The following is a 66736-nucleotide window of genomic DNA, read 5'->3' on the forward strand; positions in this document are numbered from 1 at the left end:
CCAAAAAAAAAAAAAAAGCTTCCAGCTTTTATGAAACAACAATTAATTCTGATTTCAAACAACAAAAGAAAACAGAATATTTTTTTTAGTTTTTTTTTTATATTTGAAAGCTTAAATATTTTTCGGAATTTTCTATCTCTTAAATGTTCAGCCCTTTTCTCTCTCTTATTTTCAGATTTGTTTCTCTCTCCCGTTTTTTTCCTGTCTGTGTATTTTTCTTTTCCTCTTTATTTGTCTTCAAGACTTCACATATATAACACATCCCATAAACCTTTTAATCAATTAAAATCAACCCATTTTCTCTACCAAACCCATTATCTTCTCACTCATCCCCATTATATTAAATAAACATATCACACCACCCCATTATATTTTGTCCCCCATGCTTTATTTAAAATAATGCAAGATTCCCCTTTAATTTAAATCTTGTCCCCCCTTTATATTAAATAATCATATCACAACCCACCCCATTTCATTTTGTCCCCCATGCTTCAAATAAACAATTTCAAAATGTACAATTCCTAAACTACCCCCTCCGACCTTACTGAAATTACCAAACTACCCCTGAACGTACTACAAATTTACCAAACTACCCATCAGCTATAACACATCAATTAATCAAACTTAACCAAAATATAGACAATATGATCAATTTCTAACAATGTTCAAACAACAATATGAACATGGATGAACATCATAACAACAATATCACATGAACACGATTTTAACAACATTTCAACAACAAGTCACATGAACACGAATTGAACAACAAAGAACAACTATGATTGAACAATATTTTAGCAACAAACAATCCTATTTTCGGATTCAACAAACAACAACAAACAAAATATGAAGATTTCTAAATTCAATCATATTGAACTTAAAAATCAACTCTAACAACATTACAACAAACAATTCTTATATTAAACTTAAAACAAGATTATGAGAACAATTCAAGCAATAATCATAAATGGTAAACAAGAAATCAAACTATACAAAATTCGGATTCAAGATCATCCAAACAAAGTATGAACATGAATGAATCTATTTTAAGACAACAAACATGACGGATTAAACGATTAAAACAATATATTCCTTTAATACAACTAAATTCTTTAAACAAATAACAAGATCGACGAAGAAACAATTATGAACTTAAACTTGAACTTAACAATATTAACAATTTCTAACAATACATAAACACATGAAACAAATTGAAGAAATAGTTGATTAAATTTCAATTTGAATCTAACAAACATCAAACTAACAAATACTTACTTAAACAATAATACAAACATGAAATAAACATGAAAACAACTAATTAAACTTCTATTTTGAAATCTGAAAATTAATTTTAACAAAGCACATGAACATGAACAAACTAGAAAAAATGATTTCAACGATAAACAACGAACAAAACAAGAATCAAATATTTAACGATTTTAACTTTTAGAAATATAAAAACGAAATATGGACAAAATAAAACTCAAAAACAACTAACCGGAGATGAATCAACGAAGAACTTTGATTGTAAACAAATCTGTCCGAGCCTCGACCAAAGCTCGAACAAATGACGACGAAGACGAAGAGAAGATGAAGCAGCCCGTAGCTACTGCCGCGACGAGCAGCAGCAGCAGTCCGGATGCCGGCAGCAGCAGCTCGGAGGAAACTGCATCGCGACGGAGATCCTATGGCTGGACGCAGCTGCTGCTACAGTGATGATGGAGAAGCAGGTAATAGGGAACTACTGCGACGAGTAGCAGCAACAGTTTGTCGAGGGAGGGATAAGAAACAACGTAAAGCATAGGGGAGCAACAACAGCTGGTCGTCGAACAATGGCAAGCCAAATTAGTTGTTCGACGTTGATGGAATGCAATGGCAGCCATGGCTGCCTGAGTTGACGAGGCAGAAGCTGTGACGGGCAGTCGCGGGGAGCTTGGTGTTGAAGATGATGGGCGTGAGGCAGCATCTCGGAGACAGAAGCATTCGACGTAGCGTTGGCAACCATGGATGTCACGTAAGTTTTGAGCTTAACAAAGGAGATGAAGACGCAGCTGGGTCATCCATGGTCGGAGCAGGTAAAGCTTGAACAACTGGTCTATTAGGACGTGCTAATGGAGGGTAAAGGGCATCCATGGGAGGGGTCTTTCTTGAGGAAGAAGAAGAAGAAAGATAGAAAGGGGGGGGCGGGTTGGTTAGCTCTTTAGGGTTTTCCCTTCTTTCTTTCTTTTTTTGTTTTGTTTTTGTTTTGTAAAATGTAAGACAAAAGGGGTTTGGGTCTTTTGGGTTATGGACTGGGTCGACCCAGTTCGAAATGGACTGGGTCGTAGGGAAGATTGGGCCATTTTTTGGGCCTATGGCTTGAAGTTGAAGAAGAGGCCTAATTCCGACTTTCTTTATATTTTCGCTCTCTTTTCTTCTTTTATTTTTCTAAAACTAAATTATAAAAATACTTAAACTATTATTAAGAACTAAATTAAGTTATAAAAGCACAAATTAACTCCCAATAACAATTAACGCACAATTAAGTATTAATTAAGCATAAAATTGTATATTTGGACATTAAATGCTAAAAATTCAAACGATGCCTATTTTTGTAATTTTTATTTTTTGTAAAACAAATTTAATTACTAACAATTGTAGAATTAAATCCTACATGCGAAAGGCGACATATTTTTGTATTTTTTTATTAATTTAGCAAATAAACATGCACAAACAAATACAAATAATTATTCAAAATGTCACAAAATATCACACACCAAAGAAAAATCATTTTATTTTTGAATTTTTTGGGAGTAATTCTCATATAGGGCAAAAATCACGTGCTTACAGCTGCCCCTCTTTGCCCGGAGACACGAAGGGTTTTCGTGCAAAGATAAAGCGAGCGATTTTTGCCCATCCGAGTACTCCGTTGAAGCATTTTTTGAAAAAGATTTGACCGAACCTTTGCTTCAAAGGTTTCCTACATATCCTGGGCTAAACAGGAATCAGGTCAATGTAGTTCGGGAAGTTTTTGGTAGCTGGGACTACCGTGGGACTGCGATGTTACTGCTGTTGCATGCTGTTATCACTGCTTACCGATCTCCTTGTTACACCGTGCTTAAAAGAAAACAAGAAGCTAGGCTAGACTAAAATTTGTTCTTGTTGCCTTGCTTTCTTGTCGGCTTGTGTTTCCTCCGGTGCTTTTCTTCCGATGCTTTTCTTCCTTTTGACACATGGACTTGAGTTTATGCTGGGACCTCTTGTTGCAACCTTCTGCTTCCCGGTGCTGGGGATTTTATTGTTTACTGTTGGGGATTCCTGTTGTAACCTTCCGCCTTCTGGTGGGGTTACTGATTCCAAAATCTGTAATACAAGACTAAAAAGTTGCTTCAATGCAAAATTATGAAATGTATGCCCGCATTATACTGGTGGGCGACCTAGAGCTGAAAGTATTCCCGCATTTTACTGGTGGGCGACCTAGAACATGAATGTATTCCCGCATTTTACTGGTGGACGACCTAGAACTGAAATGTATTCCCACATTTTACTGGTGGGCGACCTAGAACTGAAATGTATTCCCGCATTTTACTGGTGGGCGACCTAGAACAGAAAGTATTCCCGCATTTTACTGGTGGGCGACCTAGAACTGAAATGTATTCCCGCATTATACTGGTGGGCGACCTAGAACTTAAAAGTATTCCCGCATTTTTTTGGTGGGCGACCTAGAACAGAAAGTATTCCCGCATTTTACTGGTGGGCAACCTAGAACAGAAATGTATTCCCGCATTATACTGGTGGGCGACCTAGAACTGAAATGTATTCCCGCATTATACTGGTGGGCGACCTAGAACTGAAATGTATTCCCGCATTTTACTGGTGGGCGACCTAGAACTGAAATGTATTCCCGCATTCTACTGGTGGGCGACCTAGAACTGAAATGTATTCCCGCATTTTACTGGTGGGCGACCTAGAACAGAAAGTATTCCCGCATTTTACTGGTGGGCGACCTAGAACTGAAATGTATTCCCGCATTTTACTGGTGGGCGACCTAGAACAGAAAGTATTCCCGCATTTTACTGGTGGGCGACCTAGAACATAAAGTATTCCCGCATTTTACTGGTGGGCGACCTAGAACAGAAAGTATTCCCGCATTTTACTGGTGGGCGACCTAGAACTGAAATGTATTCCCGCATTTTACTGGTGGGCGACCTAGAACAGAAAGTATTCCCGCATTATACTGGTGGGCGACCTAGAACTTAAAAGTATTCCCGCATTTTACTGGTGGGCGACCTAGAACTGAAATGTATTCCCGCATTTTACTGGTGGGCGACCTAGAACAGAAAGTATTCCCGCATTATACTGGTGGGCGACCTAGAACTTAAATGTATTCCCGCATTCTACTGGTGGGCGACCTAGAACTGAAATGTATTCCCGCATTTTACTGGTGGGCGACCTAGAACTGAAATGTATTCCCGCATTTTTTTGGTGGGCGACCTAGAACAGAAAGTATTCCCGCATTTTACTGGTGGGCAACCTAGAACAGAAATGTATTCCCGCATTATACTGGTGGGCGACCTAGAACTGAAATGTATTCCCGCATTTTACTGGTGGGCGACCTAGAACTGAAATGTATTCCCGCATTCTACTGGTGGGCGACCTAGAACTGAAATGTATTCCCGCATTTTACTGGTGGGCGACCTAGAACTGAAATGTATTCCCGCATTCTACTGGTGGGCGACCTAGAACTGAAATGTATTCCCGCATTCTACTGGTGGGCGACCTAGAACTGAAATGTATTCCCGCATTCTACTGGTGGGCGACCTAGAACTGAAATGTATTCCCGCATTTTACTGGTGGGCGACCTAGAACAGAAAGTATTCCCGCATTTTACTGGTGGGCGACCTAGAACTGAAATGTATTCCCGCATTCTACTGGTGGGCGACCTAGAACTGAAATGTATTCCCGCATTTTACTGGTGGGCGACCTAGAACTGAAAGTAAAAGGACAGAAATGTATGCCTCTATTATATGGGCGGGCTCCCAACTTCAATGCTAACTTAGGAGGAAATGCGTCTCCTATGGGTAAACTAAACTTAGGAGGAAATGCGTCTCCTATGGGTAAAAGTAAATTTAGGAGGAAATACGTCTCCTATGGGTAAACTAAACTTAGGAGGAAATGCGTCTCCTATGGGTAAACTAAACTTAGGAGGAAATGCGTCTCCTATGGGTAAAACTAAACTTAGGAGGAAATGCGTCTCCTATGGGTAAAACTAAACTTAGGAGGAAATGCGTCTCCTGTGGGTAAAACTAAACTTAGGAGGAAATGCGTCTCCTGTGGGTAAAACTAAACTTAGGAGGAAATGCGTCTCCTGTGGGTAAAAGTAAATTTAGGAGGAAATGCGTCTCCTATGGGTAAACTAAACTTAGGAGGAAATGCGTCTCCTATGGGTAAACTAAACTTAGGAGGAAATGCGTCTCCTATGGGTAAAAGTAAATTTAGGAGGAAATGCGTCTCCTATGGGTAAACTAAACTTAGGAGGAAATGCGTCTCCTATGGGTAAACTAAACTTAGGAGGAAATGCGTCTCCTATGGGTAAACTAAACTTAGGAGGAAATGCGTCTCCTATGGGTAAAACTAAACTTAGGAGGAAATGTGTCTCCTATGGGTGAAACTAACTTAGGAAGTGCGTCTCCTATTGGCAGAACTAGACTTAGGAAGTGCGTCTCCTATTGGCAAAGGCGTGGAATGTATTCCCTTGTTATACAGGTGGGCGCCTAAAATATGCAATGGACAGACAAGAAAAGTATTCCTTTCGTTATTCAGGTGGGCGCCTGGCTTCAACAACAACTTTGAAAATAAAATCCTATTCGAGGGCGGATGAATCCAAAATATCCTATTCGAGGGCGGATGAACCCAAAATATCCTATTCGAGGGCGGATGAACCCAAAATATCCTATTCGAGGGCGGATGAACCCAAAATATCCTATTCGAGGGCGGATGAACACAAAATATCCTAGTCGAGGGCGGATGAACCCAAAATATCCTATTCAAGGGCGGATGAACCCAAAATATCCTATTCGAGGGCGGATGAACCCAAAATATCCTATTCGAGGGCGGATGAACCCAAAATATCCTATTCGAGGGCGGATGAACCCAAAATATCCTATTCGAGGGCGGATGAACCCACAATATCCTATTCGAGGGCGGATGAACCCACAATATCCTATTCGAGGGCGGATGAACCCAAAATATCCTATTCGAGGGCGGATGAACCCAAAATATCCTATTCGAGGGCGGATGAACCCAAAATATCCTATTCGAGGGCGGATGAACCCAAAATATCCTATTCGAGGGCGGATGAACCCAAAATATCCTATTCAAGGGCGGATGAACCCAAAATATCCTATTTGAGGGCGGATGAACCCAAAATATCCTTAAGACTTGAAAATGTCTTACCTCGAATACTTGCTGGGGATAACACTGTTGGGGAATTATTTACTTACCTGTTGGGGGGTAAAATGTTATCAGCTGGGGATAACGCTGTCGAGGATAACACTGTTGGGGGATTCTGATTCTTTCAGAACTAGTGCTTCACTGAGCTCAAGTTTCATCCCTTTGCTGGGGAACAACTTCCTCCATAGAACTTATTATGTTGGGGGCAACACTGGTTCTAAGACCACTTCCCTTGAGACTGGCGTTATCTTTATTCTTTCCCGCATGGGTACCTGACTTCCAGAAAATTTTCTAAGCGGAAGGAAAATTTTCTGCCCCAGTTTGATAATATCCCTTGCGGCATGCATTTCTGGCATCAATGCCATTTCCTTTACCTGTTTCAAATCAAACAAAATTTGTTAGTTTAAAACATGGTGGTTGGTTGTGATACCCCTACTGGGATGGCTTTTCCCTTTCTCCTTCCTTGCTCTGCGTTCCACAGCTTGTTGGGGATGATATTATGTGCTGGGGATAATCCCTTCCTGCTGGGGATATCCGTCTTCTTTTGTGACATAACTCGGAAGCTGGCATTTCCCCGACCTTTTAGTCCTAGTATGAATTTCCCAAATCATGCTCATTGCTCTCCTTGATTTGCCCACTGGCTTTGGCCTTGAGGTTTATAACTTTGGTTTTGGCAAGGATATCCCTTTTGACACTCGTCAATCCTTTTGTCAATTCCCTTTTGCTGGGGATATTTTCTTGACACTGGCCTCGCGCTTGTTCCTCGCTGACTACACCATTTGGATGCACTAGTCAGATCTCATTTTGTATAATTGGGAAGCTGATGACATATTTTGAAGTCAATTCACACTTGTTATGACCAGACAGACTCTATTGGGGAGTTTTTCTATGAAAGGAGAAAGATAAAAGAAACAAAATAAAAGACAAAGGAAATGATGACTCTTTTACAAAAGAAACTATAAATAAAAACCTATCAAACGCAGATACCGACTCTAATGGCCATGACATGCGTATGTGGCCTATCCTCTACCGTCAATCATCTTTCAAGATCTTCAATTGGCGATTCCCCATTGGATTCTTAATCTTATTCGACTTGTAGTGCCCAAAGGGTTTTCACTATCAAGTCTCTCTCATTTTTTGTTCTTCTCTCAGCTTTCATCGCCTTATGGTGCCTGTGAAGGTTTTCACCGATATGACTCTCTCATTTGTATCACTTTCCAGCTGGGGATTTGGAGTGTTGCCGGTATGACTCTCTCTGCTGGAGATTAGAGTCCTTTCTGCTGTGGAACAGAATGTTATGTTCGCCGGTAAGACTCTCATTTGTCTGACTTGGCATCTTTTGAAGACTGGTCAGAAGGTCTTTCTTTGGACCGTAATGTGGGTTTTGGATAGGGCTAGAAAAAAAAGGGTATTAAAGGCTCAAAAATGCATTAATTCTGGGTTATTAGTTACAACTTTCGGAACTAGATTTATTTACCACAAACGCAACTTTTGCCCCAGTTTCTTGCTTGGGGATATTTTACTTGATTGATTTATATTTTTTCAAAACTATGACCGAGCCGTGAAGCGCCTACGTATCCTCTTTGAGGAATCAGGTCAAACGTAGTTCCCAATTCCTCTTTTTTCATTTGACTTTTTTTTTGTTACCATTTTTCTTTTCTTTTCTTTTTCGTTTTGTTGTTTTCTTTTTTTTTTTTTCATGTTTTCATGCCATGCTCGCGTTTTCTAGTCGTTTTTACTGATTCCGAACGAGGGGTATGAAAGAAAAATAAGTAAGGCTCAAAAAGGGGTAACGAAGGATAAAGTGTTTAGGTAGCAGAACAAAATGCCTTCGTCATTCCAGTCTTCAAAACATGCCAAATGCAAACAACACAACAAACAATAGATTTATAGTCTCTTCCGACGGTGCTGGGCTTGACAATTATGTTAAACATATGTTTGTTCATTTGTCACTTCTAAAGCACCGTTGGGCGACACTCTCATTCTCTTTTATTATGAACGACCCTCATGCCAATTTAGGCGAATCTTTATTTAACGGTTTTCTTTGTGTTTGCCCCAGTTCCACATGACTCGGGCTCCAAATAATCTCAAACCGTTCTTATTTCCTTTAAATGCTTTGATCACCTTCTCAGGGTTTTATGATTAACTTTTAAGACTAGGCCCAAACTGGGTGCGCATGTCATGTCCCTAGAATCGGCATTGAACAAAAATGATAAAAGGACTAAACAAAAAGATGACTGGAAATAATAAAAGACCGGATTTTGTATTAGACTACCGGTGAAATGGTTTAAATAACAAAACAAACAAAACAATCCAGAACAAAATCCTAAAACAAACTGGACAAGACAACATCCGACTTATAACCCTAATAATCCGAACAACAGAAATGACAACAAAATGAGCCACCACAAGCTTCTCTCTTGCTGACCAAGGAACGAAACGTCCTCCCACTTTATCAAAATTGGCATTTTAGCCACTGAGCTTTGCATCAATACTGCCGAGACCATTACCAGCTTCAATCTCATCAACCTCCGTCGGCAAGTTCTCGAGGGGGTTCGAGTGCTCCATGTCACTGTTATTAATCACAACCCGCCCTTCTCGGATCATTTTCTCTACTTCCCTTCTCCAACTATGACAGCTCTCAATGTTGTGCCCTATGACATTGGAGTGGTAGGCGCATCGCGCTGCCGGATCAAAGCTCCTTGCAAGTGGATTTGGAGTACATGCGGGGAGTGGTTCAATCGAGCCAGCATGCCTTAGCCTTTCAAACAGACTGGCATAAGATACCCCGATAGGGGTGAGAGCCTTTTCTCGTTTCAGCAACCTCTTCATTCTTGCATGTTGACAGGGCCGGAAACCTGATCCAGATGGCTTTTGGTAGGCTTGTATGGGTGGGTAAGCATTTCGTGGAGTCGGGTACCTGGGAAGTGAGGTATGGCTTTTGAGGTCACGGGGAAAGAAGTGGTGTTGGGGAGCGGAGAAACATTGAAGAGTGATGGAGCTACTCGGATAGCTGGGAAAGCTGCCATAAATGGGTTGGGATGGAGAGTATGGAGAATCTTCCATTATGGTGTTGGGTGCTTGGGAAATGACCGAGTTCAAGAGGCTTGGCGGTGGAGGGGGTGGTGCTTTTCCCGTTATCCATGCCTGATACATGTCTGCCACATGCTGTCTCAGCATTTTCACTTCTTCTACCAACCTGTTGTTCTGTTCGACCAATTGTTGTCGGTCATCAGTACCGATCCACTCGGTTCTGCGGTTCTGAGCCATTGTCCTTTGATTTTGCTTTGCAGGGAGGAGTTACCACAACCAACCACTTTCTATATATGGACACATCAAAGGGAAGCCATCACGTTAGTGTTAGGGCATTGGACAGACAATCATGTATCAGAGATACAATGTACCTAAGCAGTTAGACAATTGTGCCCCCCTGAAAATCTTCCACACTCTCTTTTATTTATTTATTATTATATTTTTTTATATTTTTTTTTATTTTGGTGGTGGTCGAATCTTATGGAGATTGCCTACGTATCATGACCCCGCATGAATCAGACCGAGCGTAGTTCGGACCCAATAAAAGATAAACAATGCTAAACATTTTTTTTTCAATTTTCATGTTAAAACAAACTGAGTTTCAAAGGTTTGAAGATGACCTACAAGCTGGAAAATCAAACAACCCACATATTCTAATTAAAAGATTTACAAATGGCCAATTTCTTTCCCCGTTTGACAAATGCAACCAAACGGTTATTTTTGCAAATGTGGCCCCTTCCAACTTTCACATGAATTTGAGGCCGGGGAGGATTATTTTATGACACTTTACACACTTGTCCATTCTTTTACGAAAATAACCTTTCGACAACTGACAGATACTCTAAGGTTATTTCGGCAAGAACGGTTCAAGACGCGGCCGAAGTTGGCTCGGGTTATTTTGACTAAAAAAAATCCAAACGGTATTCACCTGACCGCTGACTTTTTTTTTTTTTTTCAAATTATACTAAAAACCTGATGTTATAAACACGGCCCTTCAGCGCCTCGGGGACGAAGATTTATAGGGCTGTGTGGGTCAACTAGACCAAAATCCTAAACAAGACCCAAAAAAAGTGGCTGTTTATGCAAAGTCAGCCTTCCGGCGTCCCTCTCGGGAACATTCGGCTATTTTTGACAAAACAGCATCACCCGACTTATTTATGACTCTTTTTATCATTTTTCGAATTAGAAAAGTCAATATTGCAAACACGGCCTTTCAACGCCTCGGGGACGAAGATTTTTAAGGCTGTGTGGGTCAACTGGTCAAAATCTTAAAAATGACCCAAAGGTGGCTGTTTATGCAAAGTCAGCCTCCCGGCGTCCCTTTCGGGAACATTCGGCTATGTCTTCATAAAACAGCGTCACCCGACTTCTCTATGACAAAATTAAAATTTTGACATGTTTTTTTTTGTGGCTATTTTAGCAAAAGGGAAGGTTGGACACCACTAGACTTATTTATGACAAAATAAAAAATTTTGACACGTTTTTTATTTATTTTTTGGTTTTTGACTATTTTAGCAAAAAAGGGGGTTGGACCCGATGAGGGTTGCCTACGTATCTCACATCCGGTGAGAATCAAACCCGCGTAGTTCGGGCCTCGCGAATAAGTAAATGAACTAATATATTATTTTTTTTAATTGGAACTGTGAAAGAACTGCTTCAAAAGAAGAAAGGAAGTATATATATATATTTTTTTTGATTGATTTCTTTTTGAAAGAAAGACTTGTAAAAATTCCTTTTCTTTTGATTTGAACTTTTAGAATTTCAAAAGTAAAAGGAAGTTTTTTTTTTTGAATTTCCATTTGTTTTTTTTTCTTATTCTAAAGAAAAAAAATATTTTTGGAATTTTACTTTTGATAAAAGAAATGCTTCTAAAAAATATTTTTTGAATTTTGAATTTTCTTTTCAATTTTGAAAAAAGTATCAAAATATTTTCGGATTTTTTTTTTAAAAAAAAACATTTTTATTATTTTTTTTTATCAACAATGGAAAATAAAGATATTTATATTATTTTTTGCAAGACATATCTTTTTTGGAATTTTACTTTGAATTTTCTTGGCAAGACAAATACTCTTTGCAACAAATAAAGATATATATATTTTTTGGAAATAAAAAAACTTTTCAGATTTATATATATATTTGCGACAAATAATGAAAGACTTTTTTTTATTATTATTTTTTTTGCATTTTCATAAGCAAATAAATAATAAAAAAAAATCATTTTGAAAATAAGACTCTTTTCATTTTCATTTTCATGGCAAGACAAACTATATATTTTTTCTATTTTTTTTTTTGAATAACACAACAGAACAACGACTCTTTTTTTTCTTTTCTTAGCTTTTAATAAAACAAACTAATAAGACATTTTTTTTCATTTTCTCAAAATTTCGGCAGAGTTTTGACAGTATTTGGGCATTTGTTTTCTTTTCAAAATAAACAATCAATTCCCTAACCGCTATTTCTTTTTTTTTCAATTTCAAAATATTATTCCTGATATTCACAAGTCAGTCAACACACAAGTCCGAATCAAATTAATGCGCAAGTAGTAACAAGTAAGATGCATCAGGATGGTCATTTTCATTTTTGGTGCACCTGTCCTAGACAGACCCAACCCCTGTGTTGAGCCTCCAAAGTCAGATGCACGTGATGCAAACAAACGTTCCTACTAGGGATCCGGCATGTGGCTTTGTTATACTAGGTTCAGAACCTGGGTGTTTGTTCTAGACCTGGCTTACCCGAGCGGACAGCTCGAGCCGAGGGGGGTAGCGTACCGGGAATACAGAAGCTTCACCGGCTTAGCAACTTGTCCGAACCTCGTTCTAAATTGGGATTTGACACTATACAGAAAAGAAGTCGTACGAAGTACACCCTTCTTCATGATTTAGAAGACTCAGAGAGGAGATGGGTTTCGGCACAGTTTATACACAGTTCACGTAATATCAAAGCGGTAAAAGCAGCATTTAGCACATTAGGCTCAAACATGTAAAAATCAGATAAAACCAAATATAACAATTTATATGAGCTCGAATTTCTAACCCTGAACCACTGGTTCTGGGCTAGTCCCCAGCGGAGTCGCCAGAGCTGTCACACCTCCTTTTTCTGACCCCGCGAAGGGCGAAAGAGTTTTTTCCAATTAAAGGACAGTCGAAACGGGATTTGTTTATTTATTTCAGAGTCGCCACTTGGGAGATTTAGGGTGTCCCAAGTCACCAGTTTAATCCCGAATCGAGGAAAAGAATGACTCCATATTACAGTCCGCGAACCAGAAATCCGGATAAGGAATTCTGTTAACCCGGGAGAAGGTGTTAGGCATTCCCGAGTTCCGTGGTTCTAGCACGGTCGCTCAATTGTCATATTTGGCTTATTTATCTGATTTTAATACAATTATGAACCGATGTGCCAATTTTAACTCTTTACCACTTTATTATTATTATTATTTTTTTAAAAAAAATTGTGAACATCGTTTAAAACATGTCTTTGGATTACGTCACATGAAATGCACCCGCAATCCGGAACACATTTTTATTCAATGTTTTAGGATTTAGATTTGGGTCGCATGAAATGCGCATCCGAGTTTAAGAAGGTAAAATTAATTAAATCGCGCCTAAAGAGTCTAGCGTATCATTATTTTGGGTAGGGCCGTGAAATTTGCTAAAACGGCTCCTCCCTAATTCTAAGCGATTAAATGTACATTTATTGAGGGCCCCGCAATCTATACATTTCATTAAGCGAGGCTCATCTCATTTATTTGGACAAATCTTAAAACGACTACATTTTTCTATAAAAATGAGTCTCTAAAATAAAGAAAGAAAATCCTAATTTATTACTAGCTTTTATTATTTTAAGAAGACATGACATGCTAATTGCTTGATTAATACAAATATTGATGAAAAAGAAATTTCACTCTTAATTTCGAAATTATAAATAAAATAAAAATTCAACAACTAATATTCAAAATAAACAAATATAGCTAGATTAAAACTCAGCATTGTTATTTTTTTAAAAAAAAATTATTGAGATTAATTATTCACAATCATTTGAAACTAGATTTAACCATAATTACTAAAGCTTATTAGAAAGTTTATTAGACTTAAACGTTCTCTTAATCTTGCTTAAGCTCAAGTCATGCCTTAATGCCTAATTTACGATGTTTAATTTAAATTCGTGTCTTAGCTAAATTTAGCTACTTGTTCATGATCAACCTATAATCTTGAAGCCTTCATAACTAGTGAATTAACCTATTTTGCCGAACTGATTTATTACAGACTAACTTATGATATTATTTTCTTATTCCAGTTATTATTTAGTAATTCATGAAATAGCTTAAATACAATCAACAAAAGGAACAAAGAAATAAAAACGAAATTAAAACTTCAAATTTTCATTCTTCATATGTATTCACGCTTCATATTTCGGATTACAATAAACAGCTTTTCAGTTGTGTACCTGATATTGGAAGCAAAGAAAATGAATATGAGAATCAGCAACAGCAGTAAAATCAGTACAACACAGCAACAATAGCCCAGCAACAGTAACAACCCAGTAACAGACCGGTGGAGTAGTAATCCAAAAAAAAAAACAAAAGCTTCCAGCTTTTATGAAACAACAATTAATTCTGATTTCAAACAACAAAAGAAAACATAATATTTTTTTTAGTTTTTTTTATATTTGAAAGCTTAAATATTTTTCAGAATTTTCTATCTCTTAAATGTTCAGCCCTTTTCTCTCTCTTATTTTCAGATTTGTTTCTCTCTCCCGTTTTTTTCCTGTCTGTGTATTTTTCTTTTCCTCTTTATTTGTCTTCAAGACTTCACATATATAACACATCCCATAAACCTTTTAATCAATTAAAATCAACCCATTTTCTCTACCAAACCCATTATCTTCTCACTCATCCCCATTATATTAAATAAACATATCACACCACCCCATTATATTTTGTCCCCCATGCTTTATTTAAAATAATGCAAGATTCCCCTTTAATTTAAATCTTGTCCCCCCTTTATATTAAATAATCATATCACAACCCACCCCATTTCATTTTGTCCCCCATGCTTCAAATAAACAATTTCAAAATGTACAATTCCTAAACTACCCCCTCCGACCTTACTGAAATTACCAAACTACCCCTGAACGTACTACAAATTTACCAAACTACCCATCAGCTATAACACATCAATTAATCAAACTTAACCAAAATATAGACAATATGATCAATTTCTAACAATGTTCAAACAACAATATGAACATGGATGAACATCATAACAACAATATCACATGAACACGATTTTAACAACATTTCAACAACAAGTCACATGAACACGAATTGAACAACAAAGAACAACTATGATTGAACAATATTTTAGCAACAAACAATCCTATTTTCGGATTCAACAAACAACAACAAACAAAATATGAAGATTTCTAAATTCAATCATATTGAACTTAAAAATCAACTCTAACAACATTACAACAAACAATTCTTATATTAAACTTAAAACAAGATTATGAGAACAATTCAAGCAATAATCATAAATGGTAAACAAGAAATCAAACTATACAAAATTCGGATTCAAGATCATCCAAACAAAGTATGAACATGAATGAATCTATTTTAAGACAACAAACATGACGGATTAAACGATTAAAACAATATATTCCTTTAATACAACTAAATTCTTTAAACAAATAACAAGATCGACGAAGAAACAATTATGAACTTAAACTTGAACTTAACAATATTAACAATTTCTAACAATACATAAACACATGAAACAAATTGAAGAAATAGTTGATTAAATTTCAATTTGAATCTAACAAACATCAAACTAACAAATACTTACTTAAACAATAATACAAACATGAAATAAACATGAAAACAACTAATTAAACTTCTATTTTGAAATCTGAAAATTAATTTTAACAAAGCACATGAACATGAACAAACTAGAAAAAATGATTTCAACGATAAACAACGAACAAAACAAGAATCAAATATTTAACGATTTTAACTTTTAGAAATATAAAAACGAAATATGGACAAAATAAAACTCAAAAACAACTAACCGGAGATGAATCAACGAAGAACTTTGATTGTAAACAAATCTGTCCGAGCCTCGACCAAAGCTCGAACAAATGACGACGAAGACGAAGAGAAGATGAAGCAGCCCGTAGCTACTGCCGCGACGAGCAGCAGCAGCAGTCGGATGCCGGCAGCAGCAGCTCGGAGGAAACTGCATCGCGACGGAGATCCTATGGCTGGACGCAGCTGCTGCTACAGTGACGATGGAGAAGCAGGTAATAGGGAACTACTGCGACGAGTAGCAGCAACAGTTTGTCGAGGGAGGGATAAGAAACAACGTAAAGCATAGGGGAGCAACAACAGCTGGTCGTCGAACAATGGCAAGCCAAATTAGTTGTTCGACGTTGATGGAATGCAATGGCAGCCATGGCTGCCTGAGTTGACGAGGCAGAAGCTGTGACGGGCAGTCGCGGGGAGCTTGGTGTTGAAGATGATGGGCGTGAGGCAGCAGCTCGGAGACAGAAGCATTCGACGTAGCGTTGGCAACCATGGATGTCAAGTAAGTTTTGAGCTTGACGAAGGAGATGAAGACGCAGCTGGGTCATCCATGGTCGGAGCAGGTAAAGCTTGAACAACTGGTCTATTAGGACGTGCTAATGGAGGGTAAAGGGCAGCCATGGGAGGGGTCTTTCTTGAGGAAGAAGAAGAAGAAAGATAGAAAGGGGGGGGGGGCGGGTTGGTTAGCTCTTTAGGGTTTTCCCTTCTTTCTTTCTTTTTTTGTTTTGTTTTTGTTTTGTTTTGTAAGATAGGGGTGTTGGGTTATGGACTGGGTCGACCCAGTTCGAAATGGACTGGGTCGTAGGGAAGATTGGGCCATTTTTTGGGCCTATGGCTTGAAGTTGAAGAAGAGGCCTAATTCCGACTTTCTTTATATTTTCGCTCTCTTTTCTTCTTTTATTTTTCTAAAACTAAATTATAAAAATACTTAAACTATTATTAAGAACTAAATTAAGTTATAAAAGCGCAAAATAACTCCCAATAACAATTAACGCACAATTAAGTAATAATTAAGCATAAAATTGTATATTTGGACATTAAATGCTAAAAATGCAAACGATGCCTATTTTTGAAATTTTTATTTTTTGTAAAACAAATTTAATTACTAACAATTGTAGAATTAAATCCTACATGCGAAAGGCGACATATTTTTGTATTTTTTTATTAATTTAGCAAATAAACATGCACAAACAAATACAAATAATTATTCAAAATGTCACAAAATATCACAAAAATGGCACACCAAGAAAAATCATTTTATTTTTGAATTTTTTGGGAGTAATTCTCATATAGGGCAAAAATCACGTGCTTACAGTGTGTAGACTATAAAGACTTAAACACGGTATGCCCCAAAGACTCTTTTCCTTTGCCTAACATCGATCACATGATCGATGCAATGGCCGTCCACGAGACACTCAGCTTTCTCAATGCCTACTCCGGGTACAAACGAATCCGGATGGACCTGGGCGACCAAGAAAAGACTTCCTTTATCACTAAATATGGCACCTATTATTATAACGTAATGTCATTCGGACTAAAAAATGCTGGTGCCACCTACCAATGAGTAAATCGGATGTTCAAAGAACAAATAGGAAAATAAATGGAGGTTTACATTGATGACATGTTAGTTAAGTCCCTAGGAGCAGAGGACCATTTGGAACATTTGCATGAAACCTTCAATATACTGAAAAAATATAATTTGAAGCTGAACCTGAAAAAATGGTCATTCAGAGTCGGGTCCGGGTAGTTCCTTTGATTCACGGTGTCCAACTAGGGAATCTAAATCAATCCCGACAAGATCAAGGCCATAGAAAATATCACCGTGGTGGATAATATCAAAGGTCGTTCAAAGGCTAACCGGGCGCATAGCCGCCTTGGGTCGGTTAATTTCAAGTTCTTCCGATAAGAGCCATCGGTTCTTCTCATAATTGAAAATGAAGAATAACATCTCATGGACCCCGGAGTGCCAGCAAGCTTTGGAATAACTAAAATGGTACCTTTCAAGTTTACCTTTGCTTCATACTCTGAAGGCATACGAACAACTGTACCTGTACTTAGCGGTACCCGAGATAGCGGTAAGCGGAGTCTTAGTCCGGGAAGAAAAAGGTACATAATTTCCTATATATTATGTTAGTAGGACTCTAGGCGAGGACGAAACAAGGTATCCATACCTGGAAAAATTGGCGCTCACTTTGCTAAACGCCTCTAGGAAGTTAAGGCCATATTTTTAGTGCTATCCCATATGTGTCATGACTACTTAACCGTTGAAAAACATAATGCACAAACCCGATCTCTCAGGGTGATTGGCCAAATGGGCCGTGAAAATTAGCGGGTACGATGTTGAATATCGACCCCGAACCGCCATCAAGTCTCAAATTTTGGCAGATTTTGTGATCGACTTTACGCCGACCTTAATACCCGGTGTCGAGAAAAAACTGTTGTTAACCTCGAGGACCTCTTCGAGGATCTGGACCCTATTTACAGACGGTGCATCGAACGCAAAAGGATCTGGACTCGGCATCGTATTGAAGCTGCCCTTAGGTAATGTAGTCAGGCAATCTATTAGAACTATGAAATTGACTAATGATGAGGCCGAGTATGAGGCCATGATTGTAGGTCTCGAATTGGCTAAAAGCCTGGGGGCTGAAGTGATCAAAGCTAAATGCAATTCCCTCCTTGTGTTGAATCAAGTCAATGGGACATTCGAAGTAAAAGAGGAAGGAATGCGAAGATACTTGGATAAGCTACAAGTAACGTTGCATCGATTCAAGGAATGGACCCTGCAACACGTAGCCCGGGACCAAAATAGAGAAGCTGATGCTCTGGCTAACTTGGGGTCATCGGTTGACGACGATGAATTCAATTCGGGGATGGTCGTACAACTCATGAAATCAGTGGTGGAAGAAAGACATGCCGAGATAAATTCGACAAGCTTAACCTGGGACTAGAGAAACAAGTTTATAGATTACTTGAAGACCAGGAAGCTACCCTCAGATCCTAAAGAGTAGAGGGCTCTACGTACGAAGACGGCTAGGTTTATCATGTCTGAAGATAATACCTTGTTCAGAAGAATGTTTGATGGACCACTTGCCATATGTTTAGGACAGGGAGACACCGAATATGTTTTGAGGGAGGTTCACAAAGGCACCTGTGGGAACCATTTGGGAACAGAATCGTTGGTTCGTAAGATAGTCAAGGCCGACTACTACTGGATTGACATGGAGAAAGATGCAAAGGAGTTCGTGCAAAAATGCGACGACTTGCATCAATGATCCATCAGCCCGGGGAACTACTACATTTAGTCTTGTCACCTTGGCCATTCATGAAATGGGGAATGAACATCGTTGGTCCCATGCTATGGTCACCCGGTAAGGCTCAATTCATACTATTTATTACTGACTATTTTTCGAAATGGGTTGAAGCTCAGGCATTCGAAAAGGTTAGGGAAAAGGAAGTTACCGATTTTATCTAGGACCACATAATATGTTGGTTCGGAATGTCGGCCGGGATCGTATGCGACAATTGGAAGTAGTTCGTTGGCGGCAAGGTGAGCAAATTTTTTGAAGACCATAAGATCAAAAGAATCTTATCAACACCCTATCACCCTAGAGGGAACGGGAAGGTGGAGTTTACAAACAAAACCATACTTCAAAACCTTAAGAAAAGCTTAACCGATGCCAAAGGAAAATGGAAGAAAATTTTGCCCGAAGTCCTATGGGTGTACCATACGACCTTAAAATCTAGTACCGTGGCCACCCCGTTTTCGTTGGTCTATGGTGACGAATCACTAATACCGGTCGAGGTGGGAGAATTGATTTTTATGTTCTGATATGCGACCAAAACTTCAAACGGTGAGGCCATGAAAATGAGCTTGGAACTATTGGATTAAAAGCGCGAGGCCGCCCTCGTACAGTTGGCCGTCTAGAAGTAATGGATCAAAAGGTATTATAACCGGAGAACCAACCTTCGACACTTCAATATCGGTGATTTGGTATTGTGAAAGGTGACACTGAACACCCGGAACCCAAACGAAGGGAAGCTAGGACTGAATTGGGAAGGCTTATATCGAATTTTTGAGATTACCGGGAAAGGTTCATACAAACTCGAAACAGGAAACAATGAGCGGCTACCAAACAACTGGAACATGACTCACTTAAAATGATACTATTGCTAAGGTATGACCCCGTTCATTCTTTAATATATATAGATATTATGAATTGGACTAACATTTGTAGGCAATAGCTAGAGGACGATGTCGTTGTTAGGCCTGAAAGCATGCGTTACACCCTTTTTCCCTTGAACCTATTTTGTCCCAAATGGGTTTTCCGGCAAGGATCGTGCTAACTTAGAATAAAAAACCGATTATGAACCGAAGTCGATGGTCAAGCTAATAATATCCGAGCCCTCTCAATGATCTACCTTGAATACTAGGAGCCATCACCCTCGGATGATGATTTTTAGCAAGGAAGGAAACTTTGTGCTTGAACAATCTAGGCTCGGTGGATAGCATTTACTGTAAAGGCCAAACGGTCAAATGAACCGTGCCTGCATAGACCGCCTAAGCCATAACACGAAGCCTGTACACACTTACAATCTTGTATATTGCGCATAGGAATAAATCACCCCCACTCGGGGATTGTCATCCAAAATAAACTCGGACTACTCGGGTTATCAAAGCCCGGAGGTACAAAGCCTATTAGGTAGTTCCCGAACTTGAAAGGCTACGGTCACCCTAAAAACGGCTCGGAGAAATTCGAAGCCCGTAATCAAAATATAAGCCTTCAAAAATTTCAAACCGGTTCAAAGGTTACCCTCGGCAAAATTATAGTGTAAAAACACTTATCTCGGGGGATGTTTCTGGTTGTTCTAAGCCCCCGTGAGTTTCAAACGAAATTTACAGCGAGAACAAGTCTTGTTCGAACCTCAGAACAATAACTTATTGTTACGTTTTATTCTATGCTAAAGTATTTGAAATCTTTGCAATTACGAAAGGGTGCTAAAAAAAATAGACTCAAAAAATTGCCAAAAGGGAGAAAAAAAAACCTTATAAAGGAAAAAAAACTTATATATACATTCCAAAACAATTTTACAAAGGCCAATGAAAACGGTCTTAACAAAATAAATAAACAAAGTACAAAATAGAAAACCAAAGATTCCTAAGGCACCTACGCCTGATCTTCACCAAAACCCGCCTCGTCACCAGAGCCGTTGGGGTCTTCTCCGTCCTCTTAGTCGTCGGAGCTTTCAGAACCTTCCTCACCCTCGGGTTCAACCAACTTCTTGGCCTTGGCCTCGAGCCTTTTCGCTTCTTCAATCTCAGCCAATTAGTCGAAACCATGGGCATCAATTTCCTTAAGAGTTTCCCTCCGAGACAACTGCTTCATATATTCGATTGTGACTCAGCCGAGGAGGAAACAATAGAGGTCGATCTTCCTCAAGCTTGGGAAGCCGATGTAGAAATGAGGGCTGAGGCCTCTTGAGACGCCGGCTCCGCTCTTCTCGGTGTCATAGAAATTTTGGGGTCGTCTTCGTTCACCGAATCTATGTTCGACGAATCCCGAGCGGTGAATGAGCGATCTAACGAAGGGTCCCTCCGTTGTTTTTTTTGAAGGTGTGGACTCAACCGCCCTAGAAGACTTCTCTGGGTTGGGTGATTTGGAGGTGCCGAGGAAAAACCCATCTTCCGAGGTCGACAAGCTGAACTCAAGCCCAAAATTAGTCAACCGGTTCCTTGCCCTGAGCATGGATCCTGGCCTAAAACGGTCAATAATCATCACCATCCCCGAGGATGTCCGGGTTTTTTTCCACCCTCACTGGAGTAGCTAGCTACCCCCGGTGCCTGGTAACCGAAGAAGACCAGGAGAAAATGAATGAGGTGGGCATGTCATGCTTGTTCAACGAAGAAGAACAGGCGCTGAACCGGGTAAGGCGTCATTACACTCTTTCATCTTCGGATTTTAGTCTTTGATATCTCTCATGCCCTTTGTTTTTTACATTTTTGTAGGCCTCAGTACTTCATCATGAAAGTTTTCTCCGGTACTGGGATGAGGTTAACCAGCTCGAGGCTGAGGTCAAAGAGCTTGCTGAGAAGAGATACTTGTATAAGCTTCTCAGCAAGCAACGTGAAGAAGCAGTCAAGAGTCTTCGGGTTGAGTTGGACGCAGCTCAAAAGAAGCATGCTGACCTGGTGGAACAGGTAAACATTTTTGAAGTTAGTTATGACAAGTTAGACATGGAGACTAGCGGCCAAGCCTTATAGGCCCAATAGATGGTTGACAGGATCGACCAACTCCGAGCCGAGATAAACAAGGTCAAGGCCATGGCCGAAGGGTGGAAAAGAAAAATGGACCAATTGGCTTCGGAGAAGGAGACTTCCCAGGAGCAATTGGAATCAGTAGAGGTCCAACTCCGAGTGGCGAAAGAGAAGGCTGAAGCACGGGCTCGACAAATTGTGGACCTTCAAGATCAACTGGGCTCAGCTGCTGCTGAACGAGATACCCTTGGAAAGGAGCTTGAAATAGCAAGGTCCGAGTCGGAGACAACCAGGGCTGATGCTGAAGAGATGGTGGCCTAATACATGGCCGATGTTAAGGCTTTTGAGGCCCGCCCTGTAGCAACCCCTTTGGGAGGCTACTACTTAAGAAACAAATCTAATTCCCTACTAACAAAATATTAAAAGAGATATTAATAAAAATATCAAAAGTAATTTAGTAGCGGAAATAGGCCCATGCGAAAAGGTTCAAAGTGCAATATATTTTTTTTAACATACACCATAATTTTATTTAACATAAAATACAATGTCAAAATATTAACACAGGGTGATATAACCCTTCTTGAGCGATCAAGAGATTAAAACAACTTTCTAACAAATTTATACACTCATTCAAAATCACTGCAAGTTTGTATTATACATAAATTTTAAACTATCGGGTATAAAGAAAGGGAAACTAGTTTTCTCCTTTTCTACATATTTACAAGACCTGAGTCATTAAAATACCCTAATACAATAAAGTAGGTTACAAATTCAAGTTACAAGATTTTTTTTGGTCTTTAAAAACCAACAAGCCTCCAAATAACATAAGTGTGACATATATATATATATATATATGCATATATATGTATATATTCTGTATATCCTGTACATCATGTATACGTCCCAAAACTATGCAAAACCAAGGTGCATATGCAAATGTGATCTTCATAAGTTCTTCCAAAAGACTAATTTACCCTGACCATCTTCAGATTTCATCCCGAACATTTCCTACGATAGAAAACAACTATCGCTAAGCATAAAGCTTAGTGGTGTATAAACTTTAGGCTTGGAGTCATTAAATTCTCCAATTCCCCTTTTCAGTCATAGTTAGCTCAATTTAACATAATTTAAAACAAGTGAACAAATATATCAAACATACCAATATCAAACTTTGAAGTGTTTCCAAATATTAATAACAATGCTCAAGAGTCTAGAAAGTGTATACTATCAATTTAAGGAAGTATACCAATTATCCATTTTTCGCCCAATATGTACGTCATGCCATCACACTAAGCATAATCAAATATCAAGATGGACCGAAGCCCCAAATCAAGTAGGGTCAAAACCCAATAGACAAGAGAATCAAGAACCATATTAAAAATGGCTTCCTAGTTCGTACTTAACACGGACAAGTTCCATAATCCAAGACGAACTACAAATCCAAAGTCAAGATGGCAAAAGATCCGAATCAAGAGGCATGCCAAGTGAGTGACCAAATCACTGCCACAAGAAGGACAAAGTCCCAACAAGAATGCAAAATGATCAAACAATCCGTACGAATGGGCGATTTAGCAAATTTCTGACAAGACTTAATATAATACGAATAAAACAATATAAATTGAAGACAATAAAAACAAAATATCAGGTTATTTCAACATATTTCCAGCAAGCAAAAAGAGTACAAGTTTATACACAAACCTTGGTGTTTTACCATAAAACAGTTCAATCACAACTTGGGGACGTTCGAATCGTCTACGCCGTAAACAAACCAAATCTGTCCACTTCCTCAAACACTTCTCCTTTGACGTTTTTTTTCAAGGGTTTATATACCTTAAATACATAATCAAATATCTAAATAAGTTCAGTGATTTAACAAGTCAACTAAACATGATATTGGTGAAAATTACCCAAAAACGTTTGAAACAGAAATTCTGGACAGTATCACTGTTCTATGTTGTGACTCCGTTTTGAAGATCTATACGGACAAACTAGACTTTATAGTCTTCATAAAAGTTGTAGATCTATGTCTTACCGTTTCAGAACATCTTGAATAACCACCATATCAATTTTGAACAAAAAGCTATGCTAAATTTACTAACAGCAGTACATGGAGTATTTCAAGAACTGAAAATCTGGACAGCACCTGCCTTGTACTTTCTGACTCTTTTTCAGGTACATAACAACAAAACTAGATTTTGATTCCTTCATAAGAGTTGTAGATTTATGAAATAACTTTCCAGAAAGTCCTAGATCACTTAAATCGGAGCTCTGTACAAAAAGATATGTAGAAAATACTAGTAGATGTCTAGTATAAAAACGGGTTATAGAAACTTACCAAGAGGAGCAACTTGATCTTCACCAAAAACGAATTTTGTGTGTTGATTTAGTAGAAATCCATGGGTTTTTTTTTGATGAACCTTCAGCTTCTTGTTCTTACAGAGGAGAAAGATAGAGAGAGATAGAGATAGAGAGATAGAGTAGAAAGATAGAGATAGAAAGAGAGGGGTAGATATTTCTTCTTCTTTTTTTGTTTCGGAAGAGTAGAAGAATAGGGAGCTTACGGATAGATATGAAATAAAATGATTCCTCAACTACTAAATATTCTTAGATAAATACAAAAGGTTGGAAACCCAAAACTTAATTATATACTATATTTAATAACAACTCGTCAAAATAATATTAAGTGTTACATATAGCAACACCATGGAACTTCCTTGCCAATATTAACACAACGTAAGTAAGAAATTTTCATATACTGACCATTTCACATTTAGGAAGTGCAAAGTAAAATATTTCCTCGTTAAAAAAAATGCTCAATCAAGAATGCAAATATTGTAAAAATTTTGGGGTGTTACAACTCTCTCTCCCTAAAAACAAATTTCGTCTCGAAATTTACCTTGTACTAGTCCCGAAACAAATGTGGATATTGAACTCGCATATCCTCTTCTCGCTCCCAGGTAGCTTCTTCGCCTGAATGATTTCTCCAAAGAACCTTCACTAATGGGATTCTTTTTTTTCTAAGCTCTTTTATCTCCCGCGCTAAGATTTGAATTGGTTCTTCTTCATATGTCAAATCAGGATTAACCTCAATAGACTCAATAGGAAGAACATGAGATGGATCTGAGCGGTATTTTCGAAGCATAGAAACATGAAAGACGTTGTGGATCTTACCTAATTCAGGTGGCAAAGCTAGCTTATATGCAACCGGACCAATTCTTTCAAGTATTTCATAAGGTCCAATAAATCGAGGACTAAGTTTACCTTTTTGGCCAAATCTCATAATCTTCTTCCATGGAGATACCTTTAAAAATACCTTATCGCCCACCTGATGCTCAATTTCACGTCTTTTAAGATCAACATAGGACTTTTGTCTGTCTGAAGAAATTTTCAAACGATCCTTGATGATTTTTACCTTATCTTCAGTTTGTTGCACAATCTCAGGACCCACAAATTTTCTTTCACCAACCTCATTCCAACAAAGAGGCGTTCTACATTTTCTCCCATATAAAGCTTCATAAGGAGGCATGCCTATGCTTGATTGGTAGCTATTATTGTAAGCAAATTCTATTAGGGCCAAATGTTTGTCCCAACTACCCTTAAACTCAATAATGCAGGCTCGAAGCATATCCTCCAAGATTTGTATTACCCTTTCAGACTGGCCGTCTGTTTGTGGATGGAAAGCGGTGCTAAAATTCAACCTGGAACCCAAAGTTTCTTGCAGACTAGACCAAAATCTGGATGTAAACCTCGGATCTCTATCGGACACAATAGAAACAGGGATTCCATGCAGCTTCACAATCTCATTAATGTACAATTCTGCTAAACGTTCCAGTGAGTAGTCCATTCTGATTGCCAAGAAATGAGCACTCTTAGTTAGTCTATCTACAATGACCCAAATTGCATCATGATTTCTTTGAGTACGTGGAAGTCCAGAAACAAAGTCCATCGTTATCATTTCCCATTTCCATTCAGGTATTGACAAAGGTTGCAGTAAACCAGCTGGGACTTGATGTTCGGCTTTTATTTGTTGACATACCAAGCATTTAGAAATGAACTGTGCAATGTCTTTCTTCATACCACTCCACCAATAGTGTTCCTTAATGGTCCGATACATTTTAGTACCTCCAGGATGCATTGCATAAGGTGAACTATGTGCTTCAATTAAGATCTGCTTTCTCAATTCATCATCATTAGGAACACACAACCTATTTTTATAAAATAAGGTACCATCTTTCCTTAATGAAAAATTTGATTCTCTTCCATTTTGGACTTCTTCAACCCGTTTCACCAGCTTCTCATCTAACTTCTGTGCTTCTTGGACTTGCTCAAGTAAGACTGGCTTGACTTGCAAATTAGCAATGATAGAACCATTAGAATTAAATGAAAGGCAAACATTCATGGCTCTTAATTCAAGAAGCAAAGGCAAATGACTTAGAATTAAACTTGCAAGGGAATTGCGACTCAACGCATCTGCAACCACATTGGCTTTACCAGGATGATAATCAATCGTGCAATCATAATCTTTGATGAGTTCAATCCATCTACGTTGTCTCAAGTTTAACTCTTTTTGTGTACCCAAGTACTTCAAACTCTTGTGATCAGTAAATATGTGACACTTCTCTCCGTACAAGTAATGCCTCCAAATTTTTAAGGCAAAAACAATGGCAGCAAGTTCAAGATCGTGAGTGGGATAATTTAACTCATGTGATTTCAACTTTCGAGAGGCATAAGCAATTACTTTCCCTTCTTGCATCAAAACACAACCCAAGCCACGATGAGATGCATCACTGTATACCACATAATCTTTTCCTTCAGCTGGCAAAGAAAGTATTGGAGCTTGTGTCAACAAGGATTTGAGCTTTTCAAAGCTCTCTTGACACTTGTCATCCCATACAAACTTAGTATCTTTCCCCAAAAGTTTGGTTAAAGGAGAAGCTATAATAGAGAAGCCCTTCACAAACCTTCTGTAGTATCCTGCTAAACCCAAGAAACTCCTTATCTCAGTTGGAGTTTTAGGGAGTTTCCAATCAACAATAACTTGAATCTTACTAGGATCAACCTTCACACCTTCAGATGATACAATGTGCCCCAAAAATGCCACTTCATTCAGCCAAAATTCACATTTGGAAAGCTTAGCGTAGAGTTGTCTCTCTTTCAGAATTTGCATGACAATTCGGATATGCTTATCATGATCTTCTCTATTCTTGGAATAGACTAAAATGTCATCAATAAACACTACCACAAATTGATCGAGATAAGGCTTGAATATACGGTTCATTAGATCCATAAATGCGGCAGGAGCATTTGTTAAACCAAATGGCATTACCAAAAATTCATAATGGCCATACCTGGTCCTAAAAGCAGTTTTAGGAACATCTTGCTCCCTCACACGCAACTGATAATATCCAGACCTCAAGTCAATTTTTGAGAATAAGCTGGCACCCTTCAGTTGGTCAAACAAGTCATCGATTCTAGGCAGTGGGTATTTGTTCTTGATTGTTACCTTGTTCAGCTGTCGGTAATCAATGCAAAGCCTAAGAGTGCCATCTTTCTTTTTCACAAATAAAACAGGAGCTCCCCAAGGTGAAATACTGGGACGGATGAAACCTTTCTCAAGAAGTTCTTGCAATTGAGCCTTCAACTCTTTTAATTCAGCTGGAGCCATTCTATAAGGAGCGATAGAAATAGGGGTAGTTCCCGGGACAAGATCTATAGGAAATTCAATCTCCCTTTCTGGAGGCAACCCAGGAAGATCATCAGGAAATACATCAGGAAAGTCGCACACAGTTGGTATGTCCTTAAGACTTGGACTCCCCAATCGTGTATCGACTATATGAGCAAGATAGGCATCACAACCTTGACAAATCATTTTCCTTGCCAAGACCGCTGAAATAATATTAGATGTCAATGATCTTTCTCCTTGAACTACTATGTGTGAATGTGCAGGAGTTCTAAATGTCACTTGATTCAACCTACAATCAACCACTGCGTGGTGCGTATGGAGCCAATCCATGCCAACAATAACATCATAATCTTGGAAGGGCATTTCAAGCAAGTCGGCAGGGAAGACCAGATTTTGAATCATGAATGGACAATCTCGGTAAATCCTGTTAACAATAGCCTGATGACCTAATGGACTCGTGACCAGCACATCAAAGTCAAGTCTCCCAGATTTAACAGTATCAGGAAATGCAAGTGATGAGCAAACATAAGAGTGCGAAGATCCAGGATCAAATAGTGTAACAACAGATATGCCAAATAAGTGAAATTTACCAGCAACCACGCCTGGGCCATCCTGGTCATTCTTCTGTCTCATAGCATAAACTCGTGCAGTAGCCCTTGACCCACCAACCTGATTAGCTCCACTCAAACCCGCTGCTTGCATATTTCGAGGTCTAGCACTGCTATTAGCTTGAGAATGAATAGTGGCAGGCTTTTGAACTGATCCCTCTGTATGTGAATACGAAAAAGGATTAAGATTAGGACAATCCTTCACTTTATGATCCATACTTCCACAATTAAAGCAAGCACCGGAAGCTCGTCTACAGGCACCATAATGATTCTTCCCGCACTGTGCACAAGTAGGGGTATGAGTTTTGCCTTGGCCATAACTTGAAGTACTGACAGTAGAAAATTTCGATTTGTTCTGCTTATGATGTAATGATTTATGTGTACTCTCAGTCTTGGAATAATCAAACTTTCCCTTTTTGGATGGACCGCCATAATCTGAATTACCCTTCCTAAACCTGTTTTCTCTCCTACTAGCTTCTTCCTTGTCAATTCTTTCCCAAGTAAGAGCAGCTGAAATCAGCTTGGAAAAATCATCAAGTTGTAAGATTGCCACTGATTTTCGAATGTAACCATTCAAACCTTCTTCAAATCTTCTGCACTTGTCTCTTTCACCATCAATAATACCTTTAGCATAGCGAGAAAGCCTGAGAAAGTTTTGTTGATATTCTGCAATAGACATACTTCCTTGTCTTAAATTCAAAAACTCTTTCTTTTTAGCATCACAATAGACAGGGGGAACATATTTTGCACGAAATAATTTCACAAAGTCATCCCAAGTCAGCACCGGAGGTTTTGCTTTTGCATTTGGCACACTTACCCACCAATCATAGGCGTCTTTTTGTAAAAGAGAGATAACATACTTAAATTTGGAAGCATTAGTACACTCCAGTTGTTCAAAGACCCTCTCCATGCGCTCGAGCCATTGTTCAGCTACCGTGGGATCTGTAGTGCCTTCAAATTCAACTCCGCCCATTTTTCTCATCTTCTCAAAATTCATTTCACTAGGTTCTAACCTTGTCCCAGCCAAGTGACGAAAGAACTCAGCCATTTGCTGGAATGAAGGAGTCATAAATGGAGTATTATGACTCATTGCTCTTGGATTACTGCCCACTTCATTTCCACTAACACGAGGATGATTTAGGTCAGGCAAGGGTTCCTCATTTTCTCCCTGAAGGTGAGGCATGACATTATGCTGAGCCTGACTTTCATCAACGGATTCAACAACTCTATTCGAAGAAGAGGCCATATTAAAATTCCTATAAAAGATAAGATCACACTGCATTAGGGACATGTACATGATGCACGTGCACACAGAATCCAATAAATTAAATTAAACAAGTATGCAAAAATTTATAAACTCCAAGTCATTTTCAAAAAAAATAAAAAAATAAAATAACAACAAATACTACGTACTATCACAAAGAAAAATCCTAGAATCACAAGCCGTGACTCTGATACCAAAACTTGTAGCAACCCCTTTGGGAAGCTACTACTTAAGAAACAAATCTAATTCCCTACTAACAAAATATTAAAAGAGATATTAATAAAAATATCAAAAGTAATTTAGTAGCGGAAATAGGCCCATGCGAAAAGGTTCAAAGTGCAATATATTTTTTTTAACATACACCATAATTTTATTTAACATAAAATACAATGTCAAAATATTAACACAGGGTGATATAACCCTTCTTGAGCAATCAAGAGATTAAAACAACTTTCTAACAAATTTATACACTCATTCAAAATCACTGCAAGTTTGTATTATACATAAATTTTAAACTATCGGGTATAAAGAAAGGGAAACTAGTTTTCTCCTTTTCTACATATTTACAAGACCTGAGTCATTAAAATACCCTAATACAATAAAGTAGGTTACAAATTCAAGTTACAAGATTTTTTTTTGGTCTTTAAAAACCAACAAGCCTCCAAATAACATAAGTGTGACATATATATATATATATATATATATATGCATATATATGTATATATTCTGTATATCCTGTACATCATGTATACGTCCCAAAACTATGCAAAACCAAGGTGCATATGCAAATGTGATCTTCATAAGTTCTTCCAAAAGACTAATTTACCCTGACCATCTTCAGATTTCATCCCGAACATTTCCTACGATAGAAAACAACTATCGCTAAGCATAAAGCTTAGTGGTGTATAAACTTTAGGCTTGGAGTCATTAAATTCTCCAATTCCCCTTTTCAGTCATAGTTAGCTCAATTTAACATAATTTAAAACAAGTGAACAAATATATCAAACATACCAATATCAAACTTTGAAGTGTTTCCAAATATTAATAACAATGCTCAAGAGTCTAGAAAGTGTATACTATCAATTTAAGGAAGTATACCAATTATCCATTTTTCGCCCAATATGTACGTCATGCCATCACACTAAGCATAATCAAATATCAAGATGGACCGAAGCCCCAAATCAAGTAGGGTCAAAACCCAATAGACAAGAGAATCAAGAACCATATTAAAAATGGCTTCCTAGTTCGTACTTAACACGGACAAGTTCCATAATCCAAGACGAACTACAAATCCAAAGTCAAGATGGCAAAAGATCCGAATCAAGAGGCATGCCAAGTGAGTGACCAAATCACTGCCACAAGAAGGACAAAGTCCCAACAAGAATGCAAAATGATCAAACAATCCGTACGAATGGGCGATTTAGCAAATTTCTGACAAGACTTAATATAATACGAATAAAACAATATAAATTGAAGACAATAAAAACAAAATATCAGGTTATTTCAACATATTTCCAGCAAGCAAAAAGAGTACAAGTTTATACACAAACCTTGGTGTTTTACCATAAAACAGTTCAATCACAACTTGGGGACGTTCGAATCGTCTACGCCGTAAACAAACCAAATCTGTCCACTTCCTCAAACACTTCTCCTTTGACGTTTTTTTTCAAGGGTTTATATACCTTAAATACATAATCAAATATCTAAATAAGTTCAGTGATTTAACAAGTCAACTAAACATGATATTGGTGAAAATTACCCAAAAACGTTTGAAACAGAAATTCTGGACAGTATCACTGTTCTATGTTGTGACTCCGTTTTGAAGATCTATACGGACAAACTAGACTTTATAGTCTTCATAAAAGTTGTAGATCTATGTCTTACCGTTTCAGAACATCTTGAATAACCACCATATCAATTTTGAACAAAAAGCTATGCTAAATTTACTAACAGCAGTACATGGAGTATTTCAAGAACTGAAAATCTGGACAGCACCTGCCCTGTACTTTCTGACTCTTTTTCAGGTACATAACGACAAAAATAGATTTTGATTCCTTCATAAGAGTTGTAGATTTATGAAATACCTTTCCAGAAAGTCCTAGATCACTTAAATCGGAGCTATGTACAAAACGATATGTAGAAAATACTAGTAGATGTCTAGTATAAAAACGGGTTATAGAAACTTACCAAGAGGAGCAACTTGATCTTCACCAAAAACGAATTTTGTGTGTTGATTTAGTAGAAATCCATGGTTTTTTTTTTGATGAACCTTCAGCTTCTTGTTCTTACAGAGGAGAAAGATAGAGAGAGATAGAGATAGAGAGATAGAGTAGAAAGATAGAGATAGAAAGAGAGGGGTAGATATTTCTTCTTCTTTTTTTGTTTCGGAAGAGTAGAAGAATAGGGAGCTTACGGATAGATATGAAATAAAATGATTCCTCAACTACTAAATATTCTTAGATAAATACAAAAGGTTGGAAACCCAAAACTTAATTATATACTATATTTAATAACAACTCGTTAAAATAATATTAAGTGTTACATATAGCAACACTATGGAACTTCCTTGCCAATATTAACACAACGTAAGTAAGAAATTTTCATATACTGACCATTTTACATTTAGGAAGTGCAAAGTAAAATATTTCCTCGTTAAAAAAAATGCTCAATCAAGAATGCAAATATTGTAAAAATTTTGGGGTGTTACACGCCCACCCGCTCTTTGGGGGAGGTTGGTTTGTGGGCCGCAAAAAGATCATCCTCCTCCGGCTCATCCCTGAGCCGGTAGAGCGAGTCTGAGTCTGGAGCTAAAAAGCTGGAGCTCTCCTTTGGCTTACGGGCCAATCTTCTCTTTGGTTTTTTCTTCTTAGAGATCGGGGAGCCCAGAGCTCTTATTTTCTTCTTCTTCTCTCCTGCTGCAGCCCCAATCTGACCTGAAGCAGAGGAATCAACGGGCAAGTCCTCGTCCCCGACCGGAGGCCTAAGCTTGATGGTCTTTGGCAAGCCTGCGAAAAGAAAATAAGAACGTGATGCTAGAAGAAGAAGCCTAATATAACTTATTCGGGAAAGAAATCTTACCATGGGAATGGGCCCCCCAACGATCCTTCAAGAGTTTACGCCACGAGCGCTCGAAGTATGGCATCCGTGAGACGATACCCTCGATCCACTCCTTGAGCCGAGGGACAGCGTTTGGGACTCGAGCAACAGCTACACCACCACAAATACCGATGAGGAAAAAAGTGATGAACATAAAATCAACATTTAAAGGAAAGTTGTGCTTACGTGATGCATTCCACCTCTCGGGGAATGGCCTAAATTCGGCGGGGATCAAGTCCGAGGTCCTTACCCGGACAAAATGCCCCTTCCAGGCTCGATCCTGGTCCTCATTGATGCTTGAGAACGCGGCTGTGCTAGCCCGGCGTACGAGCTTTATCAGTCCCCCTCGAAAGATTCGGGGACTGTACAAGTGGAGTAGATGATCAATGGTGAGCCGACATGAGTCGATCTTGTTCATGAAGAATTGAAGGAGGATTACGATCCTCTACAGCGATGAGTGGATTTGACCGAGTCATACTTCGTACCTCTTATAGAAGTCTATAATGACCAAGTCCATCGGGCCTAGTGTTAAGGGATAAGTATAAACACTTAGATATCCCTCGACATATGTAGTAATGACCCCGTAAGGGTCCACTATATCCTTATCTGCCTAGTTGCAGTCCTTTCGGAACTTAGGGAGGACATCTTTGGTGATCAAATATATCTCGGTGCCTTCTCATGCCGACCCTGCACCGAAGAGAGTTTCTTAACCTTAAAATCGTCGGCGACCAAAAACCCCCTAGGAATGAACATTTTCAAGGGAAGTTCGACAGCCGGTTGATCGGCAGCTACGTCAGCAGCGAACCTCTCCAGGTTGACTACATTGGGAGTGGTTTCATCGATTTCGATAGTCGGTTGAGAAGAAGAAACGACTTTTTGGGGAACAATCTTGGAAGTCTTTGCCATTGTTATCCAGAAAACATGTTTTAGAAAGTGAGAAGGAAGATTGGGAGATGAAGGGTAAGAGCTTTGCTGAGAGAATCAAGTGCGCTGGTTTAGGGTAGAAAATAAATAAAAGTTTGCAATTTGCCGAGAGATCTTGAAAAACGAAGGTAAAAATGTTGGAGTATGAACAAAGGCAATGATATATTGAAGATTCGAATGTAGAAGCTTGGTTAAAATTAAAAATGAATGAAGGAGGGAGTATTTATAGAGACTTTGCACCGTTTCACATCCAGGGACAGCCTGCCAATGGCTGTCACGCATTTGAAGTCATTATGACGCGACTGACTGGACGTTTCAGATTCTTTGTCGTTTTTGTCAAGGCGTATTGGAGAAGGAATCGAAGAGCTCATATCGTTTCTCGTCATTTCCGTACGCTTACTCTTCGAGAAATAAGGGGACTATCTGTATACGGATAAAATCAAGCCCATGGGACGCCTCGATTTCTGATGAAGTAAACGGAGCGAGAGACGTGAAGGCAAGGAACCAGAATCGAGGCAAGGAGCTCCTCGATCCGGAGTCCAGGCAAAACACCTTCCCTCGAGAGTATCAGGGTGATGGTCCCTATGTCCGATTCGAACCCCAAAGGTCTTAGAGAGCATTACCAGGTAATCGAGCACAACCAACAAAAGGCCGTAATATCCGCGACTAGCCGAATATCACGACGTGAATCTCGGCACATATCGGCTGTGAATTGGTGATTAGTTAAATGGAAGATTTTTACCTTTTATGGAATTGTACTTAGGGTAAAACTCTCCTATTATATAAAGTAGGGAGGGGAAGGGGAAGGGGGGGGGAGTCTGATTATTCATTAGACAAATTGTAACACGCGCATCAAGGCAATCTACTTTCATTTTTCTCTATTATTGAAAGTTCTTATTTTTGTTCACCAAGTGCTTCGTTATTGTGAGTCCGAGATCGAAGGCAGGCATTCCATTAAGGCTGTTATCGAGTTCGATTTCACCCCCCCTACACACACATAATTGGTTTGATACTTTATCACTTCTTTTATTTGTTTAATCTAACGCAATCTACTGTTTGTATTAAATTAATTCACATATCCGTAAAATCACATATGAATTTAATTGTTATCCGCTTTTGAGGGTAACCAATCATTACAGCACGAAGTATTCTAATCTTAAGTAAGAAATTAGAAGATGGCAGCTTGTGACGACCACATGCACAAATGACCCTTTTTGATCTTGGAAATTCGATGGCTCTACATCTTAATTAAATTTCACTCTACCAAAAACTAATCATTTAAATAATTACTACTGGCTATAAATTTGACCATTGTTTTTGCTATTTTTGCATCAAGAGAGTGACAGTTAATTAGCTATACTCATGGCTTCTACTACTGTCTCTTCAACATTTGAGCTCTTGTTTATCTCTTCTCTTTTGCTTTTTTCTCAATTCTTTGTCTCAGAAGCTCAAGGACTTCCTCCTGTAGTAAAAGGGCTTTCATGGACATTCTTTCAATCTAGCTGTCCAAAATTAGAATCCATTGTTAGGAAGAGACTCGAGAGAGTTTTTAAGGATGATGTTGGCCAAGCTGCTGGCTTGCTTCGCCTTCATTTCCATGATTGCTTTGTCCAAGTAATTAACTCTATAAACCGTTCCTTCTTATTTTAGTTATTTTTGATTAACCAGTCAACCGTTAACCTGAAAGTTTAGATCAATAAATACTCTTCGATTTCATTTATATAACATTTTTTTTTCTTTTGGTCTGCTCTAGAAAAGAATATTAATTAACAACTAACTGTCTATATTTAGAAGGTACTTAACTTGAAACTATTCATTTTACTCTTACTTAATGGCCTACTTTTATAATCGTCGAAATATCGTCATGGTATGTTTAATCAAGATAAATAACTTTAGAGTATTTTTTGGTTTATGCCAAAATTTTATCTTTCTTTCTTAAACGTTGCATTATGTCCAATCAAATAACGTCATATATATATATATATAATAAAATAGATAGGAATAACTATTTTGTGCAACTTCAATCCATCCACTGCTTTTTACTTTAGATAATTAGCTCTCTAGTTAGGCTGATTCTAATATGCCTTGATTAGGTGCATTTTCCATTTTTTTTTGGCTTATTCACAACGTACTTTTGACATGGTTTTTTAAATTGAGGTTAGTATGTCTATTTTTTTTTAATGAATGTATAAATGATGCAGGGATGTGATGGTTCAGTATTGCTAGATGGATCAGCAGGAGGTCCTAGTGAGAGGACTGCAATACCAAATTTGACACTAAGAAAAGAGTCATTCAAAATCATTGATGATCTTCGAGAAAGAGTGCATAAGGAGTGTGGAAGAATTGTATCTTGTTCTGATATTACAGCCCTTGCTGCGAGGGATGCAGTTTTCTTGGTAATTTATTTATACATTCTTCTTTCCCTATAGTGCGTACCTTAGTGGAATTGTAGGTCCATTAATAATTAAACACTTTATATGATTATTTCGAGTGATTGCTGCTAACTAGCTTGAGTTAGACAAGCAGAGAAGGATCTTATGCCACTCACCCGTGACCGGTCTGTCTATCTAGTATCTAGTTCCCCGTCCGATTAATTACTATCTATATTATATATACCTATATTACACAGACTCTTCAAAATGTTGTCGTACTTATGTCGAATCTTCCAAAAATACACTATTTTTGAAGATTGCAACATGCACCCGATAATATTTTCGAAAAATTAGAGTAACTTAGATTACTGCACTAATTACCCATTTAAGAAACTTCACCTCGGAAAGACAATTGGAGTTGCAACTTTAACTATAAAAAGTGATTGTGGTCTCATTATATTCTTGTCTCGATATACAGTTTCTTTATGCAATTCACGGAATAAAATATAAATTAGTTAAATTTCCTATTTCTCCCAGGAAACCATAGTTCCATTAACATTTTAGGTAAACATATTTAATCTTTTTCCTCTCCCACGTATATTTGACCTTTACTTATTTGAAATTTGAAGTTATAACTTATAACCTCTCCACTTGTGAACCGCAAAAGTGACGGACTATTATGAACTAATTATTTAACAGCTCAAATGTTGTACTGTTAACTTTCTACTCATAATAGTCTGTATATAACATACATATATCTTTGTATAAAAGGACCAAAAATATATATTTTAATTAATGAAGGTAAAATATGTTCAATCAAACATCAGAGGACTAAAATAAAAATTTACCAATGACTTCGAACCCAAAGATACAATTACTCCAACAAGAAAAACACTTATTAGGATACAAATATCTTATTTGCTGATTTAATACTTGAGATTTATCTATCATTGTTCCAGACTGGTGGCCCAAACTATGTTGTACCATTGGGAAGAAGAGATGGACAAAACTTTGCGACAGAACAAGCAACCTTAGACAACCTTGTTGCACCAACAGCCAACACTACAACCCTCCTCGCTCGCCTTGCAGCTAAGGACTTCGACCCCACCGATGTCGTCGCCCTCTCCGGGGCCCACACCATCGGAATAAGCCACTGCACTTCCTTCACGGAGCGTCTATACCCTAACCAAGACTCCACCATGGACAAAACATTTGCCAACAACCTTAAAACCAGTTGTCCAACTGCGAACTCCAACAACACTGTCAACATGGATATCCTAAGCCCTAACGTTTTCGACAACAAGTACTACGTTGATCTCATCAATAGGAAAGGGCTTTTCACATCGGATCAAGATTTGTTCACGGATAGAAGGACTAAGAACATTGTCACAAGCTTTGGTGCGAATCAGACACTTTTCTTTAACAAGTTTGTGAATGCCATGATTAAGATGGGACAGTTGAATGTTTTGACTGGCGGACAAGGTGAAATTAGGGCTAAGTGTTCTGTGAGGAACAAGGATAAGTTGTTGGCTGCTGTTGTCGAAGGGTTGGAGAAAACCTTGGCTGCTGCACTTTAAGTTAAGTGACTTGTTTTTAGTCTTTTGTTAATGTGTTTATTGTACGTAATAATTAGAAGCCAAATGTTTCCATGATCTGCCGAATACGGGCATAACATGGCATGGCGTTGCTGTTGTTTTTTTCTGTAATTTTGTTTTTGTTTAAATATATTGAATATGTTATTCAAACTCTTAATTATAATTAGAACTACTACTTAATCCACAAACTTCAGCATATAAACCCAGGTCAAATTTGAGAATAAAATCCAACAGACAACCTATGATTAATGAAATTAAATAACACACTAAGAGAGGAGTTGAGGCAGAAGAATCTCTTCAGCGTTAGTGATTGCAAAATGTATTGGCAAAGCGATGGAGACTACCTTGCTGTCGAAGTTGACCGGTGTATTGGTAAAAGAAAGACTCAACACGTGGACCGTTTAAATCTCTACACGTGTCAAGTAAGTAGCAAAAACGCGGACAGAATTTGAAGAAACATTCGGTACTACATAGTGACTACGTAGCTATAAGTATCGGAACTAATTATAACGGAATCTGCGCCAACTTTGGTACGAAAAGGAGAAAGAACCAGCCAATCCCGCATAAAGCAGGATCATCAATGTAACGGATAGAAAATATAACTAATGCAGAAGAACGTGATATTAGGAAAATGGTTACGGATAAATTCACAATTTAAACCCCATTTTCCCTTTAATTATTTCCATTTGAAAATTACTATATTATTCCGGTAATCAAAGCATTGTGTTTATGTCAATTCTAGATTCAAGAGATATTAGAGGGGAGCTATTCTAATCAATAAGAATTCTCTTCCCTTTTTATTTCATCACTTTATAATTTTGTTTATCGTTTATGTTATTTCATGTTGTTTTTATTTGGCAAATTGATTCAAATTGGTTGTTAGTGTCTTAAAATACAAATTTAATTATTTTGACCTAATAATCTTGTTTACCCTAAAAACGGATAACAATTGAATTTATACGCGGTTTTAAGAATACGTGATATAGTTTGACACAAATTAAGAATACAGATTAATATTGAAATTGATGATAAAAGAATAAATGCAAACCACACGAATTAAATAGACTTGGCCCTCGAGTTCAATCACCCTTGAATCAAAGATGTTTCAACTGATGTACGAACAGAGTAACAAGATAATAAAAGCTGGAAAAATGACAGTATGTTGCATTATGCTACGTAAATATGATGATGTTTTACAAATAATCAGATCCCCTTATATAGTAGGGGACCAATACTCTTGATACAGTTCTATATGAGGTAAGAAATCTCATGATTAGCTAATTAATCAGCCTCTTCTTGATATGTGCCGGGATTTTTACCGTGATCCTCGATCGATTACGATATTTTGGCTTTCTGTTATTTGGCTCGGTAAGTTTCCCTCGATTATTCTCGATCTTAATCTTGATCGGTCACTGGGTCGTGAGCTCGACGATCTAACTTTGCACCACGGTTCGATATCACATGAGGTCGATCCTTAACCTATCATATTCCAGTCTCGATTAGTAACACAAGGGGCGAGCCTGATTTTGACCTTATACAGATAGTCCCCTCGTTTCTCGGAGAGAAGATGATGAAAAACGATATGAACTTCCGAATCCCATCTCGATGGACCGTGACATAAGTGACAAACGGTCACTGAGACACCCAACTATGACGTAAGCAACAAATGGATACCGAAACATCCCATCGGTCCAGTTACCAACACATTAAATGCTTGTTAGTTACTGGTCAGCCACTATGGGTTCTAAATTGTCACCAACAAACTATAAGTACCCTAACTTTCCTTTATTCAAATTTTACGTTCAAATCTCCTCCTATTCTTGTTTTTTCAAAAATCCCTTTGCTTTGCAACTCTTTCCCCCAAATTTCTTGAGCTTTTAGCAAACCACATATCATCCTAATTCCCTTTTCTTCTGTCCTACAATGGCAAAAACTTCTAAGACTGTATCGCAAAAGGAGGCCGCCTCTTCATCATGACTTGCCGGCGATAGGGCTGCTGATAACTAGGGATATTGATGCATTTTACACTCCTTCTTGCTTAAGTTTTGATTAGAAATGTGTACAAAATAGTCCCAAAGACTCACAAGTTGTACTTATTGCAGGGTTTGATCAACAAGATGACAATTTGTCAAAAACCAGCTAAATAAGGAGTGAAACATGCACAAGTACCAAGACCAAGACCAAGCTCAGTCAAACAGGGCTAGTGCGGCCGCACACCATTTTGTGTGGTTCGCAAAGATGAAGAACAGAGAGTATGCTTCTCAGTCAGCCAGGCAATGCGGCCTCAAAGGATTTTGTGCGGACTGCATTGATTTCATTGCGGCCGCACTCAATTTCGTGCGGTCCGCAGAGCCAAAGTTCAGAGAGATGACAATTGGAGGATTATGCTTAATGCGGTCCGCGGTCCATTTTGTGCGGACCGCAATAGAAGCCACCGCGACCGCGGTGCATTTTGTACGGTCCGCAGTGGCCAACTTTAGAGAGGAGATTAGTCAAGCCAAGAGCCTTAGTGCGGCCGCACTCGATTTTGTGCGGTCCGCACTAGCCCCGCAGGGGTATTTTTGTCCAGAATTTTCAGCCTAGTATAAATAGTCTCTTTTCTCATTTTTAGGTCATCAGATAGATTTTGGGATAGAGCTGCGCTCGTGAACTCCTCTCTTTTACCATTTTGAGTAATTTTAGCTTAGTTTCAACATTGAATCTTCAAGTTTTATCTAGCAATTAATTATTATGGGTTTTTCTTCATCTATTTCTTTGTTTTCTTCTATAATTATGAGTAGCTAGACCCATTAGCTAGGGTTGTGGCTCAACCCTAGTGTGGGTAGTTGATGGGTCTTGTGTTTTGATGCTTGATTGTCTATGAGTGTTTGATATATGGACTAATTTAGGGTTTTAATGTTGAATTAGTGGTTGCAAACACTAGTTTATGCCTAGTAGACTTTGGTTCTTCTTGAGAAAGAGAGTCTAAGTCCATGAAATTGGTCCAACAAGGAATTGGGGCGTATTCAAGAGATTGATAGCCCCAATTAAAGGGTTAAACCTAGAGATAGTAATACCCGACTTGAACCTCAATTGCTTGCACAAATTTGCATACCCAATTGGTCTTGAGAAAGTCAATTCGGGCAAAATCACTCGAACTACCGAGAGGTATACAGTGAGTAGAATCGTGCAATGGTTATATCATACTCCCCAAATGTGACAATCTAGCCTTAGACTCAAGAATTTGTCAATTAAGCACCTAGGAGAAAGTGATTACCCTAGTGCCTTTTTATCTATTTGATCAACTCTCAATAGTTTAATCTTAGCTTTCCTTAGCCTAATTTAGCATCGTAGTAATATAAAATTAGAAGTAAAATCAAAACAACCAATGTTTAGAAGTGTAATTAGGAACAATTGCACAACTCCTATTTAGATAGAAACTCAACTCCAATATCTAGCTCCCTATGGAAATCGATCCCGACCTTCTCGGGTAAAAGTTGCTTCGACCTCTCTTGCTACTTCATAGTAGTACAGGGTTGGCCTCGATCACTTTTTGGCGCCGTTGCCGGGGAGCTAACGATTTTGGCTATCTATCTAAATAGTTTTGTGTATTGTTCTTCTTTCCTTCGGTGTTACTAATTTGTGTGTGTCACAACTTCAGGTACAAAATGGCAGCAAATGCTAATGACCCTCTTGGAAATGTGATTGCGGGAGATGAGGTAGATGATGTCGGAGATGATAAGGTGCCTCTTGTACCTCAAGGACAACGTAGAGGCCGCCAGGCCAATGCTAATGGCAATGACAATATTCCAGACCCTCCTCCGCCACCTCCAAGAGTGGCTCCTTGAGTTCTTCCAAACCAAGGCTATGCAAGTGCAATTGTCCCACCTCGGATTTGGGCGGGCAATTTTCAAATTACCAATATGATACTGACATTGCTGGTGCAGCGTGGGTATTTCACGGGCGCTGCCAATCAAAATGCGTACAAATATCTCAAGGGGTTTGTGGATACCTGTTGGGGGAGCAAGCAAACAAATGTGTCCGAGGATGCACTTCGATGGAGACTCTTCCCATTCTCACTTAGAGGGAAGGCATTGGATTGGCTTGAGCAACTTCCCAACCATTCCATCACTACTTGGGATGAGTTGGCGGACAAGTTCATTGCAAATTGTTTCTCACCGGGGCATATGGCAGCATTGAGAGATGAGATCTTGGCTTTCAAGCAGGAGCCCACTGAACCATTGCATGAGATTTGGGAGCGCTATAGAACAATGGTAAAGGAATACCCCAACAATGATATGACTGAGGTGATGATCCAATAGACTTTCTACTGGGGCATTAACACAACAAACCAATGCATAGTGAACCAACTTGCTGGGGGCAACTTCATGAAGCTGTCTTATGATGAGGCTTGTGACATTCTTGACGAGATGGCTGACACTTCTTCTGATTGGCAAGGTAGAGCCAATGTGCCCCAGGGTGACCCCACAGTCACTTATTTGCACAAGGAGTTACATGATCATGGGCAGCTATATCTGAGTTGACAACTACAATGAACCAACTAGCAAAGGCACAGTTGCAACAAGTTCAAAATCCTCTCCAAGTGAATGCTATGGAGGGTTTCAACATGCTAGTTAACAAAAGAAGACAAAGAGGTCAACAGAACCAAGTGAATTCAGAGCAATTTGACAATGATTGTGGTGGATTCCAAGATGATGGTTATGAGGGGCAGAATAAAGAGGTGCAATACGTGAACAATTATCAAGGCCAAATGGGCAATTCTTCCAACCAACAACAATGGAGACCCCAAGGCAATTTGGGGAAATCAACAACAACAAGGCAATGGTAATTGGGGGAACAACAACCAAAACTCCAACTGGGGTAATCAGAACAATAATTAAAACAATCAGGGTAATTGGAATGGGAACAACAACAACTGTGGTGGTAACAACAATCAAGGTGGATGGAACAATGGCAATTAAGGAAACCGGGGCAAGGCTTTCAAAGGCCCACAATGTACCAACAACCAAACAATCCACCCCCATTTCCATCCCAAGGCCCTAGTTCTTCCAACAACAATATGGGGAGAATTGAAATGATGTTTGAACAGATGATGAAAAAGAGTGCGGATTTCGATGCTCAGTTGTCTTCCCACAACACTTCAATTAGAAATTTGGAGGTGCAATTAGGTCAAATCTCATAGACCTTGAATACTCGCCCTAAGGGGGCTCTACCAAGTGATACGATAGTAAACCCGAAGGGTGGGAACAATCACGTCATGGCGATAACTACAAGGAGTGGACGAGGTGGTGATGTGAATGCCTCCAAACAAAAGCAAATTTTGAGTGATGAAGTTGAGTTACAAGAAGATGAAGTTCCTTTGGTGGTTGAAAATGTGATTGATGAGAATGTGAATGAAGAAGTTAGGATTGATATTCAAGATGCCTAGATGGAAACTCAAAATGATGTGAACCCGTCTAGGGAACACGTAATAGACATACCATAGCCGGTTGTTCCTCAAGCCAAGGCTCCTTTGCCAAGGCCACATCCACCTTATCCTCAAAGGCTCGCAAAGCAGAAAAATGAGAATTAGTTTAAAAAGTTCATTGACATGATGAAGAGCTTATCCATTAATGTGCCTTTGGTGGAGGCTCTTGAACAAATGCGGGAATATGCTAAATTCATGAAGGACTTGGCGACAAAGAAACAATCCATGGATTGTGAAACTATAAAGATGACCCACCAAGTTAGTGCAATAGTGCATTCAATGGATCCGAAGCTTGAAGATCCCGGTGCTTTCACCATTCCTTGCACCATTGGGAGTGTGGACTTTGCTAAAGCTCTATATGATTTGGGGGCAAGTATCAACTTGATTCCCTACTCAGTTTTCAAGACTTTGGGTATTGGGCTACCGAGGCCGACTTCTATGAGATTGAAAATGGCGGATAAAACAATGAAGAGACCATTGGGTATTATTGATGATGTGCTTGTTCGGGTGGACAAATTTATCTTGCCAGCTGATTTTGTGATCTTGGATTGTGAGGTGGATTATGAAGTTCCTATCATATTGGGGAGAACTTTCCTTGCTACTAGGAAGGCCTTAGTAGATGTGGAAATAGGGGAACTCACCTTCCGGGTGGGTGATGAAAAAGTGGTCTTTCATGTGTGCAAGTCAATGAAGCAACCCAACAGTTCCGAGGTGTGCTCTTTTGTGGACCTTGTCACGGCAGTGATAGTTGATGATACTAGTGCAATGATCAATGTGGAGGACCCTCTAGAGGCTGTATTGTTGAATCGTGATGTCAATGATGATGAGGGCCAAGTGGAGTGTGTGAATGCTTTACATGGGATGGGCTCTTACTCTTATGAGCCTAGAAAACTATCTTTGGACCTTAAGAATCGGAAGACTTCACTAACAAAACCTTCAATTGAGGAGCCTCCGGTGTTGGAGTTGAAGCCGTTGCCTCCACACCTCAGGTATGAGTTCTTAGTCCCTAGTTCTACTTTGCCAATTATTCTTTCCTCTTGTCTTACTAACATGCAGGTTGATGCTACATCGGCGATGCTTCAAAAGTGAAAAAAGGCAATTGGATGGACTTTAGCTGATATTCGGGAGATAAACCCCGCATACTGTATGCACAAGATTATTTTGGAAGATGATGCAAATCCCTCCTTTTAATATCAAAGGAGGTTGAACGAGGCAATGTAAGAAGTTGTGAAAAAGGAGGTGATCAAGTGGTTGGATGTCGGGGTTGTGTACCCCATCTCTGATAGCTCATGGACTTCACCGGTGCAATGTGTACTGAAGAAGGGTGGCATGACTGTGGTTGCAAATTCACAAAATGAGTTGATTCCTACTAGAACCGTAACCGGTTGGAGGGTATGCATGGACTACCACAAGTTAAATAAAGTGACCCGCAAGGATCACTTTCTATTGCCTTCTCTTGATCAGACGTTAGACCAACTTGCTGGGCGTGCCTTCTATTGTTTCTTGGATGGGTATTCTGGGTACAACCAAATCTTGATTGCTCCGGAAGATCAGGAGAAGACCACATTCACTTGTCCATATGGCACCTTTGCCTTTTCTCGGATGCCTTTTGGGTTGTGTAATGCACCGGCTACATTTCAGCGATGTATGATGGCTATTTTCATCGATACGGTGGAAGACATTTTGGAGGTGTTCATGGACGACTTCAGTGTTGTGGTTGATTCATTTGATGAGTATTTGAAAAATCTTGATAGAGTTTTGGCCCGTTGTGAAGAAACCAATCTTGTTCTTAATTGGGAGAAATGCCACTTCATGGTAGAAGATGGCATAATTCATGGGCATAAAATTTCAAAGCACGGGATTAAGGTAGACGAAGCAAAAATTGATGTGATTTCAAGGCTCCCCTACCTCTGTCAAGGGAGTTAGAAGTTTTCTTGGGCATGAGGGGTTCTACCGGAGATTTATCAAAGACTTTTCGAAGGTAGTGAACCTATTATGCAAGTTATTGGAAAAAGATGCCAAGTTCATGTTCAATGAAAAATATATGCAAGCCTTTGAACTTCTCAAGCATAAGTTGACCACTACTCCTATCATTACCGCACCTAATTGGAGCTTGCCCTTTGAGCTCATGTGTGATGCGAGAGATGTTACGTTGGGGCGGTTTTGGTTCAAAGAGTGAAAAAAATGTTTTATCCGGTGTACTATGCGAGAAAGACAATGAATGATGCTCAAGTGAGCTACACGATGTCCGAGAAAGAACTTTTGGCTATTGTGTTCGCAATGGAGAAATTTCGATCGTATCTCATGGGTGCCAAGGTCATAGTCCATACCGATCATGCCGCACTCCGGTACTTGATGACGAAGAAGGATTCCAAAGCTAGACTGATGCGATGGGTCTTGTTACTTCAAGAGTTTGATTTGGAGATTGTGGACCGGAAGGGTAGTGAAAACCAAGTGGCGGACCACTTGTCCCGCTTGGAGGAGGAGGGGAGGCCTCGTGATGGCCTAGAGATCAATGATTCATTTTCCGATGAACAACTCCTTTCGGTGTCAGTGAATGGTATGCCATGGTTTGCGGATGTTGCTAATTTTCTTGTAACCGGTATAATCCCGTGTGAGATCTCTTCTAACCAAAGGAAGAAACTCAAACAAGATAGTTTGGATTTCTATTGGGATGAGCTGTACTTGTTCAAGATTTGCACGGATGGTGTGATCCGAAGGTGTGTCCCGGAGGAACAGCAATTGAGTATCTTGGAGGCTTGTCATTCCTCTCCCTATGGTGGCCATCATGGCGGGGCGAGGATGGCTTCCAAAGTTCTTAGTTGTGAGTTTTATTGGCCAACTTTGTTTAAAGATGCAAGTGATCTTGTGAAGAGGTGTGATGAATGTCAAAGAGCGGGTGGAATTTCGAATAAAGATGAGATGGCTCTCAATACCATTCTTGAGGTTGATATTTTTGATGTATGGGGTATTGATTTTATGGGACCGTTTGTTAGCCCGTGTGGGAACACATACATTCGGTTAACTATGTTTCAAAGTGGGTTGAGGTCGTGGCTTTACCCAACAATGAGGCCCGGAGTGTTGTTGCATTTCTCAAGAGGAGCATTTTTACAAGGTTTGGCACTCCTCGTGCAATCGTAAGTTATGGGGAGTCTCATTTTTGCAATAGAGCTTTTGACACTTTACTTGCAAAGTATGGTGTCAACCACAAAGTTTCTACTCCCTATCATCCTCGAGCAAGTGTCCAAGTTGAAGTCTCAACCAGGGAAATCAAGAGTATATTGTCGAAGATGGTTAATGCAAATAGGACTGATTGGTCAAAGAAGTTGGATGATGCTCTATGGGCTTATAGGACTGCTTACAAGACTCTTATTGGTACGTCTCCGTATCGATTGGTATTTGGGAAAGATTTCCATCTAGCGGTTGAGTTAGAGCACAATACCATGTGGGATTTGAGGAAGTTAAATCTTGAATGGGAGTGGCAACAAATCTTCGTGTGGAGCAGTTAAATGAACTTGATGAATTCTGATTCCATGCCTACTCCAGTTCATTCTTGTACAAGGACAAGATGAAGTACCTTCATGATAAATATGCTTGTAGCAAGGAGTTCAAAGTGGGTGATTTGGTTCTCTTGTTCAACTCTCAGTTACATCTGTTTTCGGGAAATCTTAAGTCAAAATGGAGTGGACCTTTTGAAGTGGTGTTTGTGACCCCGTTTGGTGTACATGACTTGAAGAACAAAAATGGGGAAGTTTCCAGAGTGAACGGGCACAGAGTCAAGCATTACTTGGGACAACCACGTGGTGGCACTTCTTCATCTCAAATGATTTGATGGTAACCTGCATCGTGCCGTGACGTTAAATCAGGCGCTTCTTGGGAGGCAACCCATGTGTTTTTCTTCTTGTTTTTCTTTGATTTTCATTGTAGTGTAGGTTTTATTTTTGGACTGACTAGTTGTGAGATGCTGTAGGATTGTCTTGATGCAGTGCAGAAAAAAGTTGGAAAATGACCACTCTCTGAAGTTGTTAATGCGGACCGCACTCATTTTGTGCAGCCGCAAAGACCTTTGTGCGGGGACAAGAAATCAATGCGGACCGCATTGATAATTTGACAAAAATGGGGGTTCTCTGAAGTTTACCACCGCATCCGCATTGCATTTTGTGTGGTCCGCGGTGGTCCACTGTGGCCGCATTACATTTTGTGTTGTCCGCAGTGGTCAATTTGTCAGTACCCTATGGTTTCAAGCATCACGAACCGCAGTGCCATTTTGTGCGGTCCGCGATGGGTAGGAAAGCTGGGTCCCAAGACCCTTTCCTATAAATAAGACCTGACGCCCTCCTTTTGAACTTTTTGAACTTTCTCATCTCAGAAGTAAAAAATTCATTGTTCATCTCTCTAATCTGCACGTTTCTAACTGCTCAAGTTCATTACTCAGCATTTCATCTATTTTCTAGTAACATTAACTTCTTCTTAGTTGTTTAATGTATTTATTTTCTTTGAGTTTTTATTTTTCTTAGTTCTTCTTCTCTACCTGTCCGTATTTCTTTCAATTTTGTAGCTTAGGTTAGTTAATTTTTGTTTAAAGTAGGACTAGGTGTCACACCTCCTTTTTCCGCACCCGCAGGGGGTACAAGGGAGTTTTTTCCAATCAAAGGACAATCGAAAACGGGATTTGTTTATTTATTTCAGAGTCGCCACTTGGGAGATTTAGGGTGTCCCAAGTCACCAATTTTAATCCCGAATCGAGGAAATGAATGACTCCATATTACAGTCTGCGTACCAAAAATCCGGATAAGGAATTCTGTTAACCCGGGAGAAGGTGTTAGGCATTCCCGAGTTCCGTGGTTCTAGCACGGTCGCTCAACTGTTATATTCGGCTTATTTATCTGATTTTAAATACAATTATGAACCAATGTGCCAATTTTAACTTTTTACCGCAATGTGGTTCTCGAGGTGGATAGAAATTTTGTGGTGGGTTGTATGGGTAGTTTGACCTGTGAGGTCTGGGTTGGTTGTAGTGCGGCCTGCCAGCCCTGGACCAACTGCCTGCCTCGATCGTGGCAACCTCTTCTTTCTTTCTTCTCAGCGCACCTCCCGTGCCGCTTTGAATAGCCTGGGTTGTGGCTTTGAGTGCCGAATAGTTCAAGATTTTGTCAGACCTCAGACCCTCTTCTATCATGACCCCTATCTTGACCACCTCGTTGAAAGATTTTCCAACTGTTGTCACCAAGTGACCAAAATAGGTTGGATCCAGTGTCTGCAAGAAATAGTCCACCATCTCTCCCTCTCTCATGGGAGGATCGACTCTAGCTGCTTGCTCTCTCCAGCGGAACCCGAACTCGCGAAAACTTTCCCCGGGTTTCTTCCCAGTTCTCAATAATGTGAGACGGTCAGGGACTATCTCGAGATTGTACTGGAAATGACCTGCAAAAGCCTGCGCCAGATCATCCCACGTGTACCACCTGCTGGAATCCTGCCTGGTATACCATTCTAGTGCAGATCCGCTCAGACTTTGGCCGAAATAAGCTATCAGCAGCTCATCCTTGCCGCCTGCCCCTCTCATTTTGCTACAGAATCCCCGCAAATGTGCCATGGGATCACCGTGCCCTTCATATAAATCAAACTTAGGCATCTTGAACCCAGCCGGGAGTTGGACGTCTGGGAAAGGGCACAGATCTTTGTATGCTACGCTGACTTGATTGCCCAGCCCGTGCAAGTTCCTGAAGGACTGCTCCAGGCTTTTGAACTTTCTCAATACTTCATCCTGTTCAGGGGCCTTAGCCGGCTTCTCAATCTCTGCCGGCACTTCCAAATGTGGATTGTAAGCCTGTGGTTCGGGGGCATGAAACGTAGGCTCGGGGGGGTAGTATTGTGTATCGTGAGCCTGAAACAATGGCTCACTGGTCGTTCTTTGCAAAGGGGCTGATGTTGGTCCCACAAAAATGGGAATATTGGGTGTTGGGAGAGGTTGATGGGGTGGTGGAGCTTGGGAATCATGAGGGCTTCTTTCTTGATGATAAAGGGGATTTGGGCGGCTTGTGGAAGGGCCAGAGTGAGGGTATTCCGGCATGTGCCCCAGTGTTTCAGGGCTCTTTTGTGTTTTGGCTATGGCTAGCTGCATTGCATTCATCTCTAGTCCCATCCTTTCAATCTTTTCCATCGCTTCTTTTAGCAACTGGCTCATCGGCCTCTCTTCCTCATTACTATTCTCTGAAGTAGTCATGCTGGTTGCTATCGGTCCTTTGGATCTGGTTTGATAGGAGTGTGCTGCCAGAGTTCCTTAACAAATTTTTTGTTTGATTCAGACAACAACAAATTTTGTTAGCGTTAGAGTTTAACAGATTTGATCATAACACATAGAGGATGCAATGCACCTAGGCAGTTAATCGTTTCTACATGCTTTGCTTCAAACAACATGCGTCATCCCGGTTTGCTCATTCGTCCCCTTTTAAAGTACTTTGGGAAACCCTGTGTTTTATTTTATTTTGTATTTTCTTTTCTTTCTTTATTAAAAGCGGTCGAATCTTATGGGGATTGCCTACGTATCACGTCCCCGCGTGAATCAGACCAGGCGTAGTTCTGCCTTAAAGTAAAGAAACACAAAATTCTTGTGAAATCGTTAAATTCATTCTCAAAATTTTGCTATTACAAATTACTTCAAGCAAGGAATAGCAATAGTACAGACTCCACAGTTCTTAACCCGTTTTGACTAAAAGAAAAGAAAACAACATATGGAAAAGCAACAAAGCCAAATAAACAAGACTCAACCAAAGATTAATTTTCCAACTTAGGGGCCCGCGAGGCATCATTCGGCCTTTCCGCGGCCCTTGGTGTGAGGTCCCTCTGCAGGCTTTTCAACTCATTCATGATTCGGTGGACGCAACCCATGATGGAAACAAGGAGGGTCTTCCGAGGCATTTGCTCGCATGCCAGGCATCTCATGTAGATGTAATGCCCAATCTCGTCGATCCTTCCTCGAATGTTGTCCCTTTCTGCGAACAAATGCCTTATCTGTCGGTTCTTCAATCCCAGTGTTTGCGCATTGTTGGCAAGCTGATCCTGGAACATCTCCATTTGTCTTTCCATTCTGGTCATTGCATCGTAACATCGCCTTCTGTCGGCTTGGGCATCTCGTGCTTGTTTGACGATCCGATCATGTAGAGTGGAGTTCGTCTCCCTTAATATTCCGACGCTCATTTCATAATCCCTTATGACCTGTTGCAAACGCTGCTTCCGGGCCATTGTGTACCTTGCCCATCTGACCTTCATCCTTGCTATGCAAGCTTCTGATTGTTCTAATTCTTCTTGGCTCTGGATGACCTGACTTCTCAAACTTGCTATCAATCTTTCGTCAGAGCGACGCTTCTGTCGGTCAACGTTACTCTTACTGGCTTGGCGAAGGCGGGCCTTCAAGGTTTGGTTTTCTTGGGCTAGCTTGTTTCTTTCAGCCTGCTCCGAGGCGACTTGCACATTGTTCTCAAATACAAGCCTTTCGACTTGTTGCTTTAGCTTCCCGATTTCCACCCGGTAACCTTCCTCCCTTTTTAACCATCCCCATTGCTCTTGTGAATCATCTGTGAAGTGTTGGACGTGTGCCCTTTTAGCAGGTCTTTGCCGAATCTGAAACCTTCTTTCGAACCAAGCATCGTACTTTGGGTCTACCTCACCTTTAGCTAGTTCTCGCACCATGGTCTTGGGCTCCAAGAATCTACATTCATGCCACAGTTTTCTAATCTTCCCCTCGGGGAATATGACTCCCGGGCTTAATTCCAAGGCATGCTTGCTCAGATCTTCATCAGTAGGGACTACTTGAAACCTGCCCAGTTGTCGTAATACCCGATGAGGGGCATATGGTTGGATGCGGTGAAGCCCCATTAAGAGAACATGACATTCTTCAGCCGACATGTAGATCACCTCAGTATCAGCCAACCAACCGAATGCCCATTCAATTTGGTCAGCTGTTGTTGACCTTAACCGTGTAAACCATGCTTCGACACCTTCAGGAAATCTGGCGCCTGTCATGCGCTTCTTGAATCCGCTGATACAATTCCTCTCGGTCAACCCGTGGTTCATGTATCCTACTCGGTGATGGAGATGTTCCTGCATCCATAGCTGAAGTAACAGGTTGCAACCTTGGAAGAACTTGCCTCCTTCTCGGCATATAGTCAGAGCCCGGTAGATTTCGGACAAAATCAAAGGAACCACAGTACTATTGGTTCTTTTGATTGCAACGTCGGCCATACCTACCAGACCTATCTCTATCTTTTTATCCTTCCTTGGACAGACCATGACTCCCAAGAATGCTGTGATAAAAGCCAAAGTACGTCTTGCTTCCCATTTGTTTATGTTCCCGCTGTGAGTTAGCCCAAGGCTCGGTTCCTCGAAACCCTGCGGGGTTCCGTACCGCTGATACAAGAAATGGAGATCACAACATCCTCTCGATAAATCGTCATGTTGTATCTTCCGACTGATGCTTAGTAGATCCAGAAACGCATGCGGAGACACTGGCCTGGGCGAAAGCAAATATTGCCCTATTAACCTCTCATTCAATCCCGCATATCCGGCGACTTCCTCAAGTGTTGGTGAAAGTTCAAAGTCAACAAAACGGAATACATTGCGGGTTGGGTCCCAAAACGGTATTAGAGCTTCAAGAATATCTGTCCTTGGCCTAACACCCAACAAATTTACAAAACCTCCCAATATTCTTCCTACTACCTCTTTGCTATTGGCTTCCAAATCATTCCACCACATGTGGAGTTGTAGAGGGACCTCGCTGAGGGCCGAGAATGGTTCATTTTACTCTGTGCTCATCCTGCACATTTATTAAGGTGACCTTTTAGGCGAAAACAAAAACCTTTATTTTGACTCTAAACAAAAATCTTGGAAAACAAAACAAACAGTATACGTATTTATATACATGTGTATATGTACATATATGCTTTATGGTATATCATTATTGGTAAAATGAAAAAGGGAGTTGGACCCGATGAGGGTTGCCTACGTATCTCACATCCGGTGAGAATCAAACCGACGTAGTTCGGGTCAATAAGAGATAAACAATAATAAACATTTTTTCAATTTTCATATTAAAACAGACCGGGTTTCAAAGGTTTGAAGATGACCTACAAACTCGAAAGTCAAACACCCGCATATTCTAATCAAAAGATTTACAAACAGCCAGCTTCTTTCCCCGTTTGACAAATGCAACCAAACGGCTATTTTTGCAAATGTGGCCCCTTCCAAATTTCACATGAATTTTGAGGCCGGGGAGGATTATTTTATGACACCTTACAAACTTGTCCGTTCTTTTACGAAAATAACCTTTCGACAACTGAAAGATACTCTAAGGCTATTTCGGCAAGAACGGTTTAAGACGCGGCCGAGGCTGGCTCGGCTTATTATGACAAAATTCCAACGGTATTTTTCTTTTCAAATTATAATAAAACCTGGTGTTGCAAACACGACCCTTCAACGCCTCGGGGACGAAGATTTTTAAGGCTGTGTGGGTCCATATCTCAAAATGACCCAAAGGCGGCTGTTTATGCCAAATCAGCCTCCCGGCGTCCCTTTCGGGAACATTTGACTATTTATAACAAAACAACATCACCTGACTTATTTATAACTCTTTTTATCGTTTTTCAAATTAGAAAAGTCAATATTGCAAACATGGCCTTTCAACGTCTCGGGGACGAAGATTTTTAGGCTGTGGGGGTCAACTGGACCAAGTCTTAAAAAAAATGACCCAAAGGTGGCTGTTTATGCAAAGTCAGCCTTCCGGCGTCCCTTTCGGGAACATTTGGCTATGTCTTGATGAAGCAGCGTCACCCAACTTCTTTATTGACAAAATTAAAGTTTGACATATATTTTTTGTTTATTATTATTAATTTGTTTTTGGCTTTTTAGCAAAAGGTGGGGTTGGACCCGATGAGGGTTGCCTACGTATCTCACATCCGGTGAGAATCAAACCCGCGTAGTTCGGGCAAATAAACTAATTTTGGGGAAGACCCTTTTCCATTTTCTATTTTTTATTATATTCTTTTCCACAACAATCAAATAGACTATTATTTTTCATTCATAACAAACAAACAAATTAACAAAAAACATAAAACATTCCTTCTTTTTCCTTTGTTTTTCTTAAAGAATTTTTTTTTTGGAATTTTTAGCTCGCTTAAAAAATTTTTTTTTTTGGATTTTAAAGAAGAATCAAAATGTTTTCGGATTTTTTTTTAATTTTGAATATTCTTTTGATATATATATATATATATATATTTTAAACAATTAGAAAGACTTTCTAAAGAAGTCAATAATGGAAAAAATATTTTTGGATTATTTTAATTTTGTCAATTTCATAAACAAATAAATAACACATATTTTAAAAACAAGACTCTTTTTTTTCATTTTTATGGCAAGACAAACAATTTTCTTTTCTATTAATGCTTTTTTTTTTAATAAAACAAACTAATAAAACATATATTTTTTATTTTATATTCTCAAAATTTCGGCAGAGTTTCGACACTACTTGGACATTTGTTTTTTTTCTTTCTAAAAATAAGTAGTTATATCTCTACACTGTCATTTCCTCATCTTTTCACGATTTTCTAATTTGTGGAAAATGATGACAACATACAAAATCTTTTGAATTTTCATGCCTTGTTTTTATATGTATTTTTATTTTTTATATTTATTGTTATTTTCAAAATGTGGCATGGGAAACATAAGGATTTCCAAGACATCTTGGATTTCGCAAATGTTCCCCATGCGCTTTTTCCAACATATGAAGCGTGGGGGACATATGGGAATTCCAAGACTTCTTGGATTCCACAAATGTTCCCCATGTGTTTTCCCAAAAAGCAAGCGTGGGGGACATAGGGAATTCCAAGGCTTCTTGGATTCCACAAATGTTCCCCATGCTTTGATTAAAATAACATCATGCTGGAAATGACCAAATGACCCATTCGCCCTTGACTGAATACAACATGTAGCACATAGGATGCCATAAGATGGTCTATTATTTTCAGGTTGCTTGTCCTAGACGGACCCAACCCCTGTGTTGAGTCCCCTAAGTCAAATGCACATGATGCAAATAAACGTTCCTACTAGGGATCCGGCATGTGGCTTTGTTATACTAGGTTCAGAACCTGGGTGTTTGTTCTAGACCTGGCTTACCCGAGCGGACAGCTCGAGCCGAGGGGGGCAGCGTACCGGGAATACAGAAGCTTCACCGGCTTAGCAACTTGTCCGAACCTCGTTCTAAATTGGGATTTGACACTATACAGAAAAGAAGTCGTACGAAGTACACCCTTCTTCATGATTTAGAAGACTCAGAAAGGATATGGGTTTCGGCACAGTTTATATACAGTTCAAATAATATCAAAGCGGTAAAAGCAGCATTTAACACATTAGGCTCAAACATGTAAAAATCAGATAATAGATAAAGCCAAATAATAACAATTATTTTAAGCTCGAATTCTTAACCCTGAACCAGTGGTTCTGGGTCTAAAGATCCCCAGCAGAGTCGCCAGAGCTGTCACACCTCCTTTTTCCGCACCCGCAGGGGGTACAAGGGAGTTTTTTCCAATCAAAGGACAATCGAAAACGGGATTTGTTTATTTATTTCAGAGTCGCCACTTGGGAGATTTAGGGTGTCCCAAGTCACCAATTTTAATCCCGAATCGAGGAAAAGAATGACTCCATATTACAGTCTGCGTACCAGAAATCCGGATAAGGAATTCTGTTAACCCGGGAGAAGGTGTTAGGCATTCCCGAGTTCCGTGGTTCTAGCACGGTCGCTCAACTGTTATATTCGGCTTATTTATCTGATTTTTAATACAATTATGAACCATGTGCAAATTTTATCTTTTACCGCTTTATTATCATTATTTTTTAGGAATGTGAACATCGCTTAAAACATATCTTTGGACTGTGTCACATGAAATGCACCCACAATCCGAAACATATTTTATTTGATGTTTTAGGATTTGGACTTGGGTCGCATGAAATACACACCCGAGTTTAAGAAAGTAGATTATTAATCGCGCGCCTAAAGAGACTAGCGTGTTATTATTTTGGGAAGGCCGTGAAATTTGCTAAACGGACCTCCTGAATTCTAAGTAATTTTAAAACAAGTATTTACTGAGGGGCCCGCAATTTGTGTTTTTATTCGGCGAGGCTCATCTCATTCTTATTTTTTAAAAGGAATTTGCAACGTCATGGACATGCATCTCGGGCCACGTCACAATCAATGTGCCCGTGACTAGAGACATATTTCGACTCCGTTGAGATTTGGATTTGGGTCACATAAATGTGCACCCGAGTTTAGGGAGATAACATTATTAAAGGCGCGCCTAAAGCAACTAGCGCATTATTATTTTGGGTAGGGCCGTGAGATTTGCTAAACGACCCATCCCGGAATCTAAGTATTTAATACATATATTTTGTGAGGGCCCCGCAATTTGTCCCTTTTATTTGGCGAGGCTCGTCTCATTTTTATTTTGTTATTATATATATATATTTTTTTTTATATTTTAAAGGGATGCCATTTTTACGCCTTTAACCATACTAAACCTTACAGCTTCTTTACAACTAAAATCTCATAACTTGTTAGAAGTTTAATAAGAAGAGTTTTAGCGAATGAGTATTTCGGGAGTAGTAATAACATGTACTAATAATTTTGTCCGAATGAACTAAGCAAAGGACCCCGAACAAATTAACGTCAACTTGTGTCATAGAACAACTAGTCAAACTTAATTAAATGACATCAAATAAACAAGAATCATATAACGCAAAATGAGCAAAAATGCATACAATGAAAACATAAGCAGAAAATTATCATACCAATTTCTATATTGCATTTTCGAACATTTGACGTAACATTTTCTTATCTAATACTTGAAGTTTTACTAACCTTTGAACCTCGGCAAACTCAGGGCGACAAACACGCTCCCAACGGGACTCAAGCCGAACCTCACTGCACGAGGAACAACGACGAAAACTCGGGACAAACTCGACGTACCGGACCTCGACGAACAACGACGACCTCAATGGAGGCGGAAAGCTCGGCAAAAACAATCAACGCAAGAGATGTTAGCTGCTGGATTTTCTCAACGCAGCATGTTGGCTCGAGAGAATGCAACAGGAGGGGTCGTTCAAGTATGAGGAAGAAGCAGGCTGTGGAAGGTCGTTTGGACAGTGGTCGATGGAGCTGAACGACGAGCAGCAGAGGCTGTTGGGGAGGCTTGGTGGTCGACGGACTGGTGGAGCTGGAGTTCCGACGAGGGGGTGGCTGACGGGTCTGCTAGGTTTTTATAGGGTTTGATGGTGGTTTTACGGGAGAGGACTGTTTGTAGGTAGTAATGGAGGAGTGGTCGTTTGGTGATGGTGTTTGGATAGTGGCGGAGGTGGAGGGAGTTAGTAGTTGACGGACGCTTGGTGTGGCGTTGTGGTCGTGAGGGAGTAGGGGTTTCGACCGGGGGAGTCACTGGTTTTGGTTCATTTCTGGGGCTCGAGGGGTCGTTTGGGCGGTGTCGATGGAGGCTTCTGGGTGGTGTGGTTGTTTGGTGGTCGTCTGGAACTGACGACGGGGGGGGGGGGCGGTGGGGGGGGCTGGTTGCTCGGTGGTTATGGCGTTTGTGAAGGGAGGGGACGGGTGGTCGTTTGGTGGTTTGGGTGAGGGTGGTCCTTGGACGTGGAAGGAGGGTGGTTTACCGGAGAGGTCGTGACGGAGGGGTTCAAGCGTGGGGGAGGGTCCGGTGGTTGAAGGTTTTTTTTTTCTGGGGGGGGGTCACTGGTTTTTCAGGTCTTTCTCTTCTTCTTCTTTTGAAGAAGAAGATGAACAGTGCTCGAAAAATTTTTCCGTTTTTTTTTCCTTTTTCTAGCCAAAAGTCCCCTCCTTTCAAAGTTTGTCCGTGTATTTGTATAGTCTTTGCCCAGAAAAATGAGCCCCACGCGTGGTGGGGTTCAAGGCATATGTCCCCCACGCGTGGTGGACTCGGTTTATTATGGGCTAGGTCCGAAAATTAGGCCTAAAATCGGGTAGTTTGAACCCGAATATTATTCTTTTGCCCGGACCCGAGAAATAGGAACACGTTGCTTAACTAGTCCTATGTAAGCAAAATAACTACCAAAAATAAGACTAGTATTTAAACAAAACTATATCTTTTTTTTTTTTAAATATTTTTTCAAGATTTAAAATAGCTACAAAATATTAATAAAACTATTTTTTTGTAATTTTCGTTTTTATATAAAGATAAAATATAAAGTAATATTTTTGCATTTTTTCCAAATTAAAATGACTACAAAACCTTAATAGAATTATATTTTTTTTGTAATTTTCGAAATTATATAAAGTACAAAAATAAAGTGCAATTTTTGATTTTTTCAAGTTTATGAGGGATACATAAACTAAAATTTATATATATTTTTTGTAATTTTCTTTTGCGAGAAAAATAAAGTAAAAATAGTCAAAATAGCTATATTAGTCCCAATTTCACATATTCACGCTAAAAATGTGAAAAATCTCGGGGAGGGTCAAAAATCACGTGCTTACACTAGGTAGTTAAACCACTGAACCGACACTTAGGGACTCATTAATAGGTGTAAAATTGGACTAAAATTGAATAAATCATGAACCCTAGGTTGGTGTTGCTTCTGGGCATTCAGTGCGGACCGCAGTGGAATTTGTGCGGTCCGCGGTGCCCTTGTGCGGTCCGCATTGGTATTTTGTGCGGACCACAATGGAAAAGTCCTGAAAGCTGATCATATGAGGACCGCAACCGCATTGGATTTTGTGTGGTCCGTGGTGCCTCAATGTGGACCGCATTGCCATTTTGTGCGGTCCGTAGTGCATAGATTCAGAGAGTGGGTAGTCTGAACCCCACATCTGTGCGGACCATAATGGATTTTGTGCGGTCCGCACTCTGCAAATTTAAACTGTCTGCAACATTTTTTCTGCAACTGTGAATTTCATTGTTTTTCTGGATACTAACAAAGTCTAAATGAATGTTGTTTGCAGACAATGGTAAAATCAAGAGGCAAAGGTAGTAAACAACCAGGAAAAGGAGAGTCCTCCTGGGGTGGGAAGCAAGGAATGATAAAATTAACCCCACAAGCCCGACAAAACATTAAAAACATAAGGAAAATCATTAAAGCTGCAGACAGAGCAATTGATCAGTTGGGGAGTGAGTATGAGCCCTCCCGGGAGGCATCTTCAGACTCCGTGCCAGAGTATGTTCCTGACTGGCCGGAGAGAAACCGATTGAGAGATACATCTCCAGCATCCCCCACTGCCCAAGCCTCAGGTCATATATCTTCTGAGTTGTCTAAGGGCTCAGCTGATGGCAGTAGGGGTGAGTACTCCACCTCTCCTACAGATTCATTATCCGAAGAGGGTGCAGTAGGAGAAGAAGAGGAAGAAGCAGAAGGGGGTGATCCCCAAGTTGGTGGGGTAGAGAGAACTAGGAACCCGGAGGTATGGGAGGACGGGTTCATCAGTGAGATTTCCTACCACAAATTCAGAGAGTGGTGGCCATAAAAGAGGTTGATACTTGAGAGAAAAATTATCACCCGGGGCCTTCTGCCTTACAACCTAAATATGTTGAGGCAATTCAGAGATAGAGCCGGATGGGACTACTTCGTAGGGCATATGGATGACGCCAATGAGCATTTGGTGAAAGAATTCTACACCAACATGGCCCACATCAAAAAGGGTACCACAATCACCAAAGTGCGGAACTTGAAAGTGAAGTTTGATGGCAAGACCATCAATGACTATTTAGGCTTCACGGAGGAGGATGAGTCCCTATACTTAGACAAGATAAAGTTGGGTGAAGAAGCCCGTTCGTGGTTGGCGGAGTACTTGGTAATCCCAGGTACCACCCCCGAGTGGTTGACTGCGGGGGTGAAGATATTGAGGAGGACATTGAACTTTGAGGCAAAGGGGTGGGAGAAATTTGTGTGCAGCAGGCTAGACCCGACCACCCACGACAACTCACTCCCAATTCACTGAGCGATTCTGGTTACATCTATCATGGCAAGTTACCCGATCAATGTCGAGAATGTGATGTCCCGGGTCATTACCCGGATAGTGAATGAGGGTGAAAGGTCTTACCCATTCTCCAGTTTCCTGACAATGTACTTGGAGGTAATGCTGTATTTTGTCCCGGGCCCGGGCCTTAGTGGGCCTAACGGGTCGGGCCTCGCGGTCCCGGGCTTCGTGGTCCTGGGCTCTGGCGGTCCCGGTCCTGGCGGTCCCGGTCTTCGTGGGCCTAATGGGTGGAACCGGCTTGTGACGGGCCTAAGCCCACATGGTCCTGTGCTTAACGGGCCGGGCTCATGGGCTTCGCGGGCCTAGCGGTTTTTTTTTTTAAAGACAATTTCTTGTAGTATCATGACTATATTAAAAATATATATGTAGTATATATGTATATCTAATTATTAAAGTGCTTGACGAAAAAGAAAATAACAAAACAATAGTAAAACACTAAATTGTCATGCATAAATATCACTTCTTGAAGTATATTATATTGTATCTTATGTATATATATTCTCTTATATATTTTCTTTTAGTATATGTATTGTATCTTATGTATATATATTCGCATAATATATTTTCTTGTAGTATATATATTGTATATTATGTATATATTGTAGCATAATATATTTTCTTGTAGTATATTATATTGTATCTTATGTATATATATTCTCTTATATATTTTCTTGTAGTATATATATTGTATCTTATGTATATATTGTAGCTTATAAATATATTTTCTTGTAGTATATATATTGTATATTATGTATATATTGTAGCATAATATATTTTCTTGTAGTATATTATATTGTATCTTATGTATATATATTCTCTTATATATTTTCTTGTAGTATATATATTGTATCTTATGTATATATTGTAGCTTATAAATATATTTTCTTGTAGTATATATATTGTATATTATGTATATATTGTAGCATAATATATTTTCTTGTAGTATATTATATTGTATCTTATGTATATATATTCTCTTATATATTTTCTTGTAGTATATATATTGTATCTTATGTATATATTGTAGCTTATAAATATATTTTCTTGTAGTATATATATTGTATATTATGTATATATTGTAGCATAATATATTTTCTTGTAGTATATTATATTGTATCTTATGTATATATATTCTCTTATATATTTTCTTGTAGTATATATATTGTATCTTATGTATATATTGTAGCTTATAAATATATTTTCTTGTAGTATATATATTGTATATTATGTATATATTGTAGCTTATAAATAATTCTAAGTATAGACAAAGAAATATTGCGAAAAGAAGCTCATGGGTAGAAGCAATAAATTTTATTACCAAAAAATGACATATCTTTCTTAGTCATCCTTCCCCCAATGGAATGAGCACAACAAGGTACTAATACCACCATTAGAAGGAAAAAAAACTAAGGAAGATGTGCCAAAATACAAGTTACATATTATTCTATGTATTATCTCTAACAAATCTCATAAATCCTTCAAGGTTCGGAGGAGGTTGCGTTGGTGGTGGTGGAAAAGAAGCTTGTTCATCACCACTTCCGGGCGAAGCCGAATCCTCCGTAAGTTCCGCTATCATTTCTTCATAAGCTTCATCTATCGCCGGTTGTGCTTCTGCAATTCCAAAGTTTCTTCTTTCCGAGCGGATCCAATCTCTAAACAATACTGATTTTTCCAAGCTATCCCTCATAGACGCTCTATGATCACCTATTTGCAGTCTTGCTTGACTGAAAGCGCTCTCTGATGCAACAGTTGAAGCTTGAATTGATAAAATATCCCGAGCCATCCTTGCAAGAACAGGAAAATGTTTTTCCCTTGCCTTCCACCATTCCAAAAGATCAAAAGAGCCGTCTGGATTCTCCTTTTCAAGTCCCTGAGACAAATAAACTTGAAGCTCATTTAGATGTGAAGTTTCATCATAATTTTCACCTTGAGACCCCCTGAACTCCGTCCAAGATTTAAGAGCTTTTAAGCCCGCAACTCTTTTAGAGGATTGTGAGCTAGACGAAGTAGGGGTTGGAATAGTTGGCCTAGCATGCTCTAAGGCAAGTTGATAAGCATTATAAACTGTTTGAGCGTTAATCTTAATTGAAGCTTTTGCATCTGCAAGTGTCGCAATTTCCTCATTTGAAAGATCTAAAGCCTTATAAATATTTGAATACCAAAAATGAGGACCTCCCAATTTCATTGTAGGATTTAGCATTGCAGCAAGACCATAAATAGGAGGGATAGGAAAAAAATATTTTTTAAACTTTTGTTTCATTTCATTTATAGCAAGTTCATAAATATCCCCACCCTCACTAAATTCAACAAACAAATCAGATAGTGCTGCAATATAAACTAAACAGTTTGAAATAGTAGGATAATATTGCCCAGAAAATGCATTTGTTGCAATTTGAAAATGTTCTAAAAAATCTAAAAGAATTTTAACATTAGTCCAATCTTGAGTGGTAAGCATTTCATCATCATCTTCACCACCTACCCGAGAATTAAACGTTGCATTAATTGGGTTTCTATATTCATATGCTACTACTAAACTTTCGTACATACAATTCCATCTAGTCGGGCAAGGTTTAGGAACCTTTCTTTCTCTAAGGCCATATTCATCACATTTTTTAAAATACTCTCTAAGTCTACTTCTACGGTTTGAATAAAAAAGCCAATTAAGAGCCATTCTAACCTTTTCAATTTCTATGTTTAATATTCGCATACCATCACCGACAATTAAATGATAAATATGACAAATACATCTAACATGGAAAATATTAGTAAATGCAGGATTTAGTGTTGTTGTAAGCATGCCTATAGCACTGGTGTTACTAGAAGCATTATCCATTGAAATTGCCATTATTTTATCGCTAAAGCAAAAATATCTACAAATATCTGCAACAGTGTTAGCTATAAACTTACCTGTGTGACGCGAATTAATTATTCTATATGCAATTATGCGTTTTTGCATTATCCATTCCTCATCTATCCAATGACTTGTAACAGTTAGGTAATCACAATCATTACCACTTCTACCAATATCAGTAGTAATAGAAATCCGATTAGGTATATGAGTAAATAAATAACGCAAATATTGTTCATATTCATGTTTGAATTTATAAATATCACTCTTAACTGTTGCGCGAGGCCAACCTTTATAAGTAGGATTAAACACTCTTCTAATATAATGAACCCAATTAGGATTAGAAGCAAAAGTATAAGGTAAGCACATAACAGTAATCATCTTTGCTAATTCTTCACGATCTCTATTTGGATCGTAATATAAAATACCTCCAGTGACAGTGTTAATTCCTGGTTGAACTAGATTTGAACCTGTACTAGGGTTAACCGCAGAATCTACACTTGTCCCCTCTAGATGCGCTTTCATTTGAAAAAATCTAGCCTTATCTCTAGGGTGTGTTTTTATGTGCCTAGTCAAACTACCTGTGCCGCTACGGTCTCCTACATATTTATGCGACATTAATTTCCCACAAGTTTTACACTTAGCCTTATTTTTTTCTCTTACTTGAGTAAAAAAATTCCAAACTAATGATGTTTCTAAGCGTTTAGCAGGTTCTCTATTAAAAGTAGGAGTTTCTACAGGTGGGTCGACCGGTGCATCACTTGGGTTATTAAGAGGACTAGTAGGTGTATCATCTAAATCCGGTGCTTGAGTTTCATCATCATCCTCATTTTCCTCATTATTTTCTAAGATGGTTTCATTAGGATAAAGAGCATTCATAATTTCATCATCTAATCTATCACCTGGTGCAACATTATGATAAAATTCACTATCGGTAAATTGAAAACAAGGGTGATCACTATCAAGAATTACGGAAGGAGGAGGACGTCTAGGTTGGCGACTACTTTCAACTTGCTTATCTTTTCTAGGTCGGGGAGCCGGGGGAAGGGTAGTTGGTTGGCCACTACTTTCACCGGTTTTATCTTTTCCTTTACCAAACATTTTTTTCAAAGTAAATGCCATATTAATTATAATTATGCAAACTAAACCACACAAAAATATATTCTAAAAACGTAAGAGTTGAAACGAGTTTACCGGATTGCCGAACAACTTCTTGAAAATTGAAAATCGTTGAACACTTGAAAACTTCAATTCAACAACTTCACAATTTTTCACGAAATTTCAACAATAAATTAAGTAATTGTAGTAGAGAGATTGAGAGAGATTGAGAGAGATTGAGAGATATTGAGAGATATTGATGAATTGGTGAATAAAAATGAAAGAATGAGGGGGTATTTATAGTTGAGAAATGGGGAAAAGTGTAATTATATAAAGTTTGGGGTTAAAATAAAGTTTGGGGGCCAAATGGCCATTTTTTTAACTTAAAAAACGGTCATATTTTCAGCCCAAACGGCTAGATTTTAAATATGGCCGTTGGAGATTTTTTTTTTTTTTTTTGAAAAATAGCCGTTGGGCCCGCCAGGCCCGCCTGCAGGTCCCGGGCTAAACGGTCCCGGGCTCGTGGGCTCAACCATGGAGACCAGCCTGTGACGGGCTCAGGAGGCCCACCAAGACCGGCCCACCCAGGACCGACCCACCGGGCCCGTTAGGACCGCGGGCCCGGTCCGGTCCGGTTCAGGCCCGACCCACCGAGCAGCATTACTTGGAGGACCTCAATGTGAAGAAGCGCAGATTTGATGTGAAAGTGAAGGTAAAGGAACCCTTCTCATAGTATAGCCTATAAGGTGATGACAACCCTAAGGGCAAGCACTTCAAAGGAAAATCCACTACTTCAACTGGCCAGTCTGAAGAGCCGGTAGTGGTAGTGACTACTCTGCAGCCTCCTTCCTCTGCAGCAGATACGGCCCCACGTCTATCCACCTCCACAGATCCAGAGATACCTTCCACCAGTGCCTATCCATTGACTGCCCACCATCTGAGCCAGGCCCTCACCAGTATCAACAACTAGATGCAGACAACTACTTCTAAGCTGTCTGTATTATCTACTGCCATGGTAGCTCAGTCAGCACCTCCTCCTCCACAGGTCCCACAGTCCATTGAGGACACCCTCAAGGATCTTCTGGACAACCAGAAGAAGATCCTAGAGAACCAGAAAGTGCTTACGGATGTTGTTGCTTCACATGGAAGGGCATTAAAGGAACTTGTAAAGGAATCAAAGAAAATGAGGAAGACTCGGGCGTCAAAAGAGTTGGTGAAGGAGCTTCGAGTCGAGGTTGAGAGATTGAAGGCGGATCACCTGCCTTTGGATTTGCTACTCCATGACCCAGCACCAGCTGCCTAGCCCCAGCCAGAGCAGGAGTCCTAGAGGCCTCCCAAGAGGAAGAAGGTGATACCTCAGTCTGATGATGCAGTTATCCAGTTGGCGGACCCACTAGAGACTTCCTCCAGTCAGCCTCAAGATGCAGCCCAGGAGCTAGTCCAGGTCCAAGCCCAAGTCCTAGTAGCAGAGCCACAGATCACAAGGAGCCAGTCTCAGGTTCCCAAGCGTAGAGAGGACCCCATGCAGACGGACGGCCCATAGGGAGTTCCTTTTTCCTCTATTTTGGTGCTTATTTTGCTTAGTTGGCATTGAGGACAATGCCAGCTTTTATTTGAGGGGGTAGCCCTATGTGGATTTGAATGACTGTATATATATGACAGATTTTATGATTTCTTTCTTTCTTTTTCATCTTTGGTATGTATATAATTTCAGCATTTCATTATATTTTTGTACTTTTTACCTTGGGTCTGTATATAAAAGTTACGTTTCATTGTATATATTCATCTCCCCTATTGTATATTCGATTAAATCCCCTCTTATACATATTCAGTTTACTTTCCACATTTTTTCTTTTCTTAGATTCTTGTTTTATTTTTGTAGCTTCTTGTTTTGAGTTTTTGCAATAAGCCTTTGATTTTCTTAATATCACGGTTCTTTCCAAAGGTGGAATTTGTGTGAATCGGGTAACTCTTCCGATGATGGATGGCATGACAACCTTCTTAAGAGTTTGAGTTTGTTTTTCTTTTATTTTTTGCTTTTTAGTAGTTAGTGGTAAGGGTGCCTCAAGCAAAGCTTCACTTGGGCCTAACACATTTACCTTTGATCCTATGGTAAAAAACAAATTGTTGTGTATAGGATGGTGTAAGTTGTGACCTTGAGACTCTTGTGTTGGCCGATGATCATCAAGTGATTTTTCGGGATTATTGTGTGCTCAAATCTTATCTAAGGTTATTGTGGGGCCCCGACTCTGTGTCTTTAACGATCCCATAGCTTGTGTGGTGAGAAATTGCATTGCAAGTCCAAGTCCCGAGCCATTGGTCTAGAACTTGCCCTGAATGTTTGTCTAGGAAAAATTCTAAGTGTAATTTGACTTGAGACTTGATTATAGGCTCTCCTTGATCCAAATGATATCTTGAACACTTCCATAGCCTACCAATGATAAAATCCCTAGTCAACTCTTTTGAGCCTTAGACCTTTTTCCTTCAAGAACCACGATACAAACCTTTACCCATTTTAAAGATACCCTCTCTTGGCACCCGATCTTTCCTTAGCACATGGCAAAAGTATAAGTTTGGGGAGAGAGACGAGGATTGCAACAAAGTGGTAAAAAGGCACAAAATGAAGAAAAGGAAAGGCAATGAAAAAGAAAGAAAAGCAAAAAGACAAAAAGAATGTTCAATGTAGAAATGAATAAAGGGATTCAATAAAAGAAAAAAATGAAAGGTGTGGAAAGTTGAGAAAGGAGAAAAGATTTGAAATAACCAAAAAGAGCGACAATGTGTCTCTCTAACCCCTTATAAAGAAGTGAAATGACTTAAAAAGTCAAGTGAATGCGTGCCAAAATAAAGCAAAAGAAGTGCTAAAGGGAAGATGGAACCTATTTAGACCAAACATTTCCTACCCTGAACCAAAGGCCTTCACTATGTCTCCACAAAAACCCTATATGATCATGAGTTGAATGAAACTTTCATTAGTGGTGACTTACATAAGGGGTAAACATATGGTACTTAGAGCCAGACTTGTGATTTTTCCTCGAGAGAGATGAGTGTATTTCCATTAACCTCGTTCTGAGTGCCACTATACTAAAGGTGAAGTTTGCTTAGGGAGAGTTGAAGATGTGTGAGTTTGGGTTCCACAACGACCAAAGTAATAGAAAGACTTTCTTTGATGTGTTGAGTCAACTCTTGATGCTGTTGTGTCGCACTAAATCCATGGTGTTTAAAAGAGTGAATGTTTTTAATGATTCATTTGAATTTAGGGCAATTGTTAGTCCCAATTGATGCTAGATGAGGTCACTTTAGGTCGGCTGAATTTTCTTGGATTAACTCTCAAAGGGTGAGTCTTATTTTGTTTGCTTGAGGACAAACAAAAGCTTCAGTTTGGGGGAGTTGATAACTAGGGATATTGATGCATTTTACACTCCTTCTTACTTAAGTTTTGATTAGAAATGTGCACAAAATAATCCCAAAGGCTCACAAGTTATACTTGATTGCAGGGTTTGATCAACAAGATGACAATTTGTCAAAAACCAACTCAAAAAGGAGTGAAACACACACAAGTACCAACACCAAGCTCAGTCAAACAGGGCCAGTGCGTCCGCACACCATTTTGTGCGGTCCGCAAAGATGAAGATCAGAGAGTATGCTTCTCAGTCAGCCAGACAATGTGGCCGCAAAGGATTTTGTGTGGACCACATTGATTTCATTGAGGCCGCACTCGATTTCACGCGGTCCGCAGAACCAAAGTTCAGAGAGGTGACAATTGGAGGATTATGCCAATGCGGTCCGCGGTCCACTTTGTGCAGACATTTCAAAGATCACCCGTAGGCTGATCCCTCCATCTTCACCACCATGTGCGCTTTGAGCGGCTGATCGAGTATCCCTACGGACGCTACCTTTGGGATCAATGCCAAATTTCCGTTGATGGCTACATGTGAACTG

The 66736-nt window shown here is 39.4% G+C and overlaps 2 protein-coding genes and 2 long non-coding RNA genes across 5 annotated transcripts; 2 read left to right on the top strand and 2 right to left on the bottom strand.

Annotated features, from left to right (window-relative positions):
- Positions 1–22423: 22423 nt before the first annotated feature.
- LOC138889160 (uncharacterized) lies at positions 22424–24502 on the bottom strand. Of its 2 annotated transcripts, none has more exons than XR_011406892.1 (3): positions 24133–24502; positions 23496–23627; positions 22424–22805 (listed from the first exon to the last, which is right to left on the bottom strand). It is a non-coding gene; the product is annotated as an uncharacterized lncRNA (long non-coding RNA). The 2 variants fall into 2 exon arrangements; XR_011406893.1 differs by lacking the exon at positions 22424–22805 and adding an exon at positions 22892–23297.
- A 5796-nt stretch (positions 24503–30298) lies between these two features.
- On the bottom strand, positions 30299–31802 carry LOC138889159 (uncharacterized). The gene is made up of 2 exons (XR_011406891.1): positions 31540–31802; positions 30299–31034 (listed from the first exon to the last, which is right to left on the bottom strand). It is a non-coding gene; the product is annotated as an uncharacterized lncRNA (long non-coding RNA).
- A 2896-nt stretch (positions 31803–34698) lies between these two features.
- On the top strand, positions 34699–37496 carry LOC104227483 (peroxidase 12-like). Its single transcript, XM_009779727.2, has 3 exons — positions 34699–34986; positions 35574–35768; positions 36704–37496. The coding sequence occupies exons 1-3, from the start codon at positions 34735–34737 to the stop codon at positions 37319–37321; spliced, it is 1065 nt and encodes a 354-aa protein (XP_009778029.1). The 5' UTR covers positions 34699–34734; the 3' UTR covers positions 37322–37496.
- An 8600-nt stretch (positions 37497–46096) lies between these two features.
- On the top strand, positions 46097–46638 carry LOC138890042 (uncharacterized). Its single transcript, XM_070173393.1, has 2 exons — positions 46097–46287; positions 46407–46638. Exons 1-2 carry the CDS (start codon positions 46097–46099, stop codon positions 46636–46638), a joined length of 423 nt encoding a protein of 140 aa, XP_070029494.1.
- The last annotated feature ends 20098 nt before the right edge of the window (positions 46639–66736 follow it).

This window comes from Nicotiana sylvestris, chromosome 4 (assembly GCF_000393655.2).
Source record: "Nicotiana sylvestris chromosome 4, ASM39365v2, whole genome shotgun sequence".
In the NCBI taxonomy this organism is placed as follows: Eukaryota; Viridiplantae; Streptophyta; class Magnoliopsida; order Solanales; family Solanaceae; genus Nicotiana; species Nicotiana sylvestris.

Excerpts from the sequence above, each read along its gene's own strand:
- LOC104227483 (XM_009779727.2), top strand. The coding sequence starts at position 34,735 with ATGGCTTCTACTACTGTCTCTTCAACATTTGAGCTCTTGTTTATCTCT. Across the intron at positions 34,987-35,573 it reads TCCATGATTGCTTTGTCCAA|GGATGTGATGGTTCAGTATT; the intron begins GTAATTAACTCT and ends TAAATGATGCAG. Across the intron at positions 35,769-36,703 it reads CGAGGGATGCAGTTTTCTTG|ACTGGTGGCCCAAACTATGT; the intron begins GTAATTTATTTA and ends TCATTGTTCCAG.
- LOC138890042 (XM_070173393.1), top strand. The coding sequence starts at position 46,097 with ATGGTTAATGCAAATAGGACTGATTGGTCAAAGAAGTTGGATGATGCT. Across the intron at positions 46,288-46,406 it reads TTAAATCTTGAATGGGAGTG|CAAGGAGTTCAAAGTGGGTG; the intron begins GCAACAAATCTT and ends ATATGCTTGTAG.